This window comes from Myodes glareolus, chromosome 2 (genome assembly GCF_982192425.1).
Source record: "Myodes glareolus chromosome 2, mMyoGla1.1, whole genome shotgun sequence".
NCBI classification, from domain to species: Eukaryota; Metazoa; Chordata; class Mammalia; order Rodentia; family Cricetidae; genus Myodes; species Myodes glareolus.
The window spans coordinates 58415818-58487906 of record NC_142027.1 but is presented as its reverse complement, the minus strand read 5'-3'; positions in this window follow the sequence as shown (position 1 = coordinate 58487906).

The following is a 72089-nucleotide window of genomic DNA, read 5'->3' as shown; positions in this document are numbered from 1 at the left end:
TCCCTGCTACCTAGTAGATAGAACTTTTCATAGAGGGTGTTTTGGGTAGAAGGGCTTCTACTAAAACATTTAGATATATAAAATCTGGAGGCTTGAGCTTGTCTTGGATAAGCATCTTTCAGCCTTCAAGTCATGGAATTATATAGGAGCTACTAAAGCCATTCATTCTGCCATAGACTTGTGATGACCTTTCATCTCTTAGAAAGTAACACTCAGCTGCTTACTGCCATTCCATATAATTAAGGTATTAATGATTTAATACCTCTGAAGCATTTATAGATGAGATAGTTGATTCTGATGGAATGTGAATACTTTAAAGATGATAGAAGCTGGTGGTTTCAGGTGATTTAGTTAGAGGAATTTTACTTAAATCCTCAAATAAACTTTCATGAATACCAGATTTTTTTTCCTTTTTGTTTCAGCAGAAATAGAAACACTGATTCTACAGACATAAAACCCATATCATCAAAAATAAGGATTAGATGAGTCACAACATCAAAAGAAAGTTGAACTCACTAAGTAATTGATGCTGTTCAAAATTTTAATTTTAAATAAAATGATAATATCATATTTCTACAAATGAGCGATTACATAGCATTTAGAGATTAGAAAGTAAACAATAGGGCAAGAATCTTTGACCTGATATAATAATATTTTATCCAAAGTAAGATGACATCAATGTAACCAAGTAGAGACCCTAAAGTTTGCTTTTGCTTTTGCCTTGGGTAAATTTAAAAATTTAGTCACTTGAGTGATGGAAGTGATGCTAGAGGCAATCCCAATAACAAATTAGCAGCCCCTCATGGAGCTCCTTGGGGTATACCCATTGACACTTCACTTTGTCCACTCCACCCCTCCACATCTACATTAGAACCCCTGATTGTCTCAGCCTAATTTGGATTTCTCTAGGTTCTCACTCATCACTCTAGGTGCACGAAGAGAGCCCCTCTTCCTGCTGGGTTAAACAAACGGGTAAGAGCCTTGCTATCACCCATCTCTATTTGATCCCAATTCTATGGTGCTCTCCCAGAGGATCTGAGGGGACATATAGTCATCTTATATCCCCTTTCTCCTTCTTTTTTTTTCTTAAAGTTTATTAAAATACAAAAGTCTCCATTTCCGCCCCTCCTCCCAACCCACTCCCACTCCCTCCACTCCCTCCCCACCTCCCTCTCCATCCCCAAGAGCAGTCAGGGTCTCCCACCCTGTGGGTAGTTCAAGCTCCTCCCCCCTCCCTCCAGGTCCAGGAAGGTGAGCATCCAAACAGACTGGATCCCAGAAATCCAGTATATGCAGAGGAAACAAGTCCCAGTGTCATTGTCAATGACTTTTCAGAAAGACTCCGGGCCAGCCACAGAGAATCCAGCCTCATTCAGAGAATCTGGCTGGATCACATGCTCGCTCAGTCCCAGTCACTGGCCTTGGTGAACTCTCATTAGATCAGTCCCCTTGTATCAGTGGGTGATCGCACCCCTCGCGGTCCTGATTTCCTTTTTCATGTTCTTTCTCCTTCTGCTCCTCATTTGAACCTTGGGGGACTCCGTCCGGTGCTCCAATGTGGGTCTCCATCTGTATCGCCATCCATCGTCGTATGAAAGTTCCCTCTGATCTTGCCCTCTGTCAATCAAAGGACTGTCTACCTACCTCTATCTATTCTAATAGGATAGATATGCAGACATGTGTGCCTTTTACTTGGCCATCAGCTTTTGCCTGAAATATTAAGAGAGCTTTTTTATTTTATTTTTAATTTCATTTTACATTCCAACCACAGTTCTCCCTCCCACAACTCCTCTTGCCTTCCCTCCCCGCTAGCTCAGTCCCCATGCACTCCTCTTGAAAAATAAGACCTCCCTTGAAAAGTCCACAAAGCCAAACACATTAAGTAGTGGCAGAGACAAGCCCTGCCCACCCCCCGCACACATCAAGGCTGAGCAAGGGTTTCTTAATAAACCATCACATATTGAATATGTCTCTCATGATTTCATCTTTAAATTGTTGAAATTATTGGTTACTTTAAAAATAATTATATAAGTGGCTTACACTTTCTTACTCACATTACATTTTATTTAGTGTTTGTGTGCACAAATGTGACCTTTCACTTGCAATTGTACTCATGTGAGATCAGAGGACATCTTTCTTAAGTCACCATTTACTTTCCACCAAGTAGCTCTTCAGAACTTTTCTCAGTTCATTAGACTTGACAGGTAGGCACTTTTACTTGCTGATCCATCTCAATGTCCCCAGAGCTATGCTTTTAGGTATTTCTTGTGTTTGGCATTAGTCTGGGCACATTGCATATAATATTCCCAAAGTAATCACTTAAGGGAAGGATTTTTATTATTCCTGTTGTATACATGAGAAAACTGAGCAAAGAGGTTAATCAACTTGTTCAAGTTTGTGGAGCTACTAAGTAATTGAATTGATTCATTTGAAAATATTAAGGAAGCTTTAAATATTTGCCAGGCATTTTGTGCTGTTGTTAATGCAGAGAAATAAACAGAGCACACCAGCCACTTGGTCTCACAACAGTGGATTGCTGTAATTGATTAAGCAGAAAGAAAATACGGGTGAGAGATGGTGAGAACTGCAGATCATTGACTTTCGACAGCTCAGGTCCTATTTCCACAGGCAATTATTTAAAACAGTCATAAATTTCAAGTCCAATGAAAAAGTGATTAGCAGGAAATGGGCAGTGCAATCTGTCAGAAACAGTATTCCACAAAAGCCATTCCTGCTTAGAGTTGAAGAAAATCATTTCATCATGAATGTGATGTGCCTATGTCTGTCATGTTGTGTTGTGTTGTAATGAGTATGTACCTATACATGTATGTGTGACGTGCCTCATCTCATAATCATGAGAATTGTCCAGTCAAAAAAGGTAAGGATGTGAACCGAACCTGCCCCCCATGGCAAGAATACCAAAATGGTATCCTTTGTTTTCTTTTCCTTTTCTTGTAAGTTCTTAATGCAACAAATCACCAGTCACCAGAAGCATAGTTTTTGTCAACTTGTGTTTCCAGAAAAATGATTTTTTTTTGTTTTATGAAAACAAAAACTAATCCAATGTGGCAATGTACACCTGTAATTCCAAAATCTGGGTTCTGAGGCAAGAGAGTTGCCTGAGGTTCAATACCAGTTTGTATGTTGTAGAAAGACCCTGTCTCAACAAGGAACAAACGAATAAATAAATGAAACTTGAATTAAATAAATAATAAATAGGGCTAGAAAGATGCCTCAACGTTTAAGAATGCTTGGTACACTTGAACAGGACAAGAGTTCAGTTTCCAGAAATTCACAGATTTACTACCATACAGCATGTGTCTGAATTCCAGAGTCCAAAGAATTAGAACTGCATTCTGTCTGCTGACTTCCACTCCTCATGGTAAAGAGTTGATGCTAGGATATCGGTGCTCCAGAACTTTGTCTCACATCTTTGAAGGTCAAATCCATCTCTCAGACACAGAAATTCCTTAGGTTTATTCTGAAGTACTATGTTGGGGAACTGCCTAGTGAAAAATGCACATAATCCCAGGGGTTGTTGAAGAAATCTGAGGAGTACTAATATTAACTATTACCAACTCAAAAGGAGGTCAGATATCAATGATTCCCAAAGATTGGACTTACAGACATATGTGTAGACGGGTTCCAGGGTCCTCAAGCTTACAGTATCTCCATGAAGATATGCACGGTGTCAAAAATTCCAAGTAATACCAAAATTTCTTCATAAACAGAAAGTTCAGTAAGAAGTTAATTCTTAAAACTTCATCTTATTCCTTCCTTGTGGAGAATCAATGTAGAAATGTGCTGTATAGAAGATAGACCTCATAAGAGCATATATTTTTATTTATTTTCTTAAGAAAAAAACACAAAATAAAGTATGCCTCTTTTTCTCCAGAATATGTACTATGTCTCAACACATTTTCTTCAACTCCACACAAAATTAATATATAAAACAAAACTATCCTTTATTCAATGAGACATAATTTTTAAATAAATAAGTTATAAAAAAGGATGGATAGGTAACTCATTGGGTAAAATGCTTGCTCTGTGTGCATGTGGCCCTGAGTTCAGATCCCCCAACACCATAAAAATTCAGGACACAACAGCAGGCATCTGTAACTCCAGTGCTGGGATGCAAAGGTAAGCATATCCAGAGGGTTACTTGACAGCAAGCCTCTTTAAAAATGGAGAGTTTCAGGTACAGTGAATAACTTGTCCCAAAAACTGACATAGAAGATAATAGAGAAGAACACAGGATGCTCACCAATGTATTAGACTATACCAAACACATGCATATACCAAAGAGACACACAAAGGAAAGAAAACTTAAATGATGCGTATGTATAGATATACCATATGTTATGAGAATGTATAAATATATTTTAATCTTCTTAAAAACCTATATATATATAATATATAAAATGTACATATAGCATGCCATATAGATACACAGATTTAAAAAGCTCCCTAAAATATTTTTCATCATTTTGGAGAAATAAAATACTTTAATTGTTTTCTATCTAAAGAATCAAATAGCCACCTGAAAATATCAATCAATACATTTCACTTTTATCAACAAGAATTACATTGAAGTTAAGATTTATTTTTAAGTTACTGTTCAAGACTACAATTAATTTGGGAGGTTTAATAAAGAATAAAAAACATATCATTGCTTCTGAAAATTCAAACCTTATATAATTAATAAGTCATTTATCTCATTTTCACAAATTACCCATAGAATGCTTTCAGAATAATAAGCGTTATCTGACTAGAGCTCAGCATCCCCCTCCTATTCTCTAGTAATTTAGCACTCTGTATAATTACAAAGGCATTTCCTTTCCTTTTGTATTCTTTACCTTATCATTGCCAGCCTCATTATCCTACTTTCTTTTCTGTGTAAGCAATTATTGTAGATACAGACTAACAGTGGCAGCACAGCCCCAATCGTTATTTGTGAGCCAAGACTCAACCTCCATGGAAGTAATTAATGCAGATTATTGACCACTAAAATATGACCCAAGTTCCATTGTCCTTAGATGACCTTTATCTATGCTTTACTTAGAAAATGGTATTGATGTAACTCATCCTTTATAACAGACGAGCTCTTCTAATATGAAAGTCCCCCATCTAAAATGCCGCAAATCCCAAAGATATTTTGTTTTTGTTTTTGTTTTGTTTTGGTTTTGTTTTTTTCAGGACAGGGTTTCTCTTCAGCTTTGGAGCCTGTTCTGGAACTCACTTGGTAGACCCGGCTGGTCTCTAACTCGCAGAGATCCACCTTTCTCTGTTTCCCGAGTGCTGGGATTAAAGGTGTGCACCACCACTGCCCGGCCCAAAAATACTTTACATGAAAAGATGATATTACCAGTGGAACATTCTTCTCCTACTGTAATGTGACATGTAATCAGAATGCAATACACACTTCCTCCAATAAATCACCTAAAGTGTCATTAAATGTATACAGATATTCCAAAATCTGAATAAAACCCAAAACTGGAAATACTTCCTTTCCCAATGATTTCAGACAAATGCTCTTCAGTGAGTTATGAAATATTGTAATAACATATTAACTGTACAAGTCAACAGGGGACTTCAGACCTAGCAGATAGGTATAAACCTAGACTAAGGGTTGGATCTCAAATATGTTTACATTTTGAATCATTCATATGCAGATAACTTGGGAATTTATTTCCCATGCACTGAGAAGTATTCAGCCTGTTGTGAAAGGTGCAAGTATGTTGGGATATGACCCTGGCTGGGTTTCCCACATTTCTTTTCTCCTGAATTCTACCCAGATTTTGTGTTGTTCACAGACTATTGGCCTGGTTGATGCAAAATTTTTATTATAAAACTAAAAATCCTGGTAATTTCTTGAGGTTTCTCATGCACTATTTTCTATCCTTTGTAGCATCAGATGAATATAATGAGCTCCAAAGAAGTGAACTGATCCTGCAAGGTCAAGCTGCTGGAAAATAATGGGTTGAATTTAGTCTTTTGGCTATGATTATTTACCTTTTAAATATTGCAACATACTCATTTGTAATGAAACATAAAGCCATCAGCTGATTTCAGTAAAAATGAATCTTTCAAATCCCAGATTTTGGTCAAATCAAATCTATAGCAACTGGAATGAGTAGTGGATAAAATGTTTTACATTTTTGCTGCTTCTATAGACTTCATCTACATTTGACAAATTCATATGGTCATATCCCTCACTGCATCTTGATAATTTGCCAAGGGACAGAAAAATGTCATAATTGTTGGTTAAAATGTAATGTTCAAATTTAATAGAATGAGTTCATCTACTAACTAAAGCTATAAATCAGAAGACGTGAGAAGTAGAAAAATTTGTAAATGATTGGAAGACTTTTAACATCAAAACTATTGCTAAGGTAATATGGAGGTTTCAAGTTACTTATGCTTCCTGTTGCAAGTATTGAGTTAGTGTTCCGTGATAAAATATATTTTTCTGCAGTTTTATAAATTGAAATATAATTTCATTACTTCTCCCTTTTCCTCTCATCCCTCCACTCCCATATATGTGTATGTATGTATGTGTGTATGTAATTTCCTGCTCAATCCATATCATGTTAATTGTTGCTTGTAGTTACGTGATTTTATGGATGACCCTTGGTATTTGATAATCAATAAAAAGGACTCTAAAAGTAAATCTTAAATATATGTATACATGTGATGTAAAACCAGAGTCAGAGACTGCCAATGGGTAATGGGTATCTTCTTCAATTGCTCTCCAACTAAGCAGCTGTTTCAAGGATGTATACTTCCATAAGGAAATTAATAGAGGAGCTGGGCAGTGGTGGCACATGCCTTTAATCCCAGCACTCTGGTGGCAGGCAGATCTCTGTGAGTTCGAGGCCAACCTGGTCTACAAGAGCTAGTTTCAGGACAGGCACCAAAGCTATAGAGAACCCTTGTTTTGTAAAACCAATATATATATATATATTGGTGCAGTTTCACTCTTACAATCTACCTTTAAGACAGGATGTGAGGCAGTCCTTGAAAGAGCAAAGCTGACTTCATATCATGGGGACACTCAAAGATGGACAGAATGACCCGTCGTCAAGGGGACATACAAGGTTTACAAGATCTTCTGAGACTCATCCACAGTTTTATGTGTGACCTTGGGGACAAGTCCTAGTCAACCTAGTGCTAAGGCAACTGTAGCTAGCCGAGAGCCTGACTGCAAACTTTTGTTCCAACTTTCTGTGTTCACTGGTTCCAGTGACAAAATACAAAGTGTTTGCCATTTCACTCCCCTAACGCCCCAGCCCTTGTTAAGTGGAAGTAGGCAATGTTCCATCTCTTCTCTCAGATTTGTTTTCACCAAGAAGTCCCCTCTCTAATTGTTTTCTCCTTTAGTCCTTTTTAATTGCTTACTTTTAAAGAATTTTATCCTTTTTTTCTCATCTGAATTGAAAACTTCCTGAAGTTACCTTATCCACCAACGATTGTTGTAAGATATCATCCTACCCAGTTAGACTGTGAAATCTTCAGGGCATATAATTTGTTAGTCATTTCACCATATACCTGGGACTTTAAACAGGGCTTGGAAGAAGGAAAGTACAAAAGAATTGCCTGAATAGTTTGCTTAAGCTCTTCCAAAGGCTTTATCTGAAGAAGGGAGGTAATCATGCTGCCTCTCAGGTGCTTGAACAAGATCCCTAGACTGGAAATGTCGTCTCTTCCCTCTTAGTTCTGTCAATTTGCTTCTGATGAATTTCTTTTGAAAGGCTTCACAGACTTCCTCTTTCTGAAATATTAATTTCCACTGTTAAAGTGTGTCTTACAAAAATTACTTTGCATCTTGTCTTTTAACGCATTGGAATCCTGAATAGTTTTATTTAAGTAAGAAGTTCTTCAATGAAGAAAGTGACTGTATTTATGGTTTATCTCTCTAGATCTTTATAATGCTGTATATGAACTGTGGCTTTAGTAATTATTTACTGCAATTTATGAAATCCTTCCAGGCATACTAATGAGAGCATCTCTCTCTGTCTCAATATAGTGTGTGAATGGGAGATAGAAGATAGATTAGTAGGAAGAATACTGAGTTAGATGCAGCAACTGGTGCAAAGTCCTCTAGCACATCACTCCAGAATACATCATGTTCTTCTTCTGCTTGAAGGACATTGCATATGCACACATCACTGCTACTCCATTCTATCATTTCATTTATGTCATTTTATTTATTTTTAAAAATTTTTGGTTAACATAGAATCATATCAATTCCCTTTCCTTCTTTTCTCTCTCCCTCCTAATCCCAGTTACCTTCCTTTCACTCCTCCCATGCTCCCTCAACTCAGGAAAGCTCCAAGATTACTATGATTTAGTCAAGTGCTCTTATGCTGAGCAAAAGTACTTTTTTTAAAATACCTGTCCTTGACTTACCTATTGTAATTGTTAGGTAAAAAAAATACATGGTCAATTTGCGAGGTTGTGCTGCTTTTCTCAGAAAAGAGAAAGTCAATGGTTTGTTTCCCATCCTATCCCAGCTTTGAAGATAAATGTTTGGAGATTGTTTTGTGACTAGAGAAATTTACACTCAATAAATGATTGAATGAATAAGTGTCTGTATTGATAGGAAGGCTGGTAGATTATAAAAAAGTAACATGTTAGTAAGTTTGGATAACTATGCTGAATTTATTTTTAATTAAACTATGACAAAAGAAAATCATAATGTTAACATTATGAAAATACACTATGAAGGAATTTCAACCTCAGATGAATGAATGACTAATACTGAATAATTAGCTGAAGGTCTTGGGAGATGAATATTTAATACATTTATCTGCTTAGCCATTATTTTTACTGTCATTTAACATACGTATTTCTATACATGGCAGAAAAAAAAGTTGCAAAAATAAGGGAGGGATGTTGCATCACATTGGGGAATGCTATTTATGCAGTATTGCTTTTGTTTATGCTGTACTTGTTTAACGCTATGAAGGTGTGATTCTTTGCCTGTCTAAAACTCGTGATGGTCTACTCAAGAGCTGCATGGCCAATAACAAGGCAGGAACAGAGTTGGGCTGGCAGGCAGAGAGTATAAGTAAAAGGAGAAACAAGGAAGAGGAGGAGCAAAAAAAACAAGGAAAAAAGGACTTCAGGGGCCAGCCACGCAGCTATACAGCCAGCCACAGGGAAAAAAGTAAATAAAAGTATACAGAAATAGAGAAAAATAAAAACCCCGAGGCAAAAGGGAGTTGGGGTAGTTTAAGTTAAGAAAAACTGTCATAAAGCAAGCCAAGCTAAGGCCAGGCACTCATAACTAAGAATAAGACTCTGTGCATGATTTATTTGGTAGCAGGGTGGAGGACTCCTCAAAAAGCCAAAAAAGTAAAACACCACACAACAACATCACAGTCGACATCAAAAGCATATCTTGAGCACATGTAACTTTCTCTGTAAAGGTATGGTCACATACTGTGTATACTAGGTTTAAGGTTGCTGCCAAAGACCAAGGTGTCTCTGTTCTTCTCTGGAATGCTGTCAGAATGAATAGAAATCTTTAGAACTGAAAAATATTCAGAACATTGCCTCTGAGTGTGCTATTTGCTATCTGCTAAGCTCACATGACATTACACTAGAGTATTTCAGAGAACAGACATTTTTCCAGCTGTCCCATGGCCTAGAGAAGTATGCCCATAGCATACTCACAATCATATTTCAAGTAGAATGTTTTTTTGTTAGAAATACAAAGAAAATTATGGCCAACCATTCTCTAACTGACATCTTCCAACGGCTTTGCTATCTAGCTGTCTTAAAGCAAAAATTGCTTTATGAAACTGCTTGAGTATATGTTTTGAAATATCAAATCCAAAGTGTTATAGTATGAAACTGAACACATCGATGCATAAATGATGCAGATAAGCAGCAGGTGTAGATGTATGATGGGAAGGAGAACAGAACAAAGAATATTTCTGGAAAGATCTATTTTGAAGTAATTTATTCATATATCACAGGACCACAAGACATTGGAAACCGTTAATCATGCTAGCATCACACTGATACTCTGTCTCCAGAGATGTAGAACAGGGTGCTGTTGAACAACATGTCATAGACATGCTGTGTCATGAATATCTCAATGTCTTTAGAGAGCCATTTATTTTTTATTTCAGGATCCTAACAAAAGAGATTCTTCCTGAAAAAATATTTCAATGATATTTTATCATCGCCATCTCCACACACATACATACTTTATGGACTTAAGAATGTCAGGTCAAAGCTAGAAGAAAAAATTCAGTATCAGTTTGGATACTCGCCTTCCTGGACCTGGAGGGAGGGGGGAGGAATTTGAATTACCCACAGGGCAGGAAACCCTGACTGCTCTTAGGGATGGAGAGGGAGGAAAAGAGGGAGTGGGGGGAGTGGGAGGGTGTTGGGAGGGGGTCAGAAATGGAAACTTTTATAATTTAATAAACTTTGAAAAAAAAATATGGGAGGCATTTAAGAAAAAAAAAAGAAAACCCCCAGGTTAGTCAGAAATATATTAACACTTTTACACTTTTTTAAAAAAAAATTATTCTTCTTTCGTACAATATGTCCCGAATGCAATGCAGCCTCCCTTCACTCCTCCAACTCTCTCCCCCACCTCTCTCTTCCCCTCCCTCCCGCCCTCCCTCTCTCCCAGAATCACTGTTCCCTTATTTCTCTCCAGAAAAGAACAGTACTCCCTGGGATATCAACCATTCATGGTATAACTAGCTGCATTGAGACTAGGGACAAACCCTCATATCAAGGCTTGATAAAGGAACCCAATAGCAAGAAAAGTGTCCCAAGAGCAGGCAAGAGAGTCAGAGACACCGTCACCCCCACTGTTACGAATCCCACAAAACCATCAGGCTAACAACAATAACACATATGCAGAGGACCTTGTACACATCCGTCCAGGTTCCCCGGTTGTCACTGCAGTCTCTGATATCTCTATGAACCTTGCTTAATTGATTCTGTGGATCAGCCATGTTCTCCTGGTTTGCTGGATCCCTCTGGCTCCCACAATCCTTCCTCCTCTACTTCTGTGGGGTTCCCAGAGCTCAACCTTGTGTTTGGCTGAGGGTCTCTGGTCTTTTTTTTTTTTTATGAAGCCTGATGATGATTATGCTAGGCTCCTATCTATGAGTGGAGCAGAATATTATTAGGATTCACTTCCTAATTAACGTTTTTTTCTGTTGCTGTTTTCAGTTGTGTTTAATTCCACCCTAGATTTTTAAGCCATCAAGCTCCAGTTCCTGGACACCTAGGCAGGGTCGGGCAAGGGCTCCATCTCATGGCTTTGGCCTCAAGTTAGATCAAACATTGGTTGATCACTCTCACGAGTTCTGGATCACCTAGTCCCAGCACATTTTACAGTCGGGATAGGTACGGGTCGAAGATTTGGTGCCTGAATTGATAGCCTAGTCCACCACTGGGAGCCTTGTCTGGTTACAGAAGATGGTTTCTTCAGGCTCCTTTTCTGCCATCACTAGGTGCCCTTGCTAGGGTTACCTTCATTGGTGCCATGATGTTTCCATTGCTCCAGGTTTCCACAACGCCCCATAAATGTCTCCTATTCTACTCGCATTGTCCCTGTATTCTCCTCTCCCACCCTCTCTCCCTCTGCAATCTGATTCACCCTGGTCCCATGCGCACTGGGCCCCAGTCCACCCACAAAATCTCTTCTATTTCCCAGCTCATAGAAATCCATGCATCTGCTTTTAGAGCCCACTTTGTGACTTAGCCTCTATAGGTCTTTGGATTATAGTGTGATTATCATTTATGTAACAGCTAACATTCACTTATAAGTGAGTAGATATTATGTTTGTCTTCCTGGGTCTTTGTTCACTCATCATGAATTTACTTTTAGTTTCATCAATTTGCCTGCAAATCTCATGAGTAATACTCCATTATGTAACTGTATCACGTTTTCTTTATACATTCTTTGGTTGAGGGATATCTAAGTTGTTTCCAGTTTCTGGATATTATGGATAAAACCACTATGAACATAGTTGAACAACTGTTTTTAGGTATATGCCCAAGAGTGGTATGTCTAGTTCTTATTGCAAAGTAATAATTGTGAGACAAGAGAGTAAAACCCAATGCTCAGGGAAATTTTATTACTGAATTAAAAATAATAAAGCATGAAGTTTGAAATTTCCTAAGAAAAGAAGTACCAGGAGTTTGTCCTAAAAATTGAAGAAAACAGTGACTCTCTCTAAGAAAGATGAGAGAGAAGGCGTGAAGGAGGACATGGTGATTGTTTGGCAGACATCCAGAAAACAGAAATGGAAACTTCACACTCATCCTTTTATATATTTTTCTGCATCCAGTAATGCTTCTGTTATCTCCCTTTTTCTAGTTAACAATATTATTTCCTTATTAACGTCATTCTTTTCACTTTCTGAAAAACTATAAGGTTCAGTGACACTGAACACAGTATAGGGTGAAAAAAGATCAACTCAATAAGAATGAACAATTGGTCCACCACCTCCTTAAAAATCTTTTTATGTATTGGATGGGTTTTTTTTTAAGGCCTGAAATCCATTCTCTGAGGAAAAGTTCCCAATGACTGGAAAAATAAGCACAAAACATAATCATTATTCCAACACCATAGTTTAATTACTATACTTTCAATATACAGTGTTTGAACCATCAATTACTGAGAGGGAGGGAGAGAGAGAGAGAGAGAGAGAGAGAGAGAAAGAGAGAAAGAGAGAGAATCCAGAACCCATAGCAGCACAATCATCTTCCTTCAAGTAATCTGCACACATTTATTTTCCTATTGAACCCTTTAATTATACTTCTTAATCAGATGTTCAAGCCTTTGGATCCTCTTTGCTTTCTTGTTCTGTTTCTCACTTGCACTCACTTCCCCAAGGCAATCAATAATCACTACAATATGTTCTTCTCATTGTAAAAATATTAATGCGAAAAATCTCCAAACAAGAAGTTCTGATTACTGTGCTCTGCAGGTAGCTCCTCGTGTTTCCTCTTCCCTCCCAAACACCCTCTGAGCAACTTATGCTAATTAACTAGAACAGAAGATAAAACTTAAGACTGTATTTTAAAGAGACAAATCCTCATTATTGCCCAAAGCAAAATAATTATAACAATATTAAAAGGTGTTAGCATGAAGTTTCTTTTTAAAATTAGTCTTTTCAAATAAGTATTCTTCCCTTAAAGTTAAATGGCAAGTCATTTAATAAATTGAGAACTTGTGATAATGCCAGTGTTTGTACTATTTTTTTCTTTCTGCAAGTTAATTAGAAAAAGAAATAAGATCTAAAATGAGATGCATACATTCTAGTGTCTCCACAGACAATGTATTTGCAATGTTAGAAGAAGATGTTTAAAAAAGTGTCCTTTCTTTTCAGAAGACGTAAATAACATTTAATCCTTTTTTTCATGCAAATTGCATACTTTCTTACATTTATCTTGTCTGTCAAGAATGATGTATGCATAATTAAGGGGGAAGTATGAACAATTGCTAGCCATTGACAATGAATCATTGATTTTATATAAATAAGAGCTTTAGACTGGGTATATGGCTCAGAGTAATATGTTCAAGAGTAATATGTTCAGAGTAATATGTTCAAGAGTTTTATTCCTTGTGTGCAACAACATATGTGTGTATTTGTATCTAGATTATTTGCATATATGTTTATGTTTCATATATAGTATTCTATATGTATAAAGAGAAAGAAGAAAGCGAGAGATATGACCTTTGAAGAGTAAAATCTTTATATCTTTAAAAATATGATCATGAAAGTATTTGTATCAAATAAATTTTCAAAAGCTTAAAAAAACAGTTTTAAGTATAGAAATGATTTAGAATTTTCCCATTCATAAAAGATAAGGGATTGAATAATTCTGGCCTGTTTCTGCATAGAAAGTGATATTTATAATCAATACTCTAAATTTGTGCCTTTAAGGGAAAAGAACACATTGTAGCATTACTAGATGTTATATCAGAATTTCCAAATAGTTGGACAAACTCTAGTACAGGAGGTTTTGCTTAGTGCAATCAACCAGGTCTTTGGTTACTTTAGCAAATCAAATACAAATGTACTTGTAAATAAAACTTTATATTATTTCTTTCTAAATTTAAAAAAATTATATTTGTATATGTTCATGCTTGTGTGCATATGTGCCTGTGTACATGTGTCATAGTGTGCATGTGGATGTCAGAAGACAACTTGTAAGAGTCAGTTCTCTCTTAGCAGGTGTTGCCAAGGGATTAAACTCAGGTCATCAGACCTGACAGGAAATGTTTTTATGCACTGAGTCTCCTCATCAGCCCAGATGTTTATATAATCAATAATTTCTGTATTTCTAATAAATACAAAGATAACTTTAAAATTCTCAGAAAAGAGTATGGCTTGAATGTGTTTCTCAAAGTTCATACTTGGGAAGCATATCTACAACATAGCAGTATTGAAGGAATAGGAAACCATTACTCTGCCCTCATCAGTGGGTTAGCACAGCAACTGTAGAAACAGGTGTTCAAATTGTGTCCTGGTTTGCTTTCCATTGTTGTGATGAATACCATGACCATAAACACCTTGAGAAGAGAAAAGGCTTCTTTGGCTTATAGGTTACAGTCTTTGATTATAGATCAACGGAAGCCAAGAAAAGAACTCATGGAAGGAACTTGGAGGGAGGAACTGATGCAGAGACTCTGATGGATGCTGTTCACTTGCTTGCTCTCTCAGCTTGCTTTCTTATTCAACACAGGACCACATTCACAAGGGCTGAACTACCCACAGTTGACTCCCACATCAATCATTAAAGAAGAAAATACCCTCATAGACATCCCATTCTGATGGAGGCAATTCTTCAGTGAAGGTTCACTTTCTCTGGATAACTCAAGCCTAGCAAATCTTAAGTTGGCAAATGTTTCAAGCACAGCATGTGAATAGGATCTTAATTAATGGGTAGTTTTCCCTATCCTGAACTTCTCTTGCCGTCTGTCCATCTTTGGCCCTCACTTATGGGATAACACACCAAGATTCTTGTCAGATGTGGGACTCAGACCTCAATCTTCCTGGCCTATAGAGTATAAGAAGCAACACTCTATTTCTTGTAAATTATTCAGTCTCAGTTACTAAATTATAGTCATAAAATATTAACAAGGACAGAGGGATAGCATGTAGAGAACTTACTTTGAATTCCTAAATTTATTATATTAATCATTAACATATATTAATATATGAAGAAAATATTAATGGAAGAATTTCCACTATAAACATTATTACTTCCTAATTAATATATGTGACCAGGCAGAAGATGTTAACTCTTATGTACCTTAAATGTAGGGTGTTTTAGAACACAGTTGTCTACCTTTGAGCCTGTTCCTACTCAAATGTCACTTCTGAACCTGTATAATGTGCTTGCTTTTTCTTCCTGTCTCACTCTATCACTTAGGAGTCTAGTCATCTACTTGTGTATGCAATATCTAAATCTAATATAGTTCATCTTCTTTCTTCACACATGTCGCATAAATGCTAAGCCAGATATGGCACTTCCTCAAGAGTCTTCACCCCAAGTACAAACATGGGTCAGGGTAGGTTTTCCTAGTGCCAACTTCAGGGTAATATTCTTATCTACCAATATTTTTCATATACTAAAATCATCCTAAGATTTCCTCATTTTGCTTGGTTTCCATCATTGTACTCTGGTGTCTCTGGCTGCTATTGATGGTATTGCACATTCACAAACATGTTCTGCACACATGGTTTCAGCTATTACTGCCCTCTATCTGGACCTACAAAGATTTCACAGATTCCCCACTCATATAATTCATGGCACCTGTGAACCTGTTTTTGGGCTCCTACTCTATCACAAACTTTATCAATTTTAGGACACCCAGAGTACAGAAGTTTGATTTTTTTTTTGTGCTATGAGCTTAGAAGAAAACAAAGCAATCTCAGCAGCCACTAAGCCCATTCTCCCATTTACCTTTTGTATTTCAGCTCCAGAAAGTGTTAGAGCTTCTCTAAGAAGCTCTGGGAACATCTAGAATTCCAGATTCATCTTTCTATTCCATGCCTTTGTGTGTATGTGTGACTTTCTGTTTTTCTGTCTGTTTCTGTGTCTCCCCCATCAATCTCTGTAAGTCTCTTTCTATCGGTCTGCCTCTCTATCTCCATCCCCCTCTCCTAATTGGTTGGGCTATCTTTCCTGTTTGTTGGCAGCTAAATGAGTTCTCATATAATTCATATGTTTTATATGTGATGGTTTTATTTATTTATGATATGCGATGATTTATCATATTTTAGATATAATATCTCTGTACTCCTAATCTTTAATATTATTTTAAGAAATTTTTTTATTTCTACTTTTTGAAACAAAGATTTTCCTATAATTCAATAATTCTATCTTTAAAACAAATATTTTGAAATAGTCAGTTGTTTATTTCTTTTTATCAGCATCAACTCTTTCCCCAAGGTAAGGAATATCACAATCTTACTGGTTAAATTATATTCAAATAGGAGAAATTTAAATTTCTGACAGATAAAAAACTCAATTATTGTGTAAAAGTTCTATGATGTATTGTAAATTAATTTTGAAAATTTTGCATTCCTTTTAGGTAAAAAGAAAACTTCATTTAAAAAAAGATACTGTTATTGCCATGAATATTGATGATAGTTTTTAATCCCAGTTGAAATTTGCTTTGTACACACAAATAGTATAAAGAATTTTTATGGCTATTGTAATTGAATTGAGCTAAGCCATTTCTAAGTCAGGTGAACCAGTGAACAGAGCCCTTATCATTTCAGGGACATATTCTGATATGCACTTCATTCATATCTGAGTCAGAATATATTTGGAAATGTATGTGAGAATTAGTTTTAGACATTTTAGGAAGCATGTATCAAATCTTCTGAACAAAAATTTTATTATCGTCAAAACCTGCAGGGCTGGAGAGATGGCTCAGTGGTTAAGAGTACTGACTGTTCTTCCAGAGGACCCAGGTTCAATTCCCAGCACCCACATAGCAGCTCACAACTGAAGATTCAGTTCCAGGGGATCTGACACCTTCACACCAATGCACATAAAACAAAAAGTTAAATAAACTATAAAAATTTTATAAAAAGCTGCAACATTAAACATTAAAAAGTGCATTTATTTCAGGGATATTAAATAAAACTGAACTGCATATAGAATGAAAATCCACTAGGTTTCTCTATACAATGATTGAATTTTCAATAAAGATAGTACTTGAGAAAGATTCACATTGTATTTTTATATTATGTTCATTTTACAAAGAGATGATCATCATCACTAGTGCTTTAGATAGGTGACCTTTAATTCTTAAAGAATGCACTGTCATTAATTTGACTTTTCCTCCCTGGGTGCTGTCAGTGGGCAACACAGTCCATATATCTTGTACAAAAAAGAAGAAAAAAGATTTTTTGATGAATATTTTCTATAGGTTGACAGTTGTGTTGTAGAATTACATACTTTGATATCTCTTGATAGTATTGTAGGGGCATCAGATATATTGTCTATCTTTGTGAAAATCTATCTGAAATGGAAATAAGCCAGGCTCCTTAATCAATCTGCAGCCGCTGTCCTGATGCCCTTCACCTGTTTTAAAGAAACGTCTTTCACAATTTCATAGTCATAATTTTATCTTAAAGGTTTACTGGAATCAGAATAAGTCCTTTAAGCATCTGCCTTCCTAAAGAGAAAATGTGAAAAAAAATAGAGCTATGTTCTTACCCTTCAACTATTTTACTGTCATCTTTCATCTATCAAGAATGATCTTCTCTAGCACTCATGTGTGACGCTTCCTATTCATTTTCAAACTGCCCTTTTGTTCTTATTCTGTTCTTTGTTTAATCTTCATTGCGAGAGGAAGGTGCAGTCATTCATTTCTAAGCATCTTCACTGTATGGTTTTGGGAATGTTGGAATCATGAGTAGTGTCCTTTGTTCTTAATCAGCAGCAATGTGCATTACATCACTTGTTCATGCCTTCAGTACATCTCCTAAAATATGAATTTATTAGAGATATTCCGGGCCTTAAAATTATCTGTAAAACAGAACAATGAATGATAAACGTCTAATGAGTTAAATTTGGAGAGTTTCTTCCCCAGTAAGTAAATAAAAGCAAACCTAGCACTAAGACCTTATGTTTTTATCATGCATAAGATACTAGCATAATCAGTAGCCTGAACACAGACACAGAGACCCACTAGCTTTTGTTTTCAGAGAGTTTACTTCTGTTCTCCCGGAAGCATGACCTCAGTAAAAGAAAACAAATCTTGACTATTTTCAAGTAGATAAAATATGTAATTTGCTAGCTCCATTAAAAACAAAAGTCAATAGAGCTAAAAGACACCATAAGTGACTTTCTAAAAGGAGTATGCTTTGAGATGGATTTTGTAAGTGGGCATGGAAGCAATTGCTAACGGTGTCTACACCTGTATTGCCATTTTATTTCAGGTTACATTTAACCCGCCTTCCTAACCTGCCTTGAAATTAGATTTGTCTGTGTAACTGAATTCATACAGCTGATAGACCTGGTCTTTTGGAACATTGGCTCCTGGGAGTTGGTATCTCTTCTGAAAAACTGGAATCAAGATTAAATCAGCATTACTGGAAGCTGTAAGTCATGCAAGCTCCCCTCTGACTAACCATGTGAAAGCAGGCTACTCACCCAACAGATGGTCCAGTGATTGTTGTTGTACTGTTTCATGAATGAGAATTAACTTGTGTTGTACTACGACATGTTTAGAAGTCTATTTGTTTTGGCAATTTGTTTATCGCAAATTGTATGGATTAATGAGACATGCGAGATAAATGGCGTTCTGGGAAAGGGTATGCATGAATAAAACAACCCTAGATGGTGTGGATCTAGTTCATGATTATATGAGCATGGCCCGAGATGGACCTTTGGTAAGCGTGGTGTTAAATACTTATCATTTTAAGTTATTTGCTTGCAACATATAACATTAATTACTTGAATAATATTCACTCATATTAAGTAAAAATAATGTAACTTTAATCCACCAAACTTTAGTAGTTTATATTTAACTTCATGATTTGTTGTCCTTGATCATTCTTCAGGTTATTTCAATGTTCTTAGACTTCCGTGTATATTTTTTCCTTCCAAAGTTTCTGGTAGAAAATAAACTGTCATTCTATATTTATACACTGACCTCTGTTTATTAACCCTCTTGTTCAAATTATCCAAGTGACACCCAAATTCTATATATCTTTCTGGTAACCAGTTATTCAGTAGAAAAATCTGACCTTTTCCAATTAACACTGAGCCATCAGTGGGTGCTATCACCACTCTGCCAAAGCTAGGATTAAGGAGGACCTCCTCACTATCTGACCAATACTCCTGAATCTGAGGTGTGTCATCCTCGGTGGTCATCTGAGGGGACACCATCTAAGAGAGGCTCATCTGCTTCGGAGTGCTGCTCTTCTTCCACCTGACGGGAATCCCGTTCGTGAGGACGGTAGCTGCTCAGATGGACTAGAGAGAGGGTGTCTGCTATGGGGAGAGAGGAGTGAGGAAGAGGAGCCGCTTCACCAGGCTGTGCAAATCCAGCACCAGCAGCTACATTAGCACCAGAAGGCATTGTGTAATGGAAACTGCTACTTGTTTCTGGAAACCTGCCTGAGGCAGTGTTGATTGAATGTGCCCAGAGAGAGCTTCATGCAACCACCTCTGTGCAAAATGTCAACCAAGTGAAACCCTTAAGTATGTCCCTGGTATTCTACCAGCACAAAAGCCTAAATCTCCCCTATCATGGTTTTTATCTCAACAGGATTAAGTTTGAGTGTAGATTTTTTTTTAAAGGCTGGAGGCCAAAAAGGTCCTGATTCACTGTCACTTGTAGTCAATTTACTATACAATATTCCTTCTCATATTGTACCAACCTTAACCCGTGACAATATTGTCACTGTGTTCCCTTACAGTCTCACTCACATTGCAAGACCCTACAACCATTGCATCTGAAGGTTTTTCTCCAATAATGCCTTTGCTAGTGCAGTGTAGTTCCTACCGTGCTGTTCAAAAGAAAGTCGTGTTGTTGTTTACTTACTATATCTTCATTTCAAGCATTTAAACTCAAATTTAAGAAGTGGGTGGGTACTTACCTGTGACTATATTTTGGTTGAGAATTGGTGGAAGGTATACATTTTCAGCAAAGATAAAGGTTTTCTATCTTGGTTAGGTGTTGACTGTGACAGAATCATAGTTTGGTGCTTCAAATTGTTTGTTTACTATGAAGAGGTTCCTACAATAAGATGTAAATACCAAGATACAGTGTTCACCCTACAGTTCCTGGTGCTTAACCACTTAACATGTAGTATTAAGCTGGATGATTGTTTCATGGTGCCATCATTTCAGCATCTTCCAGTCATTGCTATTATGTCTGCACATTTGAAATAAACCAATGAAATGTCTTCTTTAAAAAAAAAGAAAAGAAAATCTTACTTTGTTAATCAACTATGAAACTGTAGCTTGCTCTTAAAATCCTATCATGATTTCTACATATTGTAAGTTCAGTATAACTACCACAAAAGTCCTCTTAAAGTGTATTTGTTTTTTTTTATTTTAGTAAATCTTTGATGTTTAGTAAATTAAGAGTTTAAAAATAAGATTTCTTGTCAGAAAAACAATTCAAGATAAAAATAAAATTCAAAATCTTTTCAGTGAACTCACACAAATTTAAGTGATTAGGCACTGATCTCTTCAGTAGGAAGGGTAATGAAAAGTCACTAAAACATTTAATGCCCCCTCCCAAATCTATAGGACTTTCTAGTTCACTAGTCTTAAATTTCTATTTGCCCTTATTTTCCCCTAAGAATACAGTAGCTCATGAAAATCTGAATTGTAATCTTTTAAATGTACATATGCATTATAAACGTATTATGGATTTAAAAATGCAATGCTGCTAGCATTCTAATTTCAATTATCCAAGGTACAAGACAATTTAACCTTTCAGATATAATTCTATCTCCTCTGAATAATAGCAAATCTGAGTCACCAAATACTTAAGCTAAAAGTCACAGACATAGCTGTAATGCAAATATAGTAATTATTATAATGGAGGCAGCACACAGGGTAATGTGAGTCTCCTAGGAAAGGCATATGGAGAATAAACTGCTAGACTGCATAGCAGAGCAAGGAGGAAATCTGCCTAAATCTAAAGGATAATGGATGTTAGCTTCTAATTAAGGACATAGATAAAGGGTTGATTATGGTCAAAGATTAGAATTCCTGTGCAGAATCAGAAAAATGATTCTGTGCATTTGTAGAAAAATAAATTAAGGGGTGCTGTAGCTCACACCAGTAGTTGCTGTCTAGACCTTTTGCTGGCTGGTGTACACACCCGCACTAGCGTTAATGATGACCTCTCACTACTCCTTCATAAGAACTTCACAAATGAGCTCTTATTCAATTAGATCTATCTTCCACAGAGAATCCTGGAGGATTATTCTCCCCTACTCTGGAGAAACCCATCTCCCATGACTGGTAAAATTTAGAAAGCAAATCCTGGCTCCTTCCTCTCTTGACAAAAAAAAATTATCACAAATTGATAATCTTACGTTGATATTTGTGATCAGGGTTTGATCAGAGAACCTGGCATTTTCGTGACACGAAACAAGAACATTTGTATAGGCCTGAGATGTGTATGATGACAAGAGACGGAAAAGAATCTATGGAAGATGGAATTGTTGAAAAATCACCAGGGTGGCAGTTGGGAAACAAGTCAGAAAAAACATGAAAGAAAGAAAAAGCAAGCTGAAGCTCAGGATGCTATTTGAGAACTAGTACACACAATCTTCAGTCTGTAAGTCTCCATACCATCATAATGCAGTTGACCAGTAGATGAATCTAGAGACTGATGTCCGGGAGCTGCACATTTAAGGAAAACAGAAGACAGACAACCTAAAGGGGAACTAAAGAAGGATGCAGTTGACATGCAGCAAGCTACATCCCAGAGTGCAAGAGGTCAGTTGATCTACAATGGTAGGGACATGCAGTGAAAGGACCTCAAGCCCATAACTGGTCTTCAAAGTAGACTTTAAATTGTTTCACATATGCCTTCTGTAAACCCTGTATTATCTTCACAGACAAGCATAAACCAAAAACCATTTGAAGGAGGAAAATTCTGTAAAATGTAATTTTACTGCACTGACAGTAGAGGTACCACAAAGTGTAATTTTACTGCACGGACAGTAGAGGTACCACAAATCTCCTCAGACCAGTGAACTCATATCTTAACCTAGACTTACAAAGTCTTTGGCCAAACACGTATTCTTGCCTCCATGTCTATGTATTTTATTCCCTGGACACTCGAGTTTCTTGTGAGAAAAAACATCTTATCAGCAAGCCACTGGTACAAGAAGTTGGTTTCATCTGTAGCCTAACCAACCTCATCAACACATCATGAAAATGAAAGTATATTTCTGAAAGGGGAATTTAATTTATGAAGCATGCACTTATATAATTTACCACTATTTTTTTATCTCAGGGTAACTTTTGCATCTACATTAAAGAGGCTTTTTAAATGGAAATAAGCTAGGTAAACTATCTGAAAAATGTCATAGGAAACATTCAAATTTTAAGTCATTTCTCAACTGAAATCAAAGTCAGTGACTTTTTATGTTGTCTTTCTCCACAGCATCAAAAATAGTGACAATATGAAATTTTTTAAGACTTATAAATAAGCTAAAAGTTCTAAAACATGAAAAGCCTAAACAGGTCTTTTGCCTTGTAACACTAATCTGATTTCTCTTTAGAAATATCACTTTGTCACTCTCCCTGAGATGGATGTCTACATGTTGACTCCCATGCCAATTATTACATAGAGGCATTTGAAATTTGGAAAAATTAAACAGCTTTTTAAAAATTACATTATCAGTTTACCTGGGTGTGTGTATATATTTAAATGTAATATGAATATCGAAATACATATCTAATATCAGATTCTTTAGCATGTTTACAAAATTAAACACAACGTTTAAACTTAAAACGCATGAATTAATGAGATATGGGATTTTCCTCAAAATGTATCACTTGACAAAGGCATAATTTTATGACCAGTATATCTTCGCAGAATATGTTTGCAATTTTTTAATAAATTTCAAGAGAGTTTATGTATGTTTGTGTTTCTGTGTGTGTGTGTTGTGTGTGTGTGTGTGTGTGTGTGTGTGTGTGTATGTTTATATATACACATACTAGTATAGGTGTTCTTAGGAACTCAGGCATCTGATTTTGGATCTGCTGTCATGGGAGGTTTTGAATTATCAGATATGACTGCTGAAAACTTACCATGATTCTCTGGAAGAATAAGATAATATCTTAACCACTGAGACAGCTCTCCAGTTCATTTCCCAAAACATTGTTAGAAGTTACTTATGACTTATTCATTTTGCATTGTATTTCATCACACACATATTGTCAAAAAATGAAATACAAAGCTCCTAGGTTGTTGATAACAGTAAGAGCAGATGATAAGTGTAGGTCATTGCTCACCCCTTCATATTGCTGATGCCAATGGCCTCTAGGTGTGGCAAATATTACAACATTAAGCAAAAAATTAACCTAATAAAGTATCATGTTTTAAATTTGCTGTTCTTTTAGGCACAATTCTTTTGATTTCAAATATAAACTATAAAGAATTGGACAACTTCCATCTGTCACCGAATGTGTCATGTATACATTTATGTAAATTTTAAAATCATCATCAAAAGTATTCCAAAAGAAGAGAGAATAGTGTAATCTAATTCAATAGACTCATTACCCACCTTAGTAATTATCAACATTTAGAGACTCACATTTCAATGTAATGATACTTTATGCTATATTTTTAAGGACATTTGAAGACTGGTATGATAAGGAGGTTCTTGGCTGTAAATTGTAGAAATAAGAAGGATAATTTGAATAGAAAAGGTATTACTTAATAGAAACAAAGTCATCTATGAAAGGATGTGAAAATTACCAGGTTTAAGCTGGGCAGACATACTTCCTGTGTTGGTAAAATTTCCTGAACTCCTGTGAAAAGGTGGGCATGATTTTCACCTCTGCTACAACTAACTAACTGGAGTTGACCTAGATTTGTACCCTTTATGTTAGTTACATGATTGATGGCATCCACACTATTTTGAAGCAGGTATCTCATCTTCTTCCTCTTCTAATTGTTCTCTCCTGTCTATTTCAATGTTCCCAGAGCCTTAGGTAGAAGATTTTGTTGGATATGTACCTACCAACTATGGCTAGACATCTCATGCTACTTATTAGCAGAATTTTGATCTCTGTTTATATACAGATTAGTTTATAAACAGATTAGAAATACCAAAAAAAGAAGAAGGGGAACAGAGGGTTTGGAGTGGGAAACAGACAGGAAGAAAGACTGATGTAAACACAGTGTACTCATATATGAAATTCTCAAAAATTATATAAAAACTAACATTTAGTATGCATGCCTAAGCCTAACAACAAGCAAGGCTAGAGAAGCAGGAAGCTTGCTTTTTTGGTGAGAGTTGCTCTAAGAATCACAAAGTAGGACATTTTCAAATACAGAGGAAATGTGTATGCATAAATCAAAGCTGATAAATACCCATCAGACATGAACTTAATATTTCACCTGCATTCTTGCTCAAATTTGCCTATAAGTTGGTTTCTATGATTACCTTCACTTCTGAGGTAAAGTAATTGAAGTCAACTAATTTTCTCAAGGTTATACAGCCACTTAATAATTAAACTTGGATGCTAATAAAGATTTGATCTGTTCTAAAGTCAGCGTGTTAGTCGACACTTAATTTTGAATTTCTAAGAGCATTTATAAAACCTCCCACAGCAAATCAAACTTATCATCTTATAATAAGACTCCAAAGTCAAGAACATTATTAAAGTGATTTTTCCTAAGCCATATTACCAGAACTCTAGATAACCTTCCAACAGATGAGATTATCTGATAGGATTTTGATATATGATAGTGTTTGTAAGGAAGCATACTGCCAATCGATCGTGGTGATGTGTGGAATTGGATATGCTGAATTCAAAATCTATCCTTTCAGGTGTTTTTTTTTAAATAGGGTATATTTCAAAACTATACAAGACACAGATATAACATATATCTAAAAAACTCACCCTCATGTACAGAGAGAAGGGAGGAGAGGGGCGAGAATGTAGTGATGTTTAAGGAGCTTAGTCAGAGATTAATAATAGATAAAACAGCTCCTCCCTGAGAAGAAAACCTTGATTTGTTGTTCCATTTGCTTTCAGAGCATCTCAGACATTCTACCTGTAAGGAACAATTCAATGAGTAATCAATACAATTTAATGATGCTCATATCCTTGAAGTGATATACGGCTGGCCATACCTTGATAGTCACACACCTCTTAATATCCTGCTGCCCAGGGCCACTCATATTGACCCAGGTACAAAGGCTTACAAAAACTGCGGGGATGTTATAACAAATTAAAATTGTGTGTGTGTGTGTGTGTGTATGTGTGTGTGTGTGTGTGTGTGTGTTTACTCTGTGTTCTAGGATGATAAATTATTAATTAAGATGAAAAAAGCAAAATATAAGTTTAATCAGTATTTTCTTTATTTACTTATGAATTTGGTAGTTATTGGTATATTTACAAGTCTTCAGACCTTTGGAAACTTCATTAGGAGGAAAGTATTATAAATAGAAATTTAGATAAAGAAACACAGTAAAACCTCTTGGGAAATGATTCCATCATGGCTTCATGTGATACGTTGATGTCTAAAATAAGACAGTTGTATACGAAATGTCCACTATTTTATACATTATTCCTTTAATATTTTACAGTGTAGCAATTTCAAAATGAGATCTAATGTCTTTGCTTCTTTTTGTTATTTTGATTTCCAGTAAGGTGACATTTTTGTCTGATGTCAGTTATTTTATGATTTCTAATTGCTAGTTCATGTTCTGCTCTGAGGCTCTCAACTGGAGTGTTTAGCCTAGTTGTGTAAGTTTATTTGGTTTGAGAAATTTATTGCCTTTGTATTTATTTGGTTTTCAAGTATTTAAGCAAATAACCAATGCTAATACCTTCACATAAGGAATGCTATCAATATTGCATAAATGACATTATTGCATATTATAGCATATTCACTCATAATTTATTCTTATTTTTGGAGGGAATTTCTCCATTAAAAAGTGTAATTTTAATGCATTCCAATTTTATTTGAATTGCAAACCAGAATGGGTATATCAGATAACTACTTACATTTTCTCAAATAAGCCACCTTTTACATATCCTTCCAAATTCAAAATAAAAACAATTAGAAATTTACCACATGCTCTTATGAAGAAAAACCCTTAAGTTAAATCCCACACTAGCTCAGAATTGTGTATAATAGAGGGTTATTTTTTAGGGGTAGACTCACAGATCACAATCCTCTGCTGGAACGGGGAACAGTAACCAAATCCCACAGCCAGAAAAGAGAGCCAGATGCATGCTTTACATCAGCATATATAAAATGAGGCCACACCCAATGTAAATTGCCAATAAGTATAGCTCACGAATAGTTAGTCCACTACTCACTAATAATAATAGTATGAGTGAGCTCACACTAATCTACTATGCCATTCAATTCCCTCTCTAGATCCCTGAGCTTACATGATTTTCCCTCAAACCCCAACCCTATACCAATTATAATCAACCCCTAAATGGTGTCCCTAAATCTGAGAACAAACTTGTTGGGAGAGGGGACACTGTCTTCTAGAATTACTTTTATCTGTCATGAGGGTGATGTTGTTTCTGTGGAATTCTGTGAAAGTAAAATGATGGATAAGTTCCAATATTACTGTCTAGTATAATTGAAAATAATCTCTGAGTATTTGGTAGGGTTTTTCTGAAGTTCCTATTTGGAGTTCTGACTAGAAAGTTGTAAATAAGTGTACCATTTCAGCTAACCATGTTGGAACCATCTTAAGCAGCTGGTAACCAAAACAGGTCTTATAGTAGTGCTATCAACATCATGATGTCATATCAAACAGATGAAGTTGTTGTTGTGGGTCCCCATTTTTTTCCTGGAAACTTCAAAGATTTCTGTAGTAAAATTCATTGTTCATTGTGGAAAACACAAACATTATTTATATAGACATATAGACATGTATATACAATGAAAAGTATAATAGAGACAAAAATAGGTATGAAGAAAAGAATTTTTTTCTAAATTCTTTATTCCTTCTATCCCATACCAGACATATCTTGACATGAGACAGAAACTGTCTATTCTTCCTTTAATAACATGCTTGTACTTAGAGACGGACAGAGCCATTGTCCAACTTCAAAGCCAGCTCTATATATTCATAAATATAGTTTAAAAATATTTAAATGTATATGTTTTATCACCTGTCCTTACAAGTCATATTCCTTTTTTCTTGATGATCTTTATTGGATAGCTATTTTTCCTTCTGTCATCATTCAAATACGAATGGCCTCTTGAATTTTTGAAGTTGTGTAATTTCCTGTAAAGACAAGATCAGAACTCTACCCCAGGCCTATATGGTTTCCTTATCACCTATATGGTTGTCACCATTTTGGATGAGCTGTCATTTCTTTTTCTCAAGCGATTCTCTTTTTCAAAGCAAATCTTTATTAATCTTGATGGTATCCATAACTTTTCTTCTCCCATGAAAACAAGAACAAAACCCCTTCCCCAACATAGCACATTTTCTGGCTTAAAGCAGTTGCCTACTGCAAACCTGACTAAGTGTCAATGGTATAATGTACATATTTTATTTTTCCAAATTCTGTAAAGTGGAAAGCATCCATCTGCCAGATTTCATTCCTGTGAGTACCCTTTGGGTTAGTCTCTGCAGGTAGTGGTGTTTAGTTATAGAAATAGCAAGTAGGATATCCTTTTGTAATCTCCTTAGCTTGTTGCCACATAATGAAAAACTCTTTCTTTAAATCTTTGCTATTCACATGATGTTTCTTATGAAATTCTGAGCCTGGTGTGGGAGGTCCTTCTGTCTATATGTTGCTTTTATTGGTTAATAAATAAAGGACTGCTTTAGACCTATAGCAGGACTGAACTTAGGAAGGCAGGGAAGGCTGAGTTGAATCTGGGATAAAGAAGGGTCAAGTCAGAGAGAAGCCATGGAGCCTGAAGAGATAGACACTGGAAATTTGACCCAGTAAGCAATAGCAATGTGGTAATATACAGATTAATAGAAGTAGGTTAAATTGATATAAGAGTTAACCAATAAGAAACTAGAGCTAATGGGCCAAGCAATGATTTAATTAATACAGTTTCTTTGTGATTATTGTGGGCCTATGCTAGCCAGGAGGCCATAAACAAGCAAGCATCCACTTGCAACAGATTGGCATGCCAATATGGTGGACTAAATCCATGTAAAACCTGAGAGGGTTTAAAAAGAAATTCTAAACACTAAAAAAAACAAAATTTAGCTGCATTTATTTTTCCAAATGTGCTTTGCTTGAGGTGGCATGCTGCAGCTCCTTTAAGAGAGGTTTTACTGATTCAGCGGTAGGAGCCACACAGTTTCAAAACAGTAGATTCCTGGCTGTTGGCCATGCTTTTAGCACGAACTCTGGCTCTTTAGGAAGACAAAGCATTTGAGTGCAGTTTCTGAGCAGACTGCTATATGTTGCTTAATGATGGCATGGACTGGTTTTGTGCCTAGAAATGGGGCACTGTGCATGTCTCTCAATGGTGACAAGCCGCTCCCACATGCTGGACTGGGTACGGCAAGTAGACACTTCTGTATTTCCCCTAGCAATGACACAGCTTAAGTTTTTAAGAAGTACTTAGCATTTTAAGAGCTGTTCCTAGACAATAAAGAATTACAGATTCACCATAGGACAGATTCAGACATAAAAGGCTTCTAAATGGGTCACAGTGTTGGATAAATGTACTTGGGAGAGAGAAGAAAAAGAGTATGGCAAGTTATAAAAAGAAGTAAATGTATTTTAAAAAAATAAATAAAATGTCTTTAAAGAGACAGAATACAGTCATAGATAAAAGGAGTAAAAAAAAAGAATAAGCTACATAATGATGAACTAAACACAGAAAGTGTGGAATATGTATATTATTGTGTTTTCTTTGAAATTTTTAACTGTGAAGGAGCTAAATAACAGAGAGATCTTTCATTGTATGAGCTGCTAAGCTAAACCAGCACATATCTATATCTATATCTATATCTATATCTATCTCTATCTCTATCTCTATCTCTATTTCTCTCTCTCTCTCTCTCTCTCTCTCTCTCTCTCTCTCTCTGTGTGTGTGTGTGTGTGTGTGTGTGTGTGTGTGTGTGTGTGTGTGTGTGTGTGATTTCAGAATAAGGGTCCAAGGATATGTTGCTTTGGAAAAGAGGTTCTTCTTTGTTTTCACAGAAGATGAGAACCTGTGAATTGTGTACAGACCAATATGGTTTGATGAAACAATATCCCTTGAAAGGTTGCTGTGAACACCCCCACAAAGAAAATACTTCACCCATTAGACAGCAGGAAGCAGTTTGGAGAGAAATAACTATGCCCATATTCCCAAATATTGTCAATAAATGTTTGTCTACATTTAAAGTGAAATATAAGATAGATATGAATAATTTGCATTGGTATAGATCTTGATTTATTGATACAAATTTAAGGTCAGTTTTGTTATATGTATATGTATAATTGCGTTTTTGATTAATGTACTGTTTGTACAGCTCTGCTATTCCTAGAGGAGATATTATTCCTAATAATTCCTTGTCTACAATCCCTTCTCAGATGTCATATTCTACCACAATTAAACATTTGGCAATTTTATGTCTCCTCATTCCTTTGAAAATTGCTTCTCCTACCCAAGAGTCAGCATTATAGTCAAATACATCAATCAATGTTTATTGTATGAAGAATCCATTCATCCATAGGTGCTGTTCTAACCTTATAGGCCCAAGTATCTTTTTGCATTCTAAGTTGGCATTTTCAAAAGACGGAGATTCAATAAGTACTCGCCTAGCTTCTGGGTCTGTTACTCTTATTTGTATAGCCTTAGTTAATCTTTGTAAAATATCACCAAACGGTTTCTTCTGACACTGTTTAACCCTGGTATATGATTCAATTCACTTTTTTTCTGGTTCTTGAATCCTGTTGCAAACAATTAATGCTGCTTTGTGGCATAAGGACAAGATTTGTTCATCATAAAGAGCTTGAGCCTGTGAGTCAGCATAAGTGCTCTCACCAAGAATTTGATATTGGGAAGTCTCAAGTTCTTTTGCTTTTCCTTGTTGTTCTATCATTTTAGTCTCTTCTATTTAATAACATTTAAACATCAGTTGAGGCCCATCATTCAGGACTGCTAAAACTAACTGAAACCAGTCAGTTAGTGTAGCTTTAATTCTAGAAGCCCATGTCTTTACCATCTCCCTAACAAATGTGGAATGCAAGCCCTAAGTTACTACTGCTTGCTTAATTTATTTTCGATCATTCATTCCTATAGGTATGCATCTACCTTCTTTGAATCTTTTGGGCCTTTAGAACTTGATGCTTTGTCAGAGTAGATTACAGGGTACAAAGATAAATCCCTGGGTAAGTCTTCTCTGACAGATACTGGCAATGTTGAATCCTGTCCTTGTACCATTTTTACCTAGTCATCAGCTCCAATAATTTTCTTAATCCTTTCAAATCTTTTCACTACTCTCTTTTGTAAAGCCTGAATCATTTGGTCTGTATATATTTCTAGTGATTTCATTGAGACACCTAGCCTTTGGTCCACATTCTGCACATGACTCCAAGGTCTGAAGTTTTTCCTTTAAATATAACACCCCATCCTAGGACATTATTTGGATAGCATGCAGATTGCCGTCCTGGAGAGATACTCTATCTTCTAACCTCTCATAACGTTTTAAACAAATTTTGATTGTCAAATTCAACAGTATGAATTCTTTCAGTTAATTTTTCAGTACCCTTAGATATGGATTCAATTTTGTCCATCAAATAAATTTTACCTTTTTCAATTGTATTAATTTTTTCAGGTAACTTTTGATTTTATTAATTTTCTCAGCTAGCTATTCATTATTAGTCTGTAAAAGCTGTATCATTTCTAAAAGTGCCTCATTCTAGGCTCTGTTAACAAACCATTTTCTTAAGAATATAATATGAAGAAATAAACTGAGTCCCAATAGCCAATAAATGAATATATCACCATAACCATGTAAGTGTTTCAGAATACAATTAATAGTATTAGCAAAATGTTACCAAAAGTTTCAGTGGTAATGTTGTCTGCCATTATAGAACTTTCAAGTTTATTGATTTATTAATTACCTGTTATGAATCCAGTAAATTGTTTTAGGTGTAATAATCTTTATTTTCCAGCAAGTGTCATGGTTGCAGAGTCACAACTAAAGGGGCAGCCTGGTGCCATGAACGGTCCTGAGAGGCTTTGTTTTATTTTTTATTTGTTTTTATCTTGATGCTGGTTAAATACTGAGAAATATGCTTTGCTTGACAAATTAAAAGCAATTAAATCAATTCTGTACACGAGCAAGAAGCCCAGAATTCAGGAGCCGGGAGTATAAGCCAGAAGTTGTGCAAGTTGCAATGTGGCAGGGAACATGGCAGGGAACGCAGCAGTAGTGGGGGGAGTGTGCGTGAGCTTGGAAAATTTCCAAGTCGCAGCACAAAGTAAGCTCCGCTGTGGTGGGGGTTTTGTAAAAACTGCTTAGATAAAAGCAAGCAAAGTGGGCAGGGATGGGAGACTTTCCAGGCCTTTAAGCCAGTCCACCCAGTATGTGTGGAGTCCAAATCAATGTGAGGCACCAGATGAAGAAGTATGCTTAAAAGAAATCCCACACTAGCTCAGAATTGAGTATAATAAAGGGTTATTTATTTAGGGGTAGACTTATAGATCACAATCCTTTTCTGAAACGGGGAGCAGCAACCATCTCCTGCAGCTGGAAAAGAGAGCCAGATGCATGCTTTACATTGGCATACAATTTCTTGGAATTTTCTTATTCCTTACTGTTTTAGTAAACTTTCTGCTTTCAAAACACAAATATGTTTGCTCTTTTCCTGTTCATTGAAAATAGATTATATTTGCATATAATGCATCCTGGTTACCGTTTCTCCTCGCTTTACTCCTTCCAGTTCCTCCATATCCTCTTGCATTCCCCTTCTGTATCTCATTAGAAAAGAACAGGCTTCTAAGAGATAACAACAAAACAAAACACAGTAAAATATAACATGATAAAGCAAAAAGCATCACTCAAAGTTGAACAAGGGAAACCAGAAGAAGAAAAAGAGCCTGCGAGAAGGCACGAAATCAGACACTTTCTCATTCACACACTTGGGGGTCCCTTAAACACCAGACTGACAACTCTTCTGTATAACCAGAAGACCTTGTGCACACCAGTGCAGTCTTTGTGCTTGCTACTTCAGTCTCTATGAGCTCATCTGAGATTTGCTCATGTTGATTTAGAGGCCTTGTTCTCCTGTTGTCTTCCAACCCTCGGCTCTTAGCTTTTTTCTGTTCTTTCTGCCTCTTCTCCTGCAGGTTTACCTGAGCTCAGAAGGGAAGGAGTTGCTATAGATGTCCCATTTAAAGCTGAGTGTTACAAAATCTCTGCCTCTCTTTCTCTATCTATCACTATCCCTCTCTCGTGTGTGTGTGTGTGTGTGTGTGTGTGTGTGTGTGTGTGTGTGGTGTGTAATATCTGGTCGTGGTCTCTGTATTTGTTCCCATCTGCTACAAGAGAAAAATTTCCCTTATGGCTGATTAATATCTATGAATATAGCAGAAATATTATTAGGAGTCATTTTATTAGTACATTTTTTTCATATCAGTAGTATTTGGTTTTACTCTAAATATAGGAGCTATCAAGTTTCTGGCTCTTGGTAACACAAACAGTGTCCTGTTTGGGTTCCATCTCTTGAAGTGGACCTTAAGTTAAATCAGATATTGATTTAGTTACTCCCACAAGTTTTGAGTTACAATTGCTCTATCATAGGTTGTAGGCAGAACAGCATTGCAAATCAAAGGTTTTGTGGTTGCACTGGTGTTTACATTTCACTTTTGGTAGCCTACAGAATACCTAGCTGTAACAAAGACACTAGGACATAGGTGTGAAGAAGCTAATGTAGGTACCAGGTCAACCCCTTCATGTCAGTGAGTTGTGTGGGTGTTGTCTGCAGAAATGGTACCTTGTCAGTTTGTGGAGAGCAACCTATTTATCTTGGTTATAGCCTGGGTTGTTTGGAGGTTTCAACTCAGTTGAATGCAACCCAGTCCCAGTACTAAAAGCTTCATTGGGTGAGAAGAGATGAAAAGTTAGGACTCCATTTCCCCCATCATTTGGAGACTTCATGAAGATTGCCTTCATGTATTTTAGGAAGTTTTCACTAACTATGTCTCTACACCACACCTCATATATACTTCAATTCTAGCATTCTTTTTCTGAATTCTCTCCCTATCTCCACATGATTCTCCTATTTCTGTTTTCCCTGAAACCTCCCACCCCCGTGACCCACGCATAAAGTTCATTTTGTTTTTTTATCACAGAGAGACCCTTGTGTTCACTCTAGTCCCTTTTTCCATATGTAACATCTCTGGGTCTATAGGGTGCAGGCTGATTACCACTTACTTAATGGCTAGTGTTCACATACCATAGTTCTGGGTCTGCATTATCTCACTTGGGATAACTTTTTCTAGTTCCATCCATTTGCCTACAAATTTTTTGATGTCATTTTTTAACAGCTGAGTAATAGTACATTGTGTAAATGTATCGCATTCTCTTTATTTTTTATTAAATGGCATCTAGGTTGTTTCCAGTTTCTGGTTATTGTGAATAGGGCAGCAATAAACATAGTTGAGAAGATACTCTTGTGGCAGGATGAAGCTTCCTCTATATAAATCTCAAGAGTTGTAAAGCTATCTGGTTCCTAAGGAAGATCAGTTCCATCTTTCTGAGGAAGAGTCACATGGATTTGCATAGTATCTGTACAAGTCTGTACTTCCACCAGCAGTGGAGGATTGTTCCCCATATTCTATATATTTGCCAGTATGAGCTGTCACCTGTATTATTCATATTAGCCATTCTGTTTTTTTTTTCAAGATAGAGTTTTTCTGTAGCATTGGAGAATGTCCTTGAACTAGCTCTTATAAACCGGGCTGGCCTAGAACTCACAGAGACCCTTCTGACTCTGCCTCTTGAGTGCTAGGATTAGTGTATGCCACCACTTCCCGGAAAGCCATTCTGACAAGTATAAGGCGGGATATCAAACAGTTTTGATTTGTATTTCCCTAATAGCAGTGGATGTTTAGCATTTCTTTAAGTATTTCCCATCCATTTGAGTCTCCTCTAATAGAGAAAACTCTGTTTATGTATGTATCCCATTTTTAAATTAGAATATTTTGTTTAAATCGGTGAAACAACACCGTTTATAATAACCTCAAATAATAATATAAAATATCTTGGGGTACCACTAAGAAAGAAAGTAGAAGACTTGTATGATAAAATCTTCACATCTTTGAAGAAAGAAATTAGAAAAGATATCAGAAGATGAGAAAGATCTCCCATGCTCATGGTAAGATTAGCATATAAAATGATCATCATAACCAAAACAATCAGAGAGAGTGTAATCCCCGTTAAAATTCCACCATAGTTCTTCACAGTCCTGGAAAGGACAATCTCAACTTCATGAAAAATGAAACAGAAAAATAACAGCAAAAGTAAAACAAAATAAAAACTAAAGAGTAACTAAAGTTGATTATTGCTCTCTCAAGGTCTGTGAAGAATTTTGTTGTGATTTTGATGGATATTGCATTCAATCTATAGATTGCTTTTGGTAGAATTGCCATTTTTACTATGTTGATCCTCCCAATCCAAGAGCAGGGGAGATCTTTCCATTTTCTGGTATCCTCCTCTATTTCTTTCTGCAAAGACTTAAAGTTCTTGTCAAATAGGCCTTTCACTTCCTTGGTTAGAGTTACCCCAAGATATTTTATGCTATTTGTGGCTATCGTGAAAGGTGCTGTTTCTCTGATTTCCCTCTCTGCTTCTTTATCCCCTGTGTATATAAGGGCAACTGATTTTTTGGAGTTGATCTTGTATCCTGCCACATTACTAAAGGTGTTTATCAACTGTAGGAGTTCTTTGGTAGAGTTTTTGGGGTCGCTTATGTACACTATCATATCATCTGCAAATAACGAAAGTTTAACTTCATCCTTTCCCATTCGAAACCCCTTGATCCCCTTATGTTTTCTTATTGCTATTGCTAGAACTTCAAGCACTATATTGAAGAGGTATGGAGAGAGTGGACAGCCTTGTCGTGTTCCTGATTTTAGTGGAATGGCTTTGAGTTTCTCTCCATTCAATTTGATGTTAGCTGTCGGGTTGCTGTAGATAGCTTTTATTATATTTAGGTATGATCCTTGTATCCCCAATCTCTCCAGGATCAGAGGGAACCCTCATTCGACGATGGATGGAGATAGAGACAGAGACCCACATTGGAGCACTGAACTGAGCCCCCAAGGTCCAAATGAGGAGCAGAAGGAGGGAGAACATGAATAAGGAAGTCAGGACCACGAGGGGTGTGTTCACCCACTGATACAAGGGGACTGATTTAATGAGAGCTCACCAAGGCCAGCTGGACTGGGACTGACTGAGCACGTGATCAAACCAGATTCTCTGAATGTGGCTGACATGGGGGCTGACTGAGAAGCCATTGATAATGGCACTGCGTCTTGTTTCCTCTGCATGTATTGGCTTTTTGGGATCCTAGTCTATTTGGATGCTCACCTTCCTAGGCATGGAGTGAGGGAGGAGGAACTTGAACTTCCCACAGGGCAGGAAACCCTGACTGCTCTTAGGACTGGAGAGGGAGGAGGAGAGGGAGTGAGGGGAATGAGAGGGTATTGGGTAGAGGAGAGGAAGTGGAAATTTTTATAAATAAATAAATAAGTAAATTTTTTAAAAAAGTAACTAAATCTATCCTGAACAATAAAATAACTGCTAGAGGTATTATCAATCCTGATTTCAAGTTGTGCTGTGGAGCTATAGTAATAAAACTCATGGTATTGGCATTTTAAAAAAAAAGACATAATAATCAACGGAAATCGAGATGAAAACCCAGACATAAATCCTCACACCTATGGACTCTTCACTTTTTTGTGAAGAAGACAGAAACAAACTGGGGAAAAAATTCCAGCATCTTCAACAATTGATACTAGATAGCTGCAAGTAGAAGAAAAGTATACAACCAGATCTAAAGCCTGCAGAAAACCCAACTGGATCGAAGACCTCAACATAAAGTCATAGAAAGTGAGCCTGAGAGAAAAGAAAGTGGGAAATAGCCTTGAACTCATTGATATAAAAGAGGGCTTTCTGTACAGATCCCTATTAGCACAGACAGTAAGATACACAATTAATAAATGGGACCCCATGGCACTGATTGGCTTCTGTAAAGCAATGGACACTTTCATTCAGACTTAGGGTCAGCCTACTAAATGTGAAAACATTTTTACCAATTCCACATCTGATAGTGGGCTAATATCAAAATATATAAATAGCTCAAGAAATCTCCTGAGTAAATTGGGAACATGGAGAGGGTAGAAGGGGAGGGGAGAGGCAGGGAAGGGAGCAGAGGAAAATGTAGAGCTCAATAAAATCAATAAAATTTAAAGGGGAGAAAAAAGAAACTAGATATCAATATGTTAGTTTTGTTGATTTGATTTTATAAAGTATTTTAATATTTTGTTGAAAGTATTTGTCTAATAAAATAATTTTTGAGATTTTAAAAACAATTTTATTTATTAAATTTTTAAAGAAATTCTTGGAAAAACAAATTCTATATCTATCATCTAGCCCTATCTACATATCTATCTATTATTCTATCATAAATCTATCTACCTATTTATCTATCATCTATCTATCTACCTATCTATCATAATCATCATCATCATTCTCTATATAACTGTATCTATTTAATCATGTTTTCAGTGTATTCCCTAGGAATTAGAATGCCTCAGTATAGACTGACAATTCTTCTTAATGTCATTTTCTTATTAATATAGAGATATTTTTAAGATCAAGTAAATAAGTTTTAGCAGAAATATTATGCCAATACAATTTTAAATTCCATTTGCTGGTACTTTCAGAACTATGTATTGCCATGGCAGTGAGAGTGGCTGTGTTAGTCCTGTGACTGTCCCGAATGCAATGCCACAGGTCTGCACATCATGGTGCCTTCAAAGCATTTGGAATGGTGATGAAACTCACTTTGTGGTTTAGTGAATACTTTAAATATTTCTAACATAAATTTTAAATTTTATCAGTCTGTTAATTATATGCAGAACTGATTTAGTATAATTCATATGGTAAAATTTCCCAATTGACAATGATTGTTCATAAATATAATTTCCAATATAATTGCTTGAATAACTCTAGATTAATTTTCAACAGTAGCTTTAGATGTTTCCAGGATATTATGTGAATAAGGAGGATTTCCAGAGTTCATTTTAGTTCATCAAGATAAATTTTTAAGTAATACTGCAGCATATCACGTAATGTGCAAGCAACATACACCATGTGTCCCTCTCCTATCTCATATCAATTACTTTAAAAACCACACAACAAAATGTAAATAGTTTTGCTTTAGAGAGTAGTCACTTTAAAAATAGATCCCCACCTTGTATTATAATTTAAATTGTTTTTAATTTACCAATTGTTCTCATTGTTGTCTTGGTTTTATCAATTCAGCTTGTAAAACATTTCCACCTTTAATATTGTGATTTATTTTCCAAGTATTTGCTTTGCTAGATTTAAGGAAAGTTTTTGTTTTGACTTGCTCTTAACCTCTCTTCTAATGTTATCTTGTTTCTATGCTCTCTCCAATCAACTTCTAGCTATCTCTGAGTAGACAGAACATTATCGTAATTTCTTTATTTTTATACTATATCTAATTACTAGATACTACAACATTCTTATAATTTTTGTTGCTTATGTGCAATGTGTGTATTGATTTTGGAAATATTTATATTGTCATAACCACTTAATAAACTATGATCACAAACCAAATCTTTTTTAGTTAACTGATATCCTTGGATTATTTATATAAATTCTTAACCCATTTTCATTAGTTTAAATTCTACATTTATGTTTTATCTCAAAAAAATGACATTATACTTTATTGACTTCAAATTTGCTTTCTGAAATTCTAAATAGCATCACTTATTAATTACTATAGAATTCCTATGAATTGCCATGTTAAGATAATAAGATATTAATAACTGACTTCTTTGAATCCTCTGAAAGAGTTTTTTTCTCACTTACATTATTAAAGTTTATCCCTTTAATCGTGAAAAAAATTATTAAATGAGCTGTTTTTGCTAGGACACCAGGCTTTCTACTATCAAAGGTTGGTAAGGGTTATGAAATTTGTTTGACATATTTAGGAGGATTCAGAGTATCTTATTTTGTCCTTGTTTAAGTGTTGTTAAATTGCATTTTTCAAGCACTTTGCTTATTTCACTTAAATTGTCTAGTTATAGGAAAATGTGTTATACATTATCATGTCATTCCTTTGATTACACAATAAGAATTCATTTCCAACCCTTGTATTTATTAATTTCTATTTTCTTTCTTAATTTCTAACATTTTAAAGAAAATAGTAATGTTAGTAATATTTTTTTGTAAATCAGCTTTTATCTTTGCTGATTAGTATGCTTTATGTGAGACAGATAAAAGGAAAATTAGTTTCAGTTATAATAGCTACTATTTTTCTTCTCTGAGTCCTGGTCTTATTGTTTAGAGTTCTTAAAACAAAAACTCAGAGAAACCATGTTAGCTAATCTCTTATGATATATTTTCTTACTTTTGAGGTTATAGTATAATTACATCATTTATTTCTCCCTCTTTCTCCCTTCAAACTGTCCCATATACCCGTTCTTGCTATCTTTCAAATTTATAGCTAATAAAGGTTTCAACTAATTGTCATTACGTGCACACACACACACACACACACACACACACACACACACCCCTCACTATAACCTGCTCAGTCTGTAGAATGTTACTTATATGTGTGTTTCCGTGCTGACCTTCTAGCCCTGGATAACGAACTGCTGTACTGTTCCCTGGGGAAGATGAGTTCTTCTACCCCCAGCATTCTTTAATTCCCTGTAGTTACTTGTCTAGGGCTGAGGCCTAGTAGACTTTCCCTGTGTCCACTTTACTATGTCTGTTTTTGTTCCTGTTCAGGTCATGTTTAGGCAGCCATGCTGGTGACACTTTATGGGTGTGACTTCGATATCACTAGAGTTGCAGTCTCACAGCAAACTTCCTGATCCTCTGACACTGTTAATCTTTCTGTCTCATCTTCCTCAACGCTCCCTGAGCCTTAGGTGAAGAAATTGTTTTTCAATGCATCCATTGGGACTGGGATCCACAATTCTGTTTTCAGATAGCTTATAGTTTTCTGTAGTGGTCTCTATCTCCTGCAAAGTTTTAGCTACTCCTTCTAAAATACATTCAGTTTAAATGGGTCAGCTTTCTTCTTAAACAGATATGTGGCATATAAAATACTCAAACCTATCCTCATTCTCCAAAAGTAGCCAATTGCATAATTCTTTATATAAACAAATGCTAGTATAGTTTGGGAGGTGGTGATGAAATTGACCTGTAGTATCTCAGTTGTGGGAAGAATCCATATGTATCTTGGCTAACTGTGACATTCAGAAATTTAGTGATGCCAATAAAAAAGCAGAAGAAAATATAGGATAGTTCATCCTCCATTTCTCTATCAAATGAGTATGATAGTAAGAAAAAATAAAGTCAATAAATTTATAAAGATTATTGAAAGCAAAGTAAGCATATTAAGAATTTTAAGCTTTTAAGCAGTTTCCATCATTAATTGGATCATGCTTTTAAGTTTTGTTTAGAAATAATTTTATTTTTTTCTTGCTCTTTTTGCTTACACATTAATTGGAATCATATTGCATAAGTTCCCGGTAGTACGTGATTTATATTTTTATTACTGATTTTAGTGTAGCTCCATCATGTCAGAGACTGCGAGCTGAACAATTTTAGTGTTCCAAGATATTTTTGAACAGCAATGTGGTCAATTTGGGAGAATGTTCTATGCTCAAAAGAAAGGAATGTGCCTTCTGTCATTCATTCTGTTGCAATATTTTTACATATCTGATTAGGTCAGACTGTGAGTTATACTATTTAGATCTCACAGCTATTTATTAAACTGTCTATGTATTTTGCCAGTTACTAAAGAAAGGATGCTGACTTCCCATCTACAATAGTGACTTATCTATCTATGACTTGGCTTTGTTTGCTGTACAAGATGCCTGCATTTCTAACTAATAACTTAGAATTGAGGTATCTTCCTTTATGATCACTGCATTACTCTAAAATTTCTTTGTCTTTCATCTGGAAGCATACTCTTTAGTGATATAACTATTAGCTTCCATGTTTAAGTCAACTCTGGTCATTTTGTTGGTTTGCTCAACTGCCTCTTATATTTCAAATGCACCTCTTTTAGGTGACATATTGTTCTATTACTGAACTAAATCATACAATATTAGATGAAACATTAGATTTATGTGCTATTGGTATAATTGCTTATAGGATATGTATATTTTTGACTATAATACATTGTATGGTCTGCCATGTTTTCTATTCCCTTCAGTGTCTTAGTCTTTTAGTCACTTACTAAAGCTGCTCTCTTAGAACAGTTTTCTTTTCACTTTATATGTCTTTTGACAGTTAAAGCATTTTCCTAGGTGCCCATAATACTATAACTGCATTAATTTTGCAATAGATCAAAATTTAGAATTGTGGAGTCCAGTCCCAATGTTGTGCTTATAGTACTATTCTGTTTTTAAAGAATTATGCAATTAGAGTGCCTCTGGAGAATTTAGAAAAATGTTCAGTTTTCAGTTTTTTCATATAAAAGCATGCATATCTTCATGTGTGTGGTATATGTGTGTGAGCAAGTTCATATATATTTGCACAGCATATGTGTATATGTTGATGCATGTGTACACATGTCTGCATGAAGTTGTACATGTACATGTGTAGGCTGTGCACACCAAAGATCTATGTCAAGTAGAGTGCTTTCCTCAGTCATTTTCTTTCTTTACTTTTTTTTCTGTTGAAATCTTTTTTTGTCCAAGACTTCAGTTTTTTTTCTTTTTTTAATTAATTTATAAAAATTTCCACTTCCGCCCCTCCTCCCAATACCCTCCCACTCCCCCCACTCCCTCTCCTCCTCCCTCCCCAGTCCAAAGAGCAGTCAGGGTTTCCTGCCCTGTGGTAAATTCAAGTTCCTCCCCCTTCCCTCCAGGTCTAGGAAGGTGAGCATCCAAACAGACTAGGATCCCAAAAAGCCAATACATGCAGAGGAAACAAGACCCGGTGCCATTATCAATGGCTTCTCAGACATCCCCCATGTCAGCCACATTCAGAGAATCGGGTTTGATCACGTGATCAGTCAGTCCCAGTCCAACTGGCCTTGGTGAGCTCTCATTAGATCAGTCCCCTTGTATCAGTGGGTGAATGCACCCCTCTTGGTCCTGACTTCCTTGTTAATGTTCTCCCTCCTTTTGCTCCTGATTTGGACCTTGGGGGCTCAGTCCAGTGCTCCAATGTGGGTCTCTGTCTCTATGTCCATCCATCGCCAGATGAAGGTTCTATGGTGATATGCAAAATATTCATCAGTATGGTTATGGGCCAAGGCCAGTTCAGGCACCCTCTCCTCTGCTGTTCAGGGAACAATCTGGGCATCTCTCCTTTTAAGACAGAATCTTTCATTGAACCTAGAGCTTGTTGATTCAAATATGTTGACTGGCTAGTTAGTCCTCAGACAGATCCATCTGTCTCTGTGTTCGCAGTGCTGGAATTCCAAATATGTACCACTGTGCCCAGCATTGTATGTACCTGTTAGGGACTGAACTCAGATCCTCATGCGTGCACATGAAATCTTGTATTGAATGAGCTGTCGCTTCAGTCTCTGAATGTGTAGTTTCACTGGCTTATTTTTTAAAAGTATTCTGCTTTCTAATTTCTATACAAATTTTTAATTGTGTTTTATTAGAATTTGCTCTTTCCTAGACATGTTGTACCATTTCCTAGACATGTTTTCCTCCTTCCACTGCCAATGGTTCCTTTTCCTTTCATGTCATGTGTGTTCTATTGCACTTTCCCCCTGCTTTTCCTCTTCTTTTTATATCTTCCTCTCCTTTCATTCTCCTCTTTCTGCTTCTGTGTTCTACACACACACACACACACACACACACACACACATACACACACACACACAAATGCAAACACACACATGAGTTTAAATTTAGATTCAGGATATAAGAAAAACATGAAGCATCAATTTTAATCATAAGACTCCATCAATAAATTAGAGATTACATTAGAAGATAGACTTTATTTTTTTACTGGGAAAATACCTATTAAGTAAATTTGAAGTGAAAGATAAAGCCTTAACAGCAGTGGGTGATGAAGACCACATTGTGGGTAGTGGACTAATTTTCTAGGTTATTAAAATTATAACAGGCTCAATGAAGAAATGCTACTCCATGAATGAATACCATGAATAGTACATCCATTCATTCATCATGACAGAACACACACAATTACTGAATGGTTTAATGACCAGTTTCCAAGACAGAACAAAGCTAGACTTAAAATACTGTTATTTAAAAGGTTTGTGTGGATGATGACAGAGAATGCTTTGCTCTTACCTATAATTTATTAAGACAAAAACTAGAAACTGAAGCCTAAAAGGAAGAATTAAAGAATTTTCCTTACTGTAGTTTCCTTTCTTACAAAGCTGATCATTTTTTCTATTATTGGGAGAATGATAATGTCAACTATGTTATTATCTTTTTGAGTTTCAGAGTACAGAGACCAAACATAGTAGGTGTATGACAGTGTGTTATTGTTTTGTTGTTGTTGTTTTGTTTGTGGAAAGCTAAACATCACTTTTCAAACATTTTCTGCTTTTATTGGATGAAAATATTTGTTGTGATAAGTGCTTGGTTTAACTTGATACAAAGCACTGATCCATAGTGTTTAGCTACTTGAGGCTGTAATGTATTACTAACTTATATAGTATGTACATACTGCAACACAAATGTGCAAATGCAGTGTATAAATGCATGACTAATGATTCTTCATCTCTAGGAAAAGTACCACAGAAATATTTTCATTCTTTAACAAAAATCTTTGATTTTTGAAAGGGTTCATTCCCTTTATTCCTCTGTATTATTTCTTATATGGATTCAAACCTTAGACTCAACCGAAGCGTTCTTTGGCAGGCTGCTTTTCTCTGTTTTCAGATCATCTATCCCCTTCTGTTAGTTTTCTGTTGATCAGTCTCTGACTTCCTTCCAATTTAAATCATTGTGTGCTAAATTTTCTCTTCAGAACCATCATTGAAAAATATCTTTTATTTGTTTCCTTTCTTCTTTCCCTGCCACATTCCTTTCCTCTTTTTCTCCTCCATTCCCTTCTCCCCAAGCCCCTATTCCCTTTTATTGTCATTCTGTCCAAAAGTCTTAAGGGAGTTATTGAAGACAGGAGTCTATAGAAGACATGGATGCAGTATTGATGTCCTCACAAAGTATGGAATTAGGTACAAATAGGCTGTCAGACACCCAGCAGATGTGAAGTTGGAAGACTTTCAAATAACTTAATCCACTGTTAGGGACAAAATATATAAATATATTAAGGGCATGGGCTGTATTTTCCCACTAAAATTTAAGCTTTCTGGAATGAACTGTGGCTAGATACACAGGAATATTTAAATATAAGTATGTCCTATGTTGTAGCTTTGTCCTCTGAGAGGATCTCTAAATAGAGCCCTGATTTAGTCATAAGATATTCTAATACATAACTTTAGCTCTCCAGTGATGGAACACAATATTTTTTTTTGAGAAAGAGCTGATTCCAGAGCTATGAAAGGAAAGTACACAAGGAACTTGAGAAAGAATTCACGGAATGGTAAGACCGCCCTGTTCCAAGTCACTCTTTTAACAAACCTCCAGATTTAATACAGTTTTGGAAACTTTCTCATAGTGTTGGAGGTCACCAGGCTGTGGTAGGTGGCAATCGTGTTAGATTCTCAAGTGACTATTAACAGATGAAGCAGGTGCTAGGAGATGACCACTGTCTGTGCTGGCTGTGGGAGAGGAGCTCAGCTTTGAGCTCAGTTGAGAGTCGTACTGAATGACTTTTGCATTTTGAATTGAAGAACTCAAAGAACAAAATCCTCCAAGAGAACAAGGCAGAGACTGTGATGTTTCTTAAGACTTAGCTTGAAAGTAATGCAATTTCACATCTGCAGCATTTTATTCATTACTGGGAGCCAAACAAATCTCATCAGGAAAGAGATTACCCAACCTTGTATATATCTACCAGGAAAGTTGGGATGGATAACACAGCCTGTACTCAGAGCCAATCATTTCCTTTCCTCACACAGGTAGAGAAGAGGGGGTAGAAAGATTATAAAAACCAGAGTATTCGAAAGTTGGCTGTGAGACTGTGTCTTCTAGTAACATCAGAAACAACATCCATAAAGTTGCACCAACATGACGGCCTAAACAAGAGCTGAAAAAGGACACATCAGTAGACATACTAACGTGGATAGGGAAAGGCCACAAGGCCTCAGCCCTACAGAGAGAGCTACAGGCAACGAAGGAATGCTGACAGTGGAAGAAATCATCTTCCCCAGAGACAAACACAGCAGCTAGTTATCCAATAGCAAATGGTCAGCCCTAAAGACGTACATACAAGGAACATTACACTGACTGAGAAGGATATCTTTAGGAGTATATATGTATATACATACACATATATGAAAGTGATAACAAGGAAAAACATGAATTTAAAATAGAGTAAGGAAGGGTATAGAGAAGAATTTGGAAGAAGGAGAGGGAAGGGCAAAATATTGTAACTATTTTATAATCTCAAAAATAAAAAAAAATATAAGAAATACACATCTACCCCACTCATTATTCAAATCCAACACAAGATGGTATCAGGTTTAGAGGCTTAAGGGTGATAAGATGATGCAGGAAAATTCAAATTATAGCTCCTTAGGGGTATTTCTTTAAGTAATATTCTTCAGCCCTGTAAACATTAACTCAGATAAGGTGTGCCATGGATTTGCTGAGTGACCTTGTATCACAGTGCCATGGGCACATATTGTAAGGTAGACGAAAGCACTGGGACACCATTGGAATTTAATTAGCAATCTCCAAGAAAAATCTCAAACAACTGCATAATAAAATCAAAACTGGAAACACATACAGAAAAATTTTGAAGATAGATCACTGGCTGAAGAGCATTTTTGTATAAGGCCATATTGTGAGCATTTTAATCTATGTAATTCACATAGGCTTGGTCATGTTCTTTTTTTCTTCCGTTCTCCTTATGAACCTTTAAAAATGCGAAAAGCATTCTGATTTGCAGACCATTAAAAAAGCAAGCCATGATCCAGATTTGACTTTCAGGTCATAGGACTCCTCTTGTGCTACATTAATAATTAATATATACTAGAACTTTGAAAGATATGTAGCAACTTTAATGGTATGCATATTAAAATGGCAATTTCAGAGTGTTTATGAGCACATTTTAACTTTGGTATTCTTTGTTGTATATGAGATGTAATTTTAAATATATGTGTAGATATGTAGTTATATATACACACACATACAGAAAGATGAAAAATACATACAGTTATGAGTCTCAAGTCACATTGTGGTTTATAGCACTTCTAAAATTTGTATATGACAATTCACAGGAAAGTGTCTCTTCTGTTTGTCATGGCTGTTGTTTTATAGAGAACAGAAAAGGCGAATGGAAGGGTAATACATTATAATATCAAGTACAACCATAATATTCTCCATGATGCATTTCTCCAGTGCACATAATTTGCTTGCATCCTACTCCCTGCTTAGTTACTAAATATTTCACAGTAACTGCCATGGGCTGTTCATTTACGGGGCAGTCTGCTGAGGAAGCAGATGCAAATTGTGCTTGGTCATCACACTTATGGACTTTCTAATGGACAAACTATAAAAGTTATTCATGTGGAGACTGGTTTTCCTTTCTTTTTTGTGACTGAACCTGAAGTTAGCAGGCAATAGACTGAGTTTCCTTTGAGCTTCAAAAGCTAAAGTTTTAGAAGAAAAACTTTTGCCAGTTGTCTATATGGATGGAAATAAATGAATGACAGCTACACTTTGGAGGTTTTGAGAAAGTTTGACATTATATCTAGGAAAATTCTTGCCACTGGGGGTGATGAGACAGATGAGCAATAGTGAATAAAGCCGATCTTGCTGCTATTATTAAGTCAAAGCTTGATGGATTTCTCCCGAGGTGAAATTGCACAGCAGTTATGAGCCTGGGTTTTGGAAGGCTGAAAATCTGAGGTTCCACAGCTTTGCTGTGTACAAGAAAATGGACAAAGTCTACAACTTCTGTTCCTCTTATTTCCTCATCTGCAAAACGGGCAAAAGAATTATATCTTCACATAGGGTTATTGAGAGGGTTACATCGGTTGATCTCTGAAAGCCTCTTAGAATACAGTGGAACAAAATACGTGTCTAATAAAGTTCTTCATACTATTAACTTGTATCTTACAAAAACTGGCAATTCTTTGAGTTGACAAAGTATTTGCAATGGAAAAATAACAATCAAGCTGTAAGATGATTCACTTGTTAGATATGAGCGAATAACCTTTTCCTAAACAAGACAAGTCACAAGTAGATTTATGAAAACAGACTCAAAATGACTAATCATTACCAACTTGAAAACTGAAACTACAAAGAGTATGTCTCACACCTATTTTTATGGCTTTTGTCAAAAATAAGTGAGTATACAGGCTAACAAATAATGAGTAGCATCTGCTTCTAGTAAGTTTCTAAAGAAAATTGAGATAAGTGGGCTGTGGAGGTAGCACAGAAGCTAATCATGCTTGCTGCTCTTCTGGAGGACCAAACTCTCCCTCCATGTCAGGTGGCTTACAACGCATTCTAGGTGATCCAAAGCCTTCTTAAGGCTGCATGAACACTTTCCCACACATGGCATATACACACATAAGCACAAACACACACATACACACAGAGAGAGAGAGAGAGAGAGAGAGAGAGAGAGAGATACAAACAAATAAATATTATTTTTTAAGATGAGAAAAGTATAAGCTCTGGATGTAATGAAAATGTCAGCAATGTCTTTGAAATGGGGAGCAAAGACAGGTACTTAAGGATGGAGGAATCAGTGGCAAATCTAGTGGTCCTCTGACACCTCTGGAAGGAGTGAAATGCTAGCCCTGGCTTCTAGAAATGTGTATTCTTGAAGATAATGGGTAAGTGCATTGATGCTAAAGAAAGAAAAAAAAGAAGAGAAGCTTGGAGAAAGAAAAGGAAGATTGTGAATCTCCCTGGGAAGGGAAAATAGATTTTTCAGGTGGTCTGGGGCATGTGGGATGGGAGTAGGAGGGAACATGTAGTGGGTGGGAGAGATGGATGGAAAGAGTACTAGTCCAGATGATTGAAATCGGGGAGCACTTTGGTGCGATATAGAAACCCAGTGCAATGGAAACTCCAGCAACTCTACAAGAGAGCCCCTAGTGAAGTCTCCTAGAAGTGGGAGAAAAGAAGCTTGAACTGGCCACTTTCTATGACCAGACAAGTCTGCTAGCAGTGGGACTGGGACATCAACCCAGACACAAAACCTTCAAATTATAATCTGTCCCTGCCTGCAAAATATGCTGGGGCAAAGGTAGCGCAGAACTTGTGGACATGGTCAAACCATGACTTGTCCAACTTGAGACCAATAACATAAAAGGTAGCCCACACTTGATATTGCCTGGATGGCCAGGAACCAGAGGCAGGACAGCCTAGAGATCAAGACTAGAAATAAACACAACTGACAAAACAAACAAGCAAACAAAAGGAGCCAGTGGAATGATCCCTAGTGATATTTTGCTATATTCATATGTCAGTGCCTAGCCAAATTGTCAAAACTGGGGCATCATCTAGCAATTGATGGTAGCATACACCAAGACTACAGACAAACATCAGGTGTGGCCAGGGGAACCCTGCAGAAGAGAATGTGAAAGGATTATAGGAGCCAGAGGGATTAGGACACATGAGAACCATGAGAACCAAGACCACAGAATCCACTAAGAAGGACTCAGAAGAGCTCACAGAAACTGAAGAGTCAAACACAGAAACTGTATAGTCTAAGCTAAGTCTCTGCATATACCCTATGGTTGCGTACCTTGATGTTCTGGTGGGATTTCCAACAATGGGAGAGGGGGTTGTCTCTGACTCTTTTGACTGAGCTTCAGACACTTTTCCTCCTACTGGGTTGTCTCATTTAGCCATGACACAAAGGTTTGAAACAGAGGAGAAGTGAATCTGGGGGAGAGCGGAGGTGAAGAAAGAAACTAGGAAGAGTGGATGGAAAGGAAACTGCAATTGGGATGTAATGCATGAGAGAAAAGTAAAAGTTATAAAAAAAATATTTTTTAAACAATTAAATTGTTATTATGGCAGATCAAGAGTGTTAACGTTAGATTAACCATTGCAGCCTACCACATCTTAAACAAGCACAGAGTATTGTTGAGTGCCACATAAAGGCAGTGTTTGAAAAACAAAGGGGATATAACTCAGCTTCCCAATGTTAGATAGCTACATTTGGAAGAACAGTTAAATCCACCCTGCTAATATCAGTATCCATGATGTTACATGTCACTTAGTGGGTACTGGCTGTTCATGAGATTTTTTTTTTTGATTTTTTTTTTGCTAACTATCATCACTTCACTCAACTGCTTTCTTGAGCCATATAAGGGTCTGGGGATGCAGGGATGAAATGTGCAGTGAAGCATATGATTGGACAGGCTCAAATAAGAGTTTACTTTAGTCTGCACAGTGCTCCATGCATTAGTATAGAAGTACATACATTTTCTGTTCATGGGACATAAAACGTATGTCATATGTCGTTTGCCAAAACAGTAAAACAAGAAAACAAAGAAAGAAGGAAAGAAATAAAGAAAGGAAGGAAGGAAGGAAGGAAGGAAGGAAGGAAGGAATAATGGAAGGAGGGAAGGAAGGAAGGAAGAAAGGAAGGAAGGAAGGAAGGAAGGAAGAAAGGAAGGAAGGAAGGAAGAAAGAAGAGTAATGGTTAAGGACAGAGGTCACTATGCCTTGGCCTCTTAGATACTTTCCCATTGTTCTATATAAAACATATCACTACTCTAGAAATCCTATAAAATTATGCTTTTTTATTATCATTGTACAGATGTCAAGCCTTGGACTAAAGTATTTAATAATTTATTAGGATCATAAGTGACAAAATCCAGTTTTTAATCGTGCATATCACTATACTGAAATAATTGCAATGGGGATGAAAGCTCTTTCACTGTTTACAGGAAAATCGAATTTTAGGTTTAAGTAGCAAAGTCTCTAAGATTATGTATGATTCAAGTCAAATTTTGTGTTCCATTTTCAGGAATTAATCCTCATTCTGAATTATTACTTATTATATGTTTAGAATTTGTCTATACTTGTATCCAAGGCATTATTAAATGAATACATAATGTTATCATCCAAAATATAAATTAGTGTCCTTATAGTAGCAGATGGCAACTTAAACAAATGGAAGTAAAATAAGGTTATTTATTTCTAACCAGACAATGCACTATTTATCTTCTGCCTCACAAATTAAAAGCAAAATGAACAAGTGTTAAAGTGATGTTAAAAACAAATTAGCATCAAAGTTTGTCCTTCTCTTTGATAAATGTAGAAAGAATGAAAGGTAATGGCAAAGGAAATAAAATTTGTGCTACATAATTTATATTCTATAATGCTTCCCTGTGCACCAATTAAAACTGTAAGGATTAAACTGTAAGGATATCTTTACAGTTTAAAAATGTATCATACATGAAACTTTAGGGCAGTCCTTAGTCTTTAACTAGAATGTTTCCACTGCTGGGGTTTGAGCCTAGTGCTCACACAGCTAGGTTTTATCACTGAGCTCCTAAAAATTTTATAGAAAGAATATATTTGCTTACTGTGTTTTAACTTATCTATAAAGAAGAATAGTACAACCATATGTTGACTAGTATGTTTATTAGAAACATTTCAGTTTGAGAAGGGATAAAGTCGCTGCCTGGGAGCTCTATCTTGTTATATGGGACCTCAAATTCCAGCAAACAGAGGCAATTAATATGCAGTAGTCAATAAGAAAGGAATCTGAGAAAGAGATGATATAGAACTTACATTGTTTGTGATGCTAAAAGTATCACAGCCTAGCTCACAGATTCTCAGAGAATCTGGAGGTCAAGGGCAGACGGTGGTCATGGTCTCTCATTACATAAAGAAAACTTGATGTCTTTGCTGGGGGTTCTACAACTGAAGAGAAACAGTGAGAAAGGAGAACACCACATTTAACAAGGAGACTACTAGTACATGCCCTCAAAAAATAAAAGTCAAACAGAAAACAATGCAACCTGAAATATGGGCTTTTGGTTTCACTAAACAATGACTTTGAGAGAATTCTATGGTATTCAATGGCATCACTGTGGTGATAGTGATAGAGGCAGGAACATGTTTAAAGACATGTGAAGTCCTGAATGAACTACTAATCCAAATAACAGACCAGGGAATATATAGTATAGAAAAACAATCAAGGTTCCAAAAAGAGAGAGCAAGCTCATAATGAGTTTGGTAACTAGTACCCAGCACATCTGAGTTTGGGTGGGAGCAGAAAGAATCAGAATAAAATTCTGTTTTCAGATCATAAAAACAACCTGGGTTTTTTTTTTAAAAAAAAAAAAGCCAGGAAAGTTTAGGAAGTCTAGAAAATTGAGAAAGATCAAAGTACTGTATCCAACATAAAGGTCCTTCTAGCGCCCTTAGAATACACAATACTGAAGGTCGAAATGAAGTTAGGAATTAAAAAGAATAGTGAGGCTAATAGCACAATCAAGCATGTCTACTTGCTCTTTGAATCAGATTTCTAACTGACAAAATAATGTTTAAGCACCTTACAGAAAGATACTAAGAAGCAGTGATTATACATTTCCTTTCAATTTCATGACATGCAAATAAACATGCAATATTGTTCAGATGATATTCATTAAGTACCCACTGTGTGCTTCTCAATCTACAAACTACAATATGGTAAAGTATGTGTCAGCCTTACAGGAAGACCTCTCTAAGCAATGGAGAGTTAGAATAAACAAATAAATACAGAAGAGTCCCCAAGAAGGAAAGAGAATTTAATTCTGCCTGCAAAAGTAAGAAATGGCTTCATGATGCAATGCCCTTGTCCCTCATTAAAGTCACCAAAAAAGCCAACTATAACCGAAGAATCATCAAGAAAAAAGAATTGAATTTTCAAAAGGTCAGTATCTTTCAGGGACAACCTTTACTCTAAGCACTCTAGAACTTTCTCTCTGGACTTCCCTTTGGGTTGCCCTTCCTAAAGGCAGCAATTTTCTCACATTAGAGATGCAATACTTACAACTATGTTAGGCAAGTTGCATGTGTTACATCTTAAATGTAATATAAATACATGTTTAAATAGCAATAGTGAGTCTTAGCAAGCCCACAAGGCACATAAAGCTATCAACCACAGCTAACAATAAATTACTAAAATGACATTATCTAGTATTGTGCTTCAGTCATACATGGACCAATATCAAACAAGGAAAATGTAATCTTGGAAAATGGTAAAACTTATTATAGAGGTGAAGAATAGTTTGAAATGCTGTTGCAAAGTTGCACAGTTCCTCGGTGTTACTGCATAGCCAAACAGAAATTGTCTCCGTAACTCTTTGAATTCTGCAGTTTGATAAGAAGATGAGACAAGACCTTTCATTTCTTCCCCTGTAGTATCAAATTATCTAAGATTTGGCTCATTGACTCCTAGTGCAATGAAGACTGGAGAAAGAGGTATCTCTCACATCGAAAACACTGCAATGGGGTGGTTACTGCTACATTATTTTTTACTCTTTAGAAGACATAGCTTTAGACTTTTTGAGAAACATATAATTCCTGACCATGCTACAAAATGCTACTTCATTAATGAATATAAAAACAATTTAAGGGCTTTGTTTAGTCAGTAAAGGGTTTGCCTAAGAAGTTATGTAAAAACAATCAAAAAATAAAAACAAGCCAGGTTTCATAGCATGTATTTATAATCCTGGCTCTAGAAAGAGAGAAACAAGCAGATATGGGGTATCTGATCCAGCCTATCCTACTTTAAAGACTAGTGGAACACACACACACACTGTCTTAAGCAAATCAAAAAGCATGGATTGTACTTGAGCAATGATATCTAAAGTTGACTGCCAATTTCCCTGTATATCCATTCACATGATCCCACATACATGTGAATACACATAATACATAAACACCCAAAGAAGTAAACAAATACTATCTGTGTCAGTTTGAATGTAATTGGCCCATATAATATCCTAGGGAGTGGCATTATTAAAAGGTGTGGCTTTGTTGGAATGGATAAGGCCTTGTTGGAGGCAGGCCTTGAGGTATTTTATGCTCAGGATGTCTCTCAGAGTCTCAGTCAACTTCCTGGTACCTGTAAGATGCAGTGCAATGGTCATGGGATCTCTTCACAGCAATAGAAACCTTAACTAGGATACTGTCATTGATAACTTCGGTTCCTTTGTTGACAAGCCTTCAAAGGCTTACAGGGACAGAAGGAGAAAACTCAAATTACTTGTCCCATAAGTCTGTCCTACAGTCAGCATCCCCAATGCTGACAATCTCATATCCCAGGGCTCTTATCCTGCTGGCTTTCATGTACATTTGGCTGTTTCTTTCTTTCTTTGTTAATGGACAGTTACCTTTTTAACTCTGCTTCCCCCATCTATATCCACCATCTCAAATTTTCCACAAAAGCTTTTCAGTGTGTAACAATCTAGAATGACCTTGTTCCTCAGAATTCCCAAGTTGTATTAGCTTCACCATTAGCTGGTGATAATGACAAAACTTGAAGCACTTAGCCATCATAGTGTAGTGACTAGCTTCCCCTGGGTGGGACTAGTGGATGGCCCCAATCTTCCTACACTGAACTTCCTGCTCTTCTGTTCAGCCTCCCCCTACTCTTCTGCTCAACCTCCCCGCTTTTCCTGCTCTTCTGCTCAGCCTCCACACTTCTCTTCATTTATTTGGTTCACAAAATCCTATTCAGTTCTAGGTCCATGTTTCTAATTTTACAAAGTAGCCTTTAAAAATCAAACCTATGACATCTCTGAATTCTTATGACTTATGAAGGTATCATTATAGACCACTAGGGTTTAAAGATATGTTTTATGTGCATGCATATACATATATGTATATACAATAGAAACTTTTTAAATGGTCACATCAAAAAATTACAATTAGATCTAAAATTTAATGCCTGCTGTACTCAACAACACAGATATTTTACTGGATTTACATTTTTCTGTTATTGCCATCCCATCATCATCCCATATGAAACAATGGAAGGAAAGGTTTCTGATGGACTACCAAACCTTGGGGCTCTCAAAAGGAAGCCACTATTCAGCAACGTAGCTTGGAACCTTCCTAATGCGTGAAACACGTTTAGCTTCAACATAGAGCAGAGATTAATCTGTCTCTCTATTCTTTTTAATTCCTGAACCTTGTTTGGTTTTTCCAGAGGCAGGCAGATTTCATTTGAAACAGTGTGCTTCAGAACTGACACAAGGAGATTTATATGGGGGATAAATCTTGACAAAACGGTACACAGTCGTTCAATTAACCTCCTTCAGGGAAACCTAATGTAATTGCAGAAATGCAATCACTTCAGCTGAGGTTATAAGGTTTGAACCTAACTTTATTATCTGCAGATAAATGCACCAGTATTAGATGTCCCTTTGGCAACTAAATTCAATATAAAACTAACCAATAAAATTGCTGAGTAATTATTGACAATAGAAAGGTCTAGTAGCTGCTCAGACTTCCAAAACCGATGGAATTATTACTAACAAGTGGCAAGAATCATATTCAGAAAGCCCAAATCAATCAAAGTGCTTCTGACCTTTCTTTCTTAACATATTAAAGAGCAAGACAGAAGAACAAGAATTAGCAAAGCTAAAAGTCTCTAACTGTCAGATTTGGAGAAGCCAATTTTGATTGAATATAGATACTCTTGATTTTGTGACTAAAGAACTGAATTTGTTTTGAGGCAAATATTAGAGAAGTAAGAGAATTCTATATAATGACTGACTACTCTCCTTGCTGATACATTTTTATCATTACAGGCAGTTGGAAGGGACAGCCTCATCATTTGGTATACAGTATAGGTACACAGACACCATTATCCTGTTATTCCACCCATCCCTTTGTGGGCAACTGCATAGAAGAGTTAGGGTGAAAATGTAAGTGTCTCTTTAATTAGTTCTTTGTAATATCAGCTGACAATTACAAGGAGTATAGGGCTACATTTCTTTTCCACCCATCATTATGCCTCTCCTAGGAACACTTTAACTGAATTTACTCTCACCTCATTGACACAAATGGAACATGTAGCAATTTTCATGAGATCATATAGCATATAGAAAAGAAGTTATGGACATACAGTTCTACCTTTTCTGTATTTTCTTCTTGTATTTCAACAGAGCTCACACAAAAATCCACTTCATTGAACTAAACAAGTATATTCATTCTGGTCCATGCTATAATTTTCAAAAATAGCTCAAAGTGTATTTTTCTAACATCTAAGAATTAACAATATCAATCAGACTTTAAAACATAAAATAGATGTTTATAGTCACATGAGACATACCACTGATATTTCATATTTACATTCACATTCTGCAAATTAATGAGATAACTTCAGTAAAATTAGTAAACAGAAATCAAAATAAACTCAAGACTTATTCAATTTTTTGACAGGAAATTACAAAGTCTAATGTTTTTTAAAGTTATATGGAGAAAATACATTTGTGTACATAGATAGTATTAATTGTGATATTGTTGTTGGATATCATTGAAATACTTATAAAAAATAAGATGTTTACATCATTTCAGTAAGCATTTTCACATTAATAATTTATTGTTATTAATTGTGGCACAATTAATAAAAACTTATAGACAAAAATTGAGGTTCAACCTGAAGGTCAAAAAATCAAAACAGCCAGCCACCAGCTCTTCTTACCTCTACCTCAGTCTGAAATGGCGATCTTGCCTCCAGGAAACAGAATAAGACTGTTTCTGAGAGCTGTCTCCTCCCTTCTTATATTTCTCTCTAGTGTTGGGGTTAAAGGCGTGCACTACTACCACAGGTTTCTAGACTACTGGGATTAAAGGTGTGTGTCAGCACTGCCTGGTCTGACAGAATGACCAGTGGGGCTTTTTTACTCTCTGATCTTCAGGTAAACTTTATTTATTAAAATACAAATGAGATATTCCTACATGCATATATAATACTATATATTTACATATATGTATATGTGCATATACATATTCTCATTCAAAAAATATATTCAACAGTTTATTGCCAATAACACTGATCACAAAAGAAAAAGTTCATCATTTAATATCATTAAAGGTATTATAATGTACACATACACTATCATATCTCTAAATAAATTATCATGGTAGTGCTTCACATTCGTTTTCCATGGTGTTTGACCATTCCTTGAATATCTACATTATTGGAGGACGGGCTGGATCTTTCAAAATTTACAGAGTGTATATTTGATTATACTAATATTTTAACTCCTTTGGGCAACTGATTCTTGTACAAAGCAATCTTAAAAATGAAATGGGTGAGAGGCAGCTGCTAACTGAGCCACAAAGACAAAAAGATGTCTGAGTCTTTTGAACATCACTTCAAATGTACCTTCAAACAAATACTACAAATAGGACTGCCCAATAACACACAGTAACTTCTGAAAAATATTCAGGTATCTGGAAAATGCAAGCAAGGATAATTCCTGGATCATCTCCACTTGACTTTAGCTGTTGTTTTTCCTTCAATGTCTTTTACAAGCAATGTTGCCTCTAATTCACTCCATGAATACTGAAAAACAACATATCAGAATTAAGGGGAGATATGACTATGCAGTTCAGTAGTCCAAATAGTTTTTGATATTTTACAAAGACTTTCTTGCTACATAGCAGAAAATCTTCATCCAATATGAATTTAAACTCTTGGAAATACATTTTGATAATGAGTGAGGCAGATTTTTTGCAAAGGAATCACTTAAAGCATAGATCTTCCTGAATTTATTTCCCTCCTTATTCTTCCACCATTGTGCTGTAATCATAATCAGTCTTCATGTGGTGGATAAAAAAATTTAATGCTTAATAATCCATCAAAAAATTTGACAACATGATTTCACTCATATTTCTGCTTTTAGAGAAAAGAAAAAAAAGACTTTAATAGAGTACACAGAAAAACATATGGATATGTTTATAATCATGATTTGTTCAAGCATCTTTGGTTGAGAAAAAACTCAATACTTTTCAGATAAACTTCTTGTTTGAATAAAATTTCATCATTTTCCAATTCAATGGATTTATAATTTAATTAAATGAGACAAGGTAAGAACGTATGAACTCCATTCAGTTTCTGGATGGTAGGTAATACTCCTAGGCAAATCTTTAGAGTATACTCGTTTCCATGGTAGCTAAACTTCTACAAATTATACTAGGATATTTAATGGAAAAATGCAATTGTTTATAAATGACATCTCAAGGCAACAGTTTTTACTGTATTATCAAGTACTTTAGAAATCCAAAGCTTAATGCATGGTCAGAATGGAAAACAGAGGGGTTGTGGGCAACTTCCAGTGGTGAGAATATCTGATACACTGGAAGTCATAGGCTAAGGAAAAGAGTACACAAAGGTGCAGCCGTTTGGTTGCTCATATATTTCCAATCTAATCAATAGGGTAAGGAGACATAGTTCAAAAGAATTCCTTCTGACTGCCAGCTTCCAACACTCAGATTACTTTCCTAATTACTTTCTTGCTTTTCATTGGCAAATAAAAATTGTATATGTCTGTGATATTCAACATTGCTTTTTAAGATATTTGTATTTCATGGGAAGCAGCACCAGGATAATTAACATACAGGCTACCTCAACATTTATTTAAAATTCACCCTCTTAACAACTTCTAAGCATGGACTGTACACTTCACGGTAGTCCTCATGCTGCACAAAGTTTTTCTCTGTTGACATGCACTGCCAGGCGTTCCTGAGAGTCCATAGACATCAGACACTTCTGAGTGAGAAATCTAATTCCTTCCAAATTGTCCCCCAAAACAAGGACTTAAGCATTCATTAACAAACTTTTTCATATGCAATATAATCTGTGCAGAAGGTAAAACATGCAGAATATTGTACCTCTGAAAGGGGTGCTTTCAAACATATTGCAGGAGAAACTTCTTTAAAATCAAACTTCCCATAAACCCCCTTGGTGTGGGAGAATTGTCTGTATTCTGTCAATCATATTTTAATAAAATGCTGATTGGCCAGGCAGGCAGTACAGGCGGGAAAGCCAGACAGGAAGTAGATGTGGAGCAAAGAGACGGAGTATTCTGGAAAGCAGGAAGCTCCCTTGGCAGTTCTGCCCAGACCACCGGAAAGAAAAGATGTAAGCTGCTCCGCTGAGAAAGGTACTGAGCCATGTGGCTAACATAGATAACGATAATGGATTAATATAAGTTACAAGGACTAATAAGAAACCTGACCTAATGGGCCAATCAGTTTATAATCTTATGGAGTCTTGTGTGTGATTTTCCTTGGGAGTTGCCGGCTGTGGGGTACCGGGTGGGACAGATACCCCAACAAGCCGGCCCCTCATGTTACACCCCCTCAAAACAGGAGGGGCCTTTCCTAGCTTCCTAACAATACTGAAGGAAAAGCTTTGAACAGAAATACAAATGCCTTGGGTCTCTTTCCTGGAGTCTCATTAACCAGGGACTATTAAGCTCATTTTGCAGAAAGAAGATAGAAATGTTACTATGTCACTATGTCTAATACTGTCACACATAATTTATTGTCTGTTCTTCAGCTTCCAAAGACAATCACAGGGAAGCTGACTGTTCATTGAGCCCATTCAACTTTTATCAAGTCATTTACTATCCTTATAAAATTGTCCAAAGACCCTTCTGTCCTCTCCACTATGAAAGTATTGAAATTTTAATTTAATTCTTAGAGTTTCATACTTTGTATGACTATGTACTGATGCAGATTAATTAAGTTCATATGCTTTTCTCTTGGTGACATGTTTACTGACAGTTGATTTCAGTTAGCTTCCAGAGAGTTTAAAAGAAATAACTGTGAACCTTAAAATAGGTGCCAAGTTTATTGGAAATAAACAAACAAACAAATGGTAGTACGAGGTTAGGCAATATGCAGAAGCAAAGCTAAGAATGAGCAAAGGCTCTCATTCAGTTGAAGTTATAGTCTCAAGAGAAACTATGTTTTGCATGGATAAATTCAAGCAACTATTAAAGGTTATTTACTGTAAGATCTTTGATCCCAGACTTCCATGTTTAGGTTGAAGAAAAACAATAATCCTTTGTATGTATGTGTGTGTGTGTGCTTGTGCACGCGTGTGTGTGTTTGTGCACGTGTGTGTGTGTGTGTGCTTGTGCACGTGTGTGTGTGTGTGTGTGAGAGAGAGAGAGAGAGCCAGTGAGAGAGAATGTGAGATTCTCTCTGTATCTCTGTATCTCTTTTTTTCTGTCTCTCTCTGTGTGGGCATGTGTGTGTGAGAGAGAGAGAGAATGTGAGACTCCCTGTGTCTCTGTCTGTGTGTGTGTAAGAGAGAGAATTCAAGACTCTGTTTCTCTGTCTTTTTTCTTGTTTTTCTTCTCTCTCTCTTTCTCATTTCCTTCCTCCTCCCTCCCTCCCCCTCCCATCTCTGTACTAACGTCCATTAGGAATCTCACAAATTACCAGTAAGGTAAACCAAAATACATAAAGAAGATCCACCTACCACTCCTCTGCCTCATGGGTTTATGCTGGCAGTTTTGATTAGTTAATATTTATAAAGCACTTTGGAGATGGAACATGATAAATATTATCTAACGTCTCTGTAAATGAAAATCTGTTGGGGTTTATGATACTTAATATAAATTAGGGAATAAAAAATTACTAACTAATATAAAATTCTCATTGTAAATTTTGCATATGGAAATGTCATATGGGGGAGGGAAGATTTTCTCAAGGACAGAGAATCAAACTAATCTGTACCCAAATCCCTAACCCTCATCAACAAAAGGCTCTAAAAATATTTAATTTAAAGCCCAAGAAATTACGCACTCTGTAACAGCATGTGAATCAAGGTTCTTATTAAAGCCAAAAGATTACCATACAGAAATGTAAACTGCAGTAAAACACACAATAGCAGTTCCAACTATACTCTGTTCTCAGCGGAGCAATTAGGATGCAGCTTTCTTTGGCAGGTGAGGGTGGGACCTAGCACTGGGCAATTTCACATGTCCTTTACTTATGAAACTGAAGAATCTTATAATCATTTTCACTGACCCAAGAAGTACAATAATCCAAATTTCTCCCATTGCTATTTTAAATGGCATTTTGAAAATACTAACATTCTTACCCATTGACATTAATTACGCCCAGTCTAAGTGTCTTGCCTGACCTGAGTACATTTTATACAAAGAGAGAAGAGGCATATACACCACCCATTTCTCTCCAGCTTGCCTATCAGAAAGAAGTCTGGATTCAATATCTTTAGGCCTGTCTTTTTGGCAACTCACATTTACTTAAAATACATACAATATATAAACTAACCAACCAATTTAAGAGCCAGAATGATGGCCTCATTTCCAGCATAATTTTCCAATCAGGCCAGGACATGAGCCTAAGTACACTGAGTTTATCTATCATTGGCAGGAAAAACAGTGTCTAAGGAACAATCTTCCTTAAGGATTATTGGGAAGACAATAAGAAATGGCAACTGAAATTGAATTGCAAACAAAAAGAAAAGAGGAAATAGAGGGCAGGATGGAGAAGATGCAAAGGCAAATGTTTCATACAAGACACAAACCTGTGTGACGAAACACGTTAAAGAGAATTAAAAGTCACTCTTTCAACTGCTTTGACGTGAATGTTTTAGCCACTGAAAGGGAAAGCCAAGCTTTAAATGTCATTGTCCTTTACAACCTCACTTTTTATTAGGAGGACTTACAGGATTTCTTCATTTCAAAGTACACCTGAGAAGGCCTCGCCACTGTGGATTATGCTAAATAAATATGGCATAAGGAATAAACTACAGATACTATTATATTGTCTGATCTCTTACAAATTACCTTCTTAAGGCTTGGTGCTTTTTAATTTATCAAGCAGTCAGGTACCAGTGACAAAATAAATGGTAATTACAGTGATTTCATATCACTGATACCTTGAAAACTTGGTAGCTAAATGAAGTTTCACAGGGATATTTTGTTTTATTTATGAAAAGTAGAATGCATAGAATAATCAGCTTTTTAATTTTTTAAACATTGAGTTCTGAAGATCAAATGAATGTAAATGGAACTTAAATATGCTACAAGCTCTACAAATATTAGGTTTTATAAGGTGCACAAAATGGAATTCCTTTGGAAAATGACAAAATGTTGATTTGAATTTAGAAATCAGTCATAATTAGAATAATAACCTCATTCATCATTACATTATAATCAAAGAACATTTTCCAACCTATCCAATCGATTTAAAATAACTTACAAACACACACACACACACCCCTATACACACACACAAACACACATACACACACACACACACACACACACACACACACACATATATATATATATATATATATATATATATATATATATATATATAATGAGTATAAAGGCAAGGTGGATGTTTCTTATCCAGCATCACCACCCTGTGTCTTTTTTTTTTTTTACCAGTTTGGCAGTGGGAATAGCTTAAAGATTAAAATAGTTTCTTTCATGCAAGTACATATTCATTAACAATATGCAGTCATGGATGCTAGAGAGATGATTTAGCTATGAAGGGCATATGATGTTCTTGTGAGGACCATAGTTTTGTTCTCTGTTCACACATCATGGCTCACAGCCACCTATAACTCCATGTCATACACATGTAGGCAAAGCACTCATAAATATACAACAAATTAACTAAAACTGTTTTAAAGTTTTTTTAAAAAAATAATTGTAACTATGGAATGAATAAGTCATTTCACAGAAGAGGCTGTCTCCTGTATAATTCTCTGCAAACCACCTCATTGCTCTCAAGAACTATAAATGATCATTAACCCTCCACTGGAGTTAAAGAATAAAACAGAACCCTGTTATTCTGTTATTTATTGATATACATGTTCATAGTACCCACAAAATTACAAATTGTAACTACATGCATTTAGAATATGTCCTTAGTTTTTGTGCTTTATGTAATTTAATTATACAGAAGACATAGATTGGTTGTCCACATCTCTAATCCTAGCACTTGGTAGGTGAAGGCAAGGATTTCAGGAGTTCAAGACAACCCTCAGTTTCATAGTAACTTCAAAGCCAGCCAGAGCTATAATAAACCTTGACCCTAATATATACAAAGATGATTAATAGATATAAAGATAGAGATAGATGGATAGATAGATAGATAGATAGACAGACAGACAGACAGACAGACAGACAGATGGAGATATTTACTTACAATAGTTTTTTTCTCTCCCATTTCCTCCCCCTGCCCTTACCCACCAATTTTATGTACTTTCTCTGAAAACCAAACCAAAACAATACAATCAAAAAGTACAAAACATTCTCAAAACAGAACATGGAGTCTGGTTTGTGTTGGCAGCTACTCCTGAGCGTAAGACCTACTCTGGAATATGTTTTATAATCCCAATGTTACTCCAATGAATAATATTTATTTTCCTCTTCCAGCAGCCAACAATTGCAAATAGCTTCTTTGTTAGGAGAGGAACTTGGTGCCCAGTTTCCCTTCTACTTTCTGGGATTCTGTCTGACTTGAACTTATGCAGTTATTGTGTGTACTGTCACGGTTGCTTTGAGTTCATGCATGAATCAATCAGTCCTGTTGTGTCTGAAAGATGTTGTCCCCTTGGAGCTGTCCACTACTTCTGGCTCTTACAATATTCATGCCTTCTATCTCAGTAAAAGTTACTATTGCTGTGGTGAACACTATGACTAGCACCACTTCGGTAGGAATATGTTTCTTTGACTTATCACTGTCAATCATTGAAGAATTCAGGACAGGAACTCAAACAAGAGAGGAACCTGGAGGTGGGAGCTGAAGCAGAGGCTCTGGAGTGGGGCTGCTTACTGACTTTCTCCTCATAGTTTACCTAACTTGCTTTCTATAGAACCCAAAACCAGTAGCCTAGAGATGGCACCACCCATAGTGGGTTGGATCCTCCCCATCAATTTCTAGTTAAGAAATGCCTTACAGGCCTGGCTACAACCCAACCAAATGCAGGTATTTTCTCAACTAAGGATCCTTCTTCTTAGATGACATTAGCTTCTGTCAAGTTGACATAAAACTATGCAACACAATTGACCCCTTGTCAACGTGTCATACAAATACATCACCATTAAGTCAAAATCTTTCCTTCCTTATTCATCTCCATGAACTCACATTAGAAATATAAATAACTTTCAAAATCTGACAATCTTTACAAATTCAAACACATTAAAATTTATTCTCTTTAAAATAACCAAATTAAAATCCAAATGCCTTTAAAGTCTCTCAAAATTTGACTCCTTTTAAATAAAATACAAATTTAATACTTTCTAACTTCAAAGTGGAAGAAACAGGGCAAAGTCACAATCAAATCAAAGCAAAAACAAAATCTAGAAATGTGAATAACTTGATGTCCAATACCTAGGATTCACTCACTATCTTCTTATCTCCTTCAAATCCCTTGAGTTGAGTCACCTCTCTGGCTCTAGCCTCTGTAACATACAGCTAATCTTCTTGGCAATGACTGGTTTTACTGCACTGCTGCTTTTATTCTTTGGGGCCATCCATGGTACTGACATGTCCAATATCACCAGTGGGGTCTTCTGCTGGGATTGAAGTGCACTTTCATCAATATTCCTTCATGATCTCAAAACATGCTAGGTGGGACTTTATTCTGAAAGTTGCTCTTTTAAGGCAGACACATAAGTACTTCTGCTTTAGCTGGCCAAATAGTCTTTGCACCAAAAATAATTATATATGCATATACAGTCACATGTATACAATTATGTGTCTTATATATGAAACAATGATTTAAGACATTAAAAATCAAGCAACATACAATAGTTACCTCAGATCAGTTGACAAATGTGTAAGTCTTAGAAATGTTTTCATTTATTGCACATTTTAGGGAGCTTTGGCATAGGTTCAGAAACTAAGGCAATGTTCAGCATATTGTCTGAGTTGAAAAAGCAGGCTCAAAGCCAGAGATGAACAAGAGTTATTGAGTTCAAATAACACCAAAGAATGAGGAAGAATTTTACATACAAAACTGCAGTAATGTATGAAGATCTTACATAAATGGTAGTCGGTACAGCTTAGTCCCTGTATGAGAGAAAACAGATTCGACTCAACATGAAAAACCCAAAACATTTTGAAGGAACAGTCTCAATAATCAAAGATCTGGTAACAGTAGCTGATAGCATGAGTGAGACGAGACAATCTCATCATCACCTAATACTTAGTGTGCTGGTCAGAAGAGGACCATCTAAACAGTGACTCTTAAGGTAAACGTGACTTCTATGCTCCTTAAAATAATATTAAAAGAAAGATAAAGCCTAGTCCAAGAACCAGATGAAATACAGAGAAAAATCTCTCTGGATCATAAGTTTATGATGGCAGAAGTCTCATCAAGATGGTAAAGTTAATAATTGGTATCAAGTCAAAAGTTGCCAGGGAGAAAAAAACATCCAAATGAGACCCTCATTACAGAAAGTATAACATAGCTGAAATTATGCATAGTTGTCTTATATGAAATTAAAGCTAAAAATTATCCATTATACATTTTTTTTTCACATTAAAATTTTAGGTAGAAATCAGCAAGAAAAAATTGCCAAAAACATTATTAAAATTTTAGATGTCATAACTGTAATGTCTGTGATGGCAAAAACAATGATCAAAGAAAAATGGCAGAATATATATCACAGGAGAAAATGTTAAGGAAATAAAAGATAGAGGAATTATATGGGAAGAATACAAAGTGAAATATAGAAATAATAAAAACTATAGTTAAAAGAAATTAATTAAGTACTATGAGTTATTTGAAAATTATAATCCTAACATTTGTAAAGGCAGAATCCATGAAGAGGGAGATGGAGGACCTGAGAAATAAGCAAAGAAATAATAGCTCAACATTTTCTAAATTAAAAAGTACAAATCTGCACATCTAAGAAATTCAAGACAATGACACCAATGTCTCTCAAAGATAACTTCCTATACATTTGTAAGATTCAAAAATCTTACATGAATAGAGATAAAAAGAAACATATACAGAGAAAAGACACAGGACAAATAAAAATTTCTTATCAGAAACAGTTCAAACAAGGGTTTGAAGAAATAAAAAACAAAGTATATAACATGAGGGCCTGCTTTTGGGAGTTTCTATCCCACCCAGTTCCCACATCCAGCAAGCCCCAAAGAAAAACACACAGTCGACATTAGGTTATAAACTGACTAGCCCATTAGCTTAGGCTTCATATTAGTTTTAATAACTTATATTAACCCATTATTCTTATCTATGTTAGCCACATGGCTTGGTATCTTTTTCCATGAGACAGGTCACATCCCGCTTCTTTGGTGATCTGGGCAGGACTACAGAGGGAGCTTCCTGCTTCCCAGAATTCTCTTGTTCTTGTTCCGCCTCTACTTCCTGTCTGGTCGTCCCACCTATGCTTCCTGCCTGGCCAATCAGCATTTATTTAAAACATGATTGACACAATACAGACAATTCTACATACCACTTCCCCCTCTCTTTTTTTTAAACAAAGGAAAATATCCATAGTCCATTTTTGGGGAATGTGGGTGTGTATTTCTTTTTTTCAGACAACATGAGTCTTTAATTTACCAATCAATATGGGTAAGATTTTAAAGCCATGGCTTTGACGGCTGAATTCAGTCCATTCCTTAGCTTTATGAGATTCCAGGATCATGGTGGAGCCATGTTTATTGCCGTATCTCTATGACCTTTTAAGGTCCCTGCCAACAAGCAAGCTGCAGCATTCTGCCCAAAAATCATATTCAAATGTTCCATGGTCAGACTGCTTGCCTGAAAAAGTCAGAGTTTGCCCTGGCTGGACGGCCCAGAAAGCTGGCATTTTAAAATGGCATGGCTTTTTTCCTGTTATGCCTGAAAATCAAAAAACATGCAGTCAGCTTTTCATCAATACCATTTAAGTGTTTTGTGGCAGGACCTCTTAAATAGTTGCAGGGTTTTGCAGCTAAAGCTGAATCAGGAAGCCTCTCTTAAATGAGAGCACATGCCACTGGCAAACTGAGCAGATCTGAAAAATTGCTGCTACCAAGAAGCCATGCTTTACTCTTTTTTTTTTTATCTAGAATAACTTCCCAAGCCTTGTCAGGCTTTTGAGTATGTAGTGGTCCATGTGGGCCCCATTCACAAGGCACCAAATTAAGGCATATGTCACAAAACAATGATTAATAAAAGGATTATTTATTTAACGGATAAAACTTACAGATTACCATCCTAGACAACAGCTGTCTGCACAACCAGGAAAGGAGTCTAGTAACCAGAAGCAGAGCTGGAAGCAAGAGAGCGAGGGCTACCACTGATTTTTCAAGCAAAAGAGACTACGCCTACATGGGCTGGTATCTTCAAGGCTACTGACTGGAGGAGCAGAAGGCGCTCCCGCAGCAAAAGTAGTGACAATTTAGGATTCTTATATAATGAAATCATTTTCAGGATGCTTAGTCAATGGATCTCTCATGCATTAACTGCAGAAGTATTTATTGGTCAGAGAGAATCACTAAAAGAGATATTACAGAATGTCTTTATGAAAATGAAAGTTGCAATAGATAGACATCAAGATCTACACAAAGAAATGGACACTATTGAAAATAGTTGGACAAACATGAGACAAATCCTCTATTATTTAAGGGACCTTAAAAGGGGAAAAAAGTAAAATAAAACTTTTAAAAAGGTAACTGTTAAAATCAAAAACAAATATAGAATTTGTAGGAAAAAGCAAAATATGTGACAGAGTCATACCAAAGTTTAAGAGGATGGACCACTAAGTACAGTTTGGAAAGTCCTCATCCTGTGCCTGAGATTGTCAACATTTGAAGCAGACCATTATTGGAAGGTATTTACTAAGAAGGTTAAATGATAATTAATATAATAAAATAATAACAAACTATATCTAATGAGCTAACAAAAAGAAAAGTAGAATACTGAGTTCACCCAAAAGAAAAAAAAATAAGAAGAACAAAGACAGGTACAACAAATGAAAAACCAGAGACAAGATGACACATACAACATGTGTCATTACAGTATGCATTGTAGACCACCACCTCCAAAGTAAAATCTACAATATGCATCATTACCATGTGCACTGCAGACCACCATCTCCAAAGAGTGGGCCCACTGCTGCATCCAACATTCTTAACGATTTATTTCCTTATTAGTTGAATTACTCAAAACAAACATATCAGGAGATGGCTCCATTTCCACATTTTATAAATGTCTAATGATATGGTATGATTTTGTTTCTTTTTGTGGGAAGTAATTGGCAAACCTAGCCCTAGAGTCAGAAAAACATCTGTCAGATGCTGTTAAAAACTGCTGAGTCAGTTTCTCTGGCCCAATAGATCTTAACCATCTGTAAAGAAGTATTGTATATTTTAATAAATGCAAACACCATGGAAAACCATTTACTCTTATAGTTGCATCTACTTGATATAATTTCAAAATGAGATGTCCAAATGTTTAATTTAAATTTGTTACCTACACATCCACTATACTTCTTGATTCAGGTTTCCACCCTGAATACAGCTTCCCAAATATTTGTGAGTTTTGATATATCACCAAAAAGAACAAACTCAGAAAGACTGTCTACTATTAGTATAACCAGTGGTCACATTTTCATCACATCCTGCTCATGCATGATGCATATATATTCTTATTCTTTGTTGTAAAAATTGAAGCTAATTTTGAAAATAAAATTGAGTTTAATATTATGTGGTTTAGGTACAGATAAACAGACACATCATTAACCGAAGACAAAAAGATAAGGCACAAATAATTAGGAAAGCTGTAGAGGAAAACTATGACACTGGTACAGACTTGGTCAACATCCCTAGTTAAAGTAGGAAATCAATGCTGGTTGGGGTTTGATATGAAATAAATATTTGCTAAGGTTCATACTAATCCTTTGTGGGAAGAAAGTTGTGATGTCAGATGTTTCCAAAGTTCCTGAAAAATATATATACATATTTACATATATATAAATATATAAGCAAACCAAACTTCTAAGCAATTCATAGAAAGAAGATTTAGGAGATTATAACTTAGTGCCAGAGAAACACTTTGTACTATAAATCATCATGAAAGAAAGCAAATATTCAGCCAATGTGCTTGAAATTTGAATTAGATACTTTCATACAACAATTTATCAGATAATGTAAAAAGTTTAAATTAGGCCATGAATTGGAAAAATTTATTGTAAAGAGCTAAATAGTAATACTTTAGCTTTCTAGACCTTATAATTCCTGTCCCAAAAAGTCACTTTTACTATTGCATTATGGAATCAGTTACCTAAATGCAACATGTTAAAAAAAATCAGTGTGTTTCGATGTGGATTCCCTCTGCACAGAGTAGAATAGATGTAGGCTGGAAAAACTAAACTGAATGTTTGGAGAAAGGTGGCAGAGTCAGGGAGAAGTTATTGAACTTAAATATAAATATGTTTTATTTTGGCTCAATAAATATGTGTTAGACAGAGATGACACCAACAAGGATGTAAGGTAGCTGAAGACTCGCAATACTAGGCAAAGAACTCCAGGAAGCCAAGAAATGCTAACACCAGGAGAAATAGTTCTCTGCAGGTCATTTTAAAAGTAATTTTTCCTAGTTCTAAGAGAAGACTCAACTGCTTTAATAAAGGAGAAGATGGTGAGATTCAGAGTTATTTTATGTTATTAAAACTTCACATCAAAACTATATAAAATATGAGATTGAAGTTAGTCTGAAATCACCCACTTACAGATGGATATTCTATGAAACCAATGGTCTGAATTTAGACACATATTCAAAAAGAGATGTAGCATAACCAAAATGAGTTCAGTCGCAAGGATGCAGAGATTAAATTGGAAGCTCAGGTGAATAAGTCGAAGTGCAGAAAAATAAATCTCTGATAAAAAGAATTTTACCAAGCCTGGAATATAAATAAAGTAAAAGTTTTAATAAAAATAATGCCTACAGTTCCATGAAAATTTTATAGTTAATGACAAAAGTATAAAGTCTTCCAAATAACAATACACCAGAGATTATAACATTTTACTGGAAAGGCTAGCTAACACAATGATGCAAGAAATGAAAAGATAAAGATTTGAAAGAAGGAAGCAAATTATCATAATACTCCAAGTATGTGCAGTCTACAAAGAGAATCCAAGAGAATTTTCAGAAAAAGCTTGGAAGAAGGGAGAGAGTTCAGTAAATTGATATGATGTAAGCTCAGCCCACACAAGAAATTAGCATTTATTACATCAAAAACATCTACCTTGAAAACGTAGCAGCTCTTTTCAAAAAGCACCTCATTTGTAATAACCTGAGACTCCAAAAGTCTTGGGAAGAATATGAAAATATTAATAAAAGATAATTTTTGAGAGTATTGTAAAACTTCACTGAGAAGTAAAACCAGTTTGCATGTAAGAATATTTTATTTTTAACATGAAGTAATTAAATATTTTAAAACAGTCAGTCTCTTCAACCATATAAAAATGAATCTGGATAAAAGCTTAATGTTGTATAGTCCTCAGATTTATTGGTAAAATTTGCATCTTAACTATTTGTGTTTGTAAACACTCAGGAAGCATTTTTTTTCTGTGGGTGTATTTGAATAAGGCCACAGCACTACACAAACAAAACTAAATATGTAATTCTCCAAATAGGACTCAGATATCTTAATATTTAACTCCAAAAGCTACTGATGACACTGTCAACATGAACATTTAGTATTTTTCCAACTATGAAATGATACGTGCCTATTGTAAAGTACAGAAATAAAAACAAAGTTAAGGATTTGAAAACTCAGAAAAATAAAAGTCAATAGCAAAAAATGCTTAAAGAAAAGCATAATTTTGTTGACTGAAGTTTCTGTCCTACCCAATTCCTGCAGTCATTAAGTCCCAAAGAAACACACAGAGGTCTACATTAATTATAAATTGATTGGCCTATTAGCTCAGGTTTCTTATTAACTCTTATAACTGATATTAGCCCATAATTCTTGTCTGTGCTAGACTTGTAGCTTGGTACCTTTACCGGCAAGGCAGTCACATCTTGCTTCCTCTGTGTCTGGATTCCTCTCTGTCTCTGTGATGACTGCAGACTGAAACTTCCCTCTTCCCAGAATTCTCATAGCCCCCACCTCTAGTCACCTGCTTGGTCACCCTACCTAAATTTCCTGCTTGACTACTGGCCAATCAGTGTTTATTTAAAATACAAGTAACAGGGTATAGACCATTGTCACATAGCATAATTTTGCCATTATTATAAACAGTGTTACTATTTGATACATGTATTTCAGACCTTCTTCCAGGTGTATTTATCAGGTAACATTTTTCTTCATTTTAATTTTATATTCTGAAGATGACATCTTCAAATGTTTTTCTCCTTTAACATGGCATGTTTACTATGGAGGTAGTAAAACATAGATCTGTACAATTCTGCTAATAACATGAACAGGGTATGTTCAGTCTTCTTACAAAGTGTGAACTGAGGAATCTGAAGAAGAAAATCTAGTTCTGAAGCCAGGTCCAGAGATGCAGACCTGTAATCATAACACTCAAATAGATGAGAAAGAAGGATTGTGACCTGGGGCCATACTGGGCTACACATGAAGAACTTGTCTTCTAAAAAACAAACTCAGAAAACAAACCACCAGAGTAAGATGTACTTGGGGCACTTATGGATGGCCAGCTCTGGCTAGACAGATATATTTCTTTATTTTGTTCTAGTTCCATTCTTATTAGCAGCTTCCTTTTTGCCACTGACTTGGCAGAAAAGAAAATTGTAGTCTACATAAGATAAAAATACAGCTAACTAAATTCATTACTTTTTATTTTTCATGTTGAAAACAATTCCCTGATGTCATCTATTTAAGCAGAAAAGGCCAAATTCTATAATCTGTCTTGTAAACAAGTGGCTAAGCCTTCATTTAATAAAACATCCAGGAAAACGAGTTTGTTGTAATAATAGCCTTAAGGGAGCTAATACCAGCCAAGTGCAATTCAGAAAGCAATACTGCTATATTGCACTAAGCCATGAATTTTACCCATCATGAAAAGACAAGAAGTATGCGCACCTTTACAGCAATGGTTCTCATTCTGATTCCATTAAGCTAGTTTATTTCTTTGTGGCACAACTTGCAGTTGACAGATTATGATAAATGTTCTTGGTGCTACCCTAATATCTTCAGACTCCTCACATTACCCTAAACCAAGGCTTCTAGATGGGATAGGAATATATCACTGATTCTGAAGCAGATAAAAGTGAGCAGTTCCCCCACGTTGCTCAAAGACAAAGGAAGTCAATTCTCCTAATAACTGAAGAAGAATTGCTCTACAGACCCTTCTGTTTGGCATACAGAAGTGAATATGATAAAGAAATAAGTCTTAGTTTTGACCAAATCATCAGAAAATTGTGTTTTTAAACCAGTGTGGTTTAAAAAAATAAAAAAAGTGTTTTTTCCTTTTTCCAGTTTCATTTATTCTATGTATTTTAAGTGGTAAAACTAGGACATGAGAATGCTCTGTGAGAAATCAGTATTGCTATATGTTTTATTTACTCTCTTTAAAATTTTTATTACTTCTTTGAGAGTATCATACAGTACATTTTTACTATATTTTCTGACCTTGAGCAACAGGTTATTCTTCAGTGTCAGAGTCCTACACAGGATGATCAGGAGATGAGAAGATAAAGAAGATAGACAGGAAATCTGGGGTCAGGAGGTCTTGCACCAACTGTGCCTTATTCAAGGCAAGCTTATTAGGAAGTGTAACATCTTATAGACTATTTCAAGGAGAGAAGCAGAATGAAGTAAGCAAAGATTATCATTCAACAAGATGAAGTCAGTGGGAAGCTAATCAAGCAATGTAGCCTGATGTAGGAGGGTCATCCGTCTATGTGTTACATTCATTGGTTAATAAAGAAACTGCCTTGTTTTTTGATAGGGCAGAATTCAGATAGGTGAAGTAGACAGAATGCTGGGAGAAAAAAGCAGAATCAGACAGATGCAATGATTATCTGACCCCAGACGGATGTAGGTTAAGATTTTTCCTGGTAAGCCACAACCTTGTGTTGCTACACTGACTATTAGAAATGGGTTAATCAAGATGTGAGAGTTAGCCAATAAGAGACTAGAGCTAATGGGCCAAGCAGTGTTTAAATGAATATAGTCTCCATGTAATTATTTTGAGTAAAGCTAGCTGGGCGGCTGGAACGAAAAGCATCCCGCAGCTCCTCCTGTTACTGTTGCCCAAAGGGAATACTGGGTAACTCAAGAATATTAGTGATGTAGCATACAATGGCTTTGGGACTAATACCCCATACAGTTAGAAGAATTGGGTTCTCAGAATCCAAAGTCACAGCTCCCCAAAGGCTCTGGCTCCATTACCAGTACTGCAAAATATATACCTGATATAGAGAATGAACTATGTTCTTTCTCTATACATCAGGGCCTGAGGAAAAATCATGGATCAACCCAATCCTCAACTTTTATCCCTTCAATTAATTAAATGAAAAGCACACAAATTCAATTTGTTTTGATAGATAAAACAATGGAATTTAAAACTTTATTAAAAGTATATTTTCTTATGCTATAAAACAAATTTTAAAAATAGTTTCTTCTTTTCATAATTT